At 40.2% G+C, this 53,231-nt stretch overlaps 1 protein-coding gene across 3 annotated transcripts; it reads left to right on the forward strand.

Moving 5' to 3' along the window:
• The first annotated feature begins 19,787 nt into the window (after positions 1-19,787).
• LOC124291880 (15-hydroxyprostaglandin dehydrogenase [NAD(+)]-like) lies at positions 19,788-38,904 on the forward strand. Of its 3 annotated transcripts, none has more exons than XM_046728945.1 (8): positions 19,788-19,979; positions 23,891-24,011; positions 27,663-27,786; positions 34,624-34,730; positions 35,209-35,305; positions 35,579-35,655; positions 36,383-36,531; positions 37,027-38,904. In XM_046728945.1, exons 2-8 carry the CDS (start codon positions 23,919-23,921, stop codon positions 37,163-37,165), a joined length of 786 nt encoding a protein of 261 aa, XP_046584901.1. In that variant the 5' UTR covers positions 19,788-19,979; positions 23,891-23,918; the 3' UTR covers positions 37,166-38,904. The 3 variants fall into 3 exon arrangements, with proteins under 3 accessions (XP_046584901.1, XP_046584903.1, XP_046584902.1); XM_046728947.1 differs by lacking the exon at positions 19,788-19,979 and adding an exon at positions 20,221-20,320; XM_046728946.1 differs by lacking the exon at positions 19,788-19,979 and adding an exon at positions 22,634-22,721.
• The last annotated feature ends 14,327 nt before the right edge of the window (positions 38,905-53,231 follow it).

Genomic DNA, 53,231 nt, shown 5'->3' on the forward strand with positions numbered 1-53,231 from the left:
GGTAGCTTAGTGGTTAAAGCGTTCGCTCGTCACGCCGAAGACCCAGGTTCGGTTCCCATCATGTGTACAGTGTGTGAAGCCTAGTTCCTGTGTCCCTCGCCGTAATATTGCTGTAATATTTCTAAAACGGTGTAAAACTAAACTCACTCACTCATAAACAGTTCGTGAAAGAGTATGGTTTGGGCAATATCCCTGCAATATTCCTGCTATATGACGCTTGGGACACCACAAGCGGGCATCACGCAATCGTATCCATGTGGGAAATTGAACCTGGGAATCCCTGGGTTTTCCCAATATTCTGCAATCCATCATTCTGTGTCAGTCAATTAGTTATTATTAACATACTTTTGTTTATCATACTAACATGTGTATAACGCCAATATCCAGTTCAGCTACACAAAGGCGCTTTGAATTTCCCTTGATCATTGGATGTCAAGCTCAAATGGCGCATCGTATTATTAATCTCAACTCCCTGGAGACCATAAAACTCTGGCTGAACGCATGAGCATAGATCAACAACGTCAGGTCATGGTGACACTGTGCCAGCCACGAAGCAACACTTGATCCTCACTATCTGTTTAAAGCCACATACTATCACCGAGATAGTTATCATTCTTGGGATACCAAAGTGTTTCGGAGAGTGAGTGAATGTCGATTTACGCCGCTGTCAGGATATCCCAGCTATCTGTTGATAAGACCCACTGGTTGGTAATATGATCAAGGATACACTGTAACTATCTAATCGTCATTGGACATTATAAGTTGTTCACTGGTCACGAGGGGGGCATGGGTTGATGTACCCTCGATGTTTGTTTATGTTCCCTGAGCCCGAAGGGCGAGGGAACATAAACAAACATCGAGGGTACATCAACCCATGGGCCCTGAGGGACCAGTGAACAACGTATTTATCTTACCGAACTCCTTAATGTTAATTTTGAATTGTTTGAAGAAGGGGTACAAATCTTTTTGTAGCCATCGCTAGATTTTGCTGACAAGAAAAACAGAGTTATCTCCCTTCCATCGATTTGCATTCGCAAAACATCGGTAATTTCCGTACATCATACGTGATTCAATGTAATTCGAGATTAAGAATTACTACCACGAAGTACCGAATGAGTTGCCATTGACAGCGGGGTACATTGAAAATAATCGAAGAGCGCTCAGCCAATCAGTAAGCGACATTTATGTTTGAGGTAAGATAATTCGGGTTATCAGCAGCATCATATTCCGGTCATAAGAAGATCCGGCAGTTGGTTGCACATGCATAGAACCAGTACAGCGTGGATTTTGGCTTATAATATCCATCCCTTGTATGTAGACATTTCACCATACTGGAGTGCCACGTTAAGCAACAAACAAAATTAAACGACTGTTTTTGTCGCCTCTCAAGATTAACGTTTAAATAGTTAGGTATTGTTTACCTTCCTGATTCAAGAAAACAACAACCCCCAACAGAAAAACGACCGCGAAACATGTTTCTGAATGTATATAATTGTAACAAATAGAACTATTTAAACCGAAAAGCAGCCCCAGGTAGACCAGAGATTTTGAACCTGGGGAAATATAGACTTGATTCATTTAGGGCTTTAACATTGCAGGAAGGGCTAGGCTATAGGGGAAATAATATGATTCAAATACTGAGAGACAGACTAAGTAAATGTTCGTCCAGTTGAACAATGTTTTAAGTGGGCCATTGCTATTACTGCCATTACATTGTCATTATCTGTGTGGCTGTTCCAAATACACTCCACCACTCCACCAGATACTGAAACAGGAAAGGCGGCCCCTTAATGTGTTATTATGAAGCATTTATGACTAAAAATATTCAAACAATACGCCAGACATCCGCTGCAACACTTGTTCAGGCTCGGGCAATAACCCAGCAAATGATGAGGATAAATATTATGTCATGGTGATGCTCACTTTCACATGACACAGTCACGTACAGTACTATGAATACATATATATTATCTTATGCTACTAAATGGACAAAGTAACATTGATCAATACCCACATAGTGACACCTCGTAATTCCGAACGGTGTTGTTCTTTGCTAATTTGTCCGAGCTAACGTATCCCGTATGTACTGGGGCGGTGGGGTAGCTAGTGGTTAAAGCGATCTTCTTGTCCCGCCGAAGGTCCGGGTTCGATTCCCCAAATGGGTACAGTGTGTGAAGCCCATTTCTGGTATCTACTGAATGACACACTGCAACTGATTTCCCATATCTGGTGTCCCGCACCATTTAACTATTGCTGGCATATTGCTAAAAACCATACTCACTCACTCACCCGTATGAACAAACCACCGGGTTAGTTTGGCATAGAGCTGAATAGTTAGTGCGCTTTCGTGTGTGTGGTAAAAGAGCTGACAGTTACATTCAGCCTCACTGAGTTTTTACCGCTGCTGATGTAAGCTACCTAGCCTTTATCTACATGAATATTTGTTACTGAGACGAACGACTGTCACGTAACAATGAATGAATGGGTGAGTGAGTTGGTGTGACTCCTCTGTAGACATGGGTATCATAGTGTGTTACGTTAATGTGCGTGGAAAGTTCAAAGTTATGCAGGTCCTAGTCATGACTGTCTCCAAATCACATATATACTACCCATTAGACTCACTCAAAGAACTCACTATATGTTATGTATATATACAGATATATATGGTTACATCGAAGATGAATTTCTCTACAACTTGGGGGAACCAACTGCAAACCTTATGCAGATGTGTTGCAAGAGGATCATGCATCAAATCGCTGAAAAGCATGCGCAAATATCGTGCATGTGAACAGCTGCGTTTTGGTGTTTTGTTAAGAATTCGCCAATTTTCACTGCGGTTCACCATTTATTGAATTTATGACAATAATCTTTTCAACGTTACGAATTTGTTTTACAATACATCAGTTCATGTGTAAACAGTACCTTTAAACAGTATGGTATATTTTGCAAAATCTACTTTAGAACAGTTGACTGAAGTAAGTGGCTACATTTACACTAGTGAGTCTAAACTTTTGATGGGGAGTATTTACTCGAGTTCAAATATGTCAACTGTTTTGAGTGAGTTAGTGAGTATGGCTTTACGTCGGTTTTTGCAATATCCCAGCAATATCACGGCAGGGGACGCCAGAAATTGACTTCACACATTGAACTCATCTGGCGAATTGAACCCGGGAATTTGGCGTGACGAGGGAACGCTTTAACCACCGCCCCTCTTGTCAGAGAGCAGCCTCTAAGTCAAGTTTGTTTGAATGTGACATCAAAGGCAGGTATTGTTGGACTGCGTCCCGTCAAAACTGGACAGTGATAGTCATCTCTTGTTATACACCATGTGTTGCACCCGTGAAGGTCCGGGTTAGAATTGATCTTCAGTAACCCACACTTGTCGTAAGAGGCAACTAACGGGATCGGGTGGTCAGGCTCGCTGACTTGGTTGACACATGTCATCGGTTCCCAATTGCGCACACAGATCGATGCTCATGCTGTTGATCACTGGATTGTCTGGTCCAGACTCGATTATTTACAGACCGCCGCCATATAGCTGGAATATTGCAGAGTGCGGCGTAAAACTAAACTCACTCACTCACTCACCAAGAGGCGATTGGGTAGCCTAGTGGTTAAAGCGTTCGCTCCTCACGCCGAAGGCCCGGGTTCGATTCCCGACATGGGTACAATTTGTGAAGCCCATTTCTGGTGTCCCCCGCCGTGATATTGCTGGAATATTGCTAAAAACGGCGTAAAACCAAACTCAGTCACTCACTCACTCACCATGTGTTGCTCATATCGAAATAAGAACCAGCTTCAAGTGTGCGTGAAGTCATAGTTCCTCATCGGCACGGGTATGAAGCAGACTAGTAACCGACAGTGAACATTAGGGTTAGATTCTCCACATTGGTTCAATGTGTGAAGCCCATTTCTGGTGTCACCCGCAGTGATACTGCTGGAATATTGCTAAAAGCATCTTAAAACTAAACTCACTCAGTTGTTGCAGAGTACGTCCTACCCCTTCCGGCGGTGTATGTACGTCTACGAGAAGAGTGTCTAAGTTATCGTTCTGGTGCTGAATACGCCACTGTGCACATTAGGTTCACCACATCTGTACTGATGTTGGTGTGAATTTAGTTTTACGCCGCACTCAGCAATATTCCAGCCCTATGGCGGGGGTATGTTAATAATCAAGTCTGGACCAGGTACTGATGCTGGATAAAAGCACGAAACGATACAGACCTTAGATACAGCCTTATTATCTGGTCCAGACTCTGTGGAATATTGCTGAGTGCTGCGTAAGACTAAACTTACTAAACATCAGACAATCCTAGTCTAAACGTCGTATATAACGGTATATAAGTATTGCTAAGAGCGGTGATATGTTTCTAGTTGTGTCAGCTCCACACCCGTGATGTTGTTTTCAAACGGTATATGTCTGCATGAGACCTGCATGCTTTGGGCGTTCTTCCAGCATGAAGCTGACACGTCGTGATATAACGGTTATGTTATTCCAAGGGGCGATAAACCCAACCAATCACTCGACAGCATGGATCAAGTGTCAACTATTTCTACATACAACATTCTGTCTCTTAGTCATGTCTCCACGACAATATTCTTTTCGGGCTTTATCGCCAGATTAAACAAGCAGGTTGAGCTGTTCAAGATTCCACGTCTGCTGCATAGCCAAGTGGTGATGTAGACAGGGCCTGTAGGCAGACGGTTCACGCCGACCTGCGTTGGAAGTGTTGTGGTGTTTCTCAGTTTGTCTGACATCATGTTTTACTCCCTTCCCGTTATTGTCAATCAATTCCAGGCTGTAAGTCCTCAAATACAGCACCAGCAATAACTGTTGAGAAGATCTATTAGTTTATCGTTGAAATTATTGTTGTGGCTAACTTTGAGCACTGTTTTGTCTTCATCAATCGTGTTCACCCCATTTTAAGTGATTCATCTGACAGGTTCCTAATTTCACAAGATACTGTGCAGGCCTTTTCCGGGGTGAAAACCTGCAGGGGACCGTTCATAATTTAGGGGGGGGAGGGGGGAGGGGAGGGAATGATGATTTTTATGGAGAAGCATGTACAGTGGGAATGCCCCCGCACCCCACACCCCTAACATGTATGTAGAAAGTAAGTGACTCCCCCCTGCATGTCATGTACAAAATCAATTACCACCCCACCCCAACCTTAATTTGTAAGCATAATTTTTCAATTTTGATCTGTACAAAATTGCTTACACCCCCAGTACATAGGTACAATATGACCCCACCCTACTACCTACCCCACCTTAAATTCATCATCACCATTCCCTTCTCTCTCTTTCTCGAACACCCCCTCCCCCACACACCACACACACACCCCACCCACTCTTACATCCATAATAATTTTGAGATTAGTTCACGTGATTTTAATTACAAACTGCGTGTTCCGCCTGGGGGAGGAAATGTGTATCGTGGGCATGTTCGTAGACACCTCATATCTTAACTGTTTCACATAATGATCATGAGTTATTTAACCAACTTGATTTTATTGCGACATGTAGAAAATCAATATTTAACACAATTTATTAACTGGCCGGTTAGTAATGGATACAATTGATGAGATTTCTTCGGGGCAGTTTCAGAACCAGGGTGTCGTTGTGCATTTTGACCAAATATTGCTGATAATGAGAACAAGGTACATCAAGGATGTATTAAGTCAAAGACTAAGAGATAAGTTTGTCCAATAAACACAGCCTACTTTTCCTAAAACAAAATTCAATCCGGCAAGGAATGTTGCTCAGTTAGAAGGGGGGCGGTGGGGTAAAGCGTTGGCTCGTCACGCTGAAGACCCGGGTTCGAATCCCCACATAGGTACAATGTGTGAAGCCCATTTCTGGTGTCCCCCGCCGTGATGTTGCTGGACTATTGCTAAAAACGGCTTAAAACCATACTCAGTCAGTCAGTTAGAATGAGGTTATACTTTTCCAATAGCTCACTACCTTTACTTCCATATCACTTATATGTCTTTGAATTGTTATGCTGATACTGCCATTCGTGATGCAGTAAATGGTTCCGCCCGGGCCATCCCAGGGGTGTATCGTTCTGTTCGTTGTATAATTCCTATGATTGCTTCGCTCTACAATTTGGACTGTTGTCTCCCCTAATACCAAACCGTCACCATAAACATATTGTGCTGTTGGAAGATATCCCTGTAGTTTATGAGTGTAAAAAGCACTAGTCGTATATTCAAATAATGTAAAAATAATGGGGTAGCTCCCAACACAGACAACCACCCCAACACCAGAAATTTGGCACTGATAAATTGTTTAGTTTTTTATGCTATTACGTTTCTGTCACACTGCATTGATCTCACCTGAGAACACTTATATAGTCCAACAGAATGTCTGTTCACCAGTTCGACCTTGCTGTTCAGGTCCTTTAGGTCTGGTTATGGAATTAATCGTGATTTCTGTCATTCCATGACATGCAAATGCCTGCTTATTATCTCTTCAGAAACTATTAATAATTTAATATTTTCTTTGCCCATGCGTCTGTTTTATGGCTCCGCCATACCAAGCTTTTGATACAGGCGGCTTTTGTTTGCCTACCCGGGAAGTAGGGGGGTAGCCACGTGGTAAAAAGAGTGCACTCAGCATTCCCTACATTGGTACAGTGTGTGCAGCTCATTGCTGGTGTACCCCGACGTGATGTTCATGAAATATTGCTGTCAACGGCGTAAAACACAACTCGCACAATCACGCACTCACTCACTCTCTTTGGCCAACAGACAACAGATATCTATGCTCATTCCCATTTCGACTCTTAATATTTTTCAAATCACTTCCCACAGTTGATAGCGTTGTCTGTTATAACCTGACTCCTTGATTGAATGTTTCAGAACAATTCCTTCTTTGTCTGAACCTGCCGTGTCGGCAATGGCAGCCTGTCGTCTGCTAGCGTGTTTACCAAGGGAGACAACTCTATCCATACTTTACAAACACGGCAAGTGGAGATGTCTGCATTGAAGTTAAGTCTACGTTCCACTTACATATTTGACATAGAGACCGATGCCAATGACCAAACTGGTGTGAAACGTATTTCTGGTGAACCATACAGAGCTACACTAGCGCTAAGATGATAGTAACTTACATACCTGACCACCGCAGGAGGGCGTTTTTTTGTACAACAGCATCTTGATCACTATTGCCAATCTCTATCATATATTTTCATAATGATTAGATGTTTGTGTCGTTGCGACACGGTATTTCCCTTCGTGTTGTAAACAGATATGTCAGGGAACAAGTTCAAGGGTAGTGATAGATCCGGATCAGAAAGCGTATCCTGAAAGCTTAATACGGACACTTGACGTAATTTCCATAGACTTACGTGCTATTTCGGTGTAGCATAAATACTTTTCATGAAGTGAGTTCAGGAAGCATCTTTGTAAAATGTGACAGGCAAATTTGAAATCAACTCTGCCTTGCGCACATAAGTTCAGTTCAAGTTTCCGACCACTATTTAACTAATGACATCACATTTATCCACTTGCGTATGGTTCCACAATGCACAATCCCATAGGCCGCCATGTTAGAGGAGTTCACGGTACTGTACATATGCTGATTAAATTGCTGCCATTCGATAAATAAGCAACTGAATATTAAACAGAAATTATGTGATTGTAAGTAAGATGATTCTTCACATAATTATGTGCACAATTTGACTTGGATCTTACGAAAACTAAATTCGCAAATGTTTTCTAGGCTACACCAAATTAACGTGTAAGTCTATGTAAATTACGTCAAGCGTCCGAATACTTTTTGCACGACTCTGTATGTTCGACATGTAGATCCAGGTCTATTGTTTCAGTAATCATACAAAGAGGTTTCTTTAACTTGATCCTAAAGTGTGAGTAAAAGTTAAATAGTTAGGAATATCTGGCGCGATGTCAGCTTACTCTCTTTGCTAAGACTTTGACGAAATTTTATAGTGACAGACTAAACAACATTCACATTACGTTATTTAACACCGGGTAGTATCAAATCACTTTCCTCATGGTAGCCTGCTCCTTGATGTATCGCGATTGCGTACATCGATGGTCACGCTTTTGATCACTGGATTGTCTGGTCCAGATTCGATTATTTACAGACCGCTGCCATATAGCTGGAATATTGCTGAGCGCGGCAACAGCAACAAATAAACCTTGTCTGAGACTCTGGGTGTTGCAGCCATATATCGGAAACATTGTTTCACATTACAAAACAGCCAAGGAAACTTGATTTTGTTTCCGTCTGTACAACCCCGCCTCCTGCAAGATCACCATCTGTTGTAATATATACATAGACCAACCAGGACAAGATGTAAACTGAACCGTTGTGATCATGACCAATCTGGCGCTATCAGTTGGTGTGTGAGGAGGCAGCGGTTTCAGTTACCAAACCTTGTCCTGTTATATTTCTTAGTCATCATGCCATGGCACCGCCTAACGGAATTCGTCCATCGTTGATCGGTTTATGCTATTTGCACGCATGATACAGAATGTATCCGTGTTTATCCATGTATATCCGGTAATGCTAGAACAAACATTGGACATCCTTGGGCACATATTTATAACCTGAAGGGTCCGCAGTTGGATGTATCTTACATGTCTCATCACCAGGATCCTATTGTTTGCTCAGCCGTGAAGATCCGGGTTAGAATTGGTCTTCAGTAACCCATGCTTCGGGTGGTCAGGCTCGCTGACTTGGTTGACACATGTAATCGTATCCCAATTGCGCAGATCGATGCTCATGCTGTTGATCACTGGATTGTCTGGTCCAGATCAGTTATTTACAGTCTGCCGCCATATAGCTGGAATATTGCTGAAAGCGGCGACAAACAACAAACAAACAAACAAAAGATATTGTACAGGTCAAGTGGTTCAAGCGTTTGCCAGTCACGTCATTGGCCTGTGTTCGATTTTCCACATGGGTATTATGTATGACTACCAATTCTGGTGTCCCCAGTAGTGATATTGAATGATAATTGCGCAAATCATTGTAAAACAATACCCTACCTTTCACATTAGATACAAATTATCGGGTCTTTCGCGTGTCCGAGATTTCAAAATGTCTATGAAACGAGAACTGTAAGTTGTTGTCGATTTTAAAAAATGGACATATCGGGAAGAGGAAAATTCGAAGAAGGCATTACCCAACTGACTAAATAATTGATGTTACTAATTACAATGGTAATTAGTATTTTTTTTGTATGTCCTTGTGGACGTTACAGGCTGGACCAGGTGTATGAGGCGTTTCTGTTGGCAATGGAGGACGACACCATCAACGGCACAACCATCAACGGCACAGTCCTCACGATCAGCGGCAAAGAGGGAATGGAAAAGGGCAAGTTTCTCCTTGACTCCACAACCAACATGTACAACTTCAGAAATTAGTGCTACGTACACAATACCCAAGCTAGAAGAAAACCTCCTCAATGTGAAATCCTTGTAAACAGAAATAATCCACTATAGTCCTTTGTCAGAGTGTGAGGAGAAAGAAAATATATTTGATCCAACTATGTCCATTACTCGCCGTCGCCTGATCTCGTCAGCAAACGTTTACTTTATATATTTTGTATGGATCATTACAGCATATCATTCTGGTTTAGGGGCGGTGGGGTAGTGGAGTGGTTAAAGCGTCCTCTCGTAACGCCGAAGACCCCGGGTTCATATGCCCATCCGGGTACAACGTGAGAAGCCTATTTCTTCTGAATGACACACTGAACCTGAATGATGACAAATCGCAATATCGCCATAGGCCGTCCTATTCGTAATTGTAGTCGTCGGTATTTCTTAACTGTGACAATGATATGTGAGGTCGTGAATCTCATAGCTGTCGAAGACATTCGTTCCAAAGGTGTATTTTATAGAGATTAACGTTAAATTAACACCCCGCAACTTAAATATAAACTAACAATGTTGGTATGATGATCTCGCCCAACCTTTAGTGACTCGCCCAACCTTTAACGTCATTGAAGTAATGAAAGTTGAATAATGCAGGAATAGTCGAGATATTTAATGGGCGGTGGGGTAAAAGCGTTCGCTCACACGAAGACCCGAGTTCGATTCCCCACATGGGTTCATTGTGTGGAGCCCATTTCCGGTGTCCCCCGAAGTGATATTGCTGGTATAAAAACGGAGTAAAAAACTATACACAAACAAGACATGAACGCCGTGGGGATACAGAGTTTCACATACTTCATTAAATGATGAAATTTTACACCAGTTAGATGCCCTCTAATTGAAGTAAAGTGAGTATGACGCCAATTTTTCGATTGGTTAAAGTTACAAGCATTGCAGTGACGGATACAATCAGTTTCCCTTGGCTCCTTTGTCTATATTATAGTCACAACGTGTCTCTTGTACGGGAGGTAAGTCTTAGACGTTCCACATTTAAGGTGAAACCAATAAATACCAATTTTGTTTTATCCTTGGATATGGATCGTGGAGAAACTAGGAGGCCAAGAACGTATTATGTTGAATAAAGAATGACACTCTCCAAAACAAATACCAGCGCCTCTGGATGAGATGAAATGGGTTTTAACATCAAAGGAGGTTGTGCACGACTGGATCGTCTGGCCCTAGGTCCGGTGAAGACCCACGACGGCAAAATCTAATGCAAGAAGATACATGCTTGGATCAAAGAAACCCTATTGTCAAAAGATGCCTTACATGCTTTTAGTTTTTCAACACGATTTGAGCGAAAAGCAGAATTCATCGTTAAGAACCATACAACTCATCACACAAACAGGACAATACCACTCGTACTGTTTAGGATTTCCGAAGAGACCATTGTATCTAGTAAGGTCAGGTGATGTTTGTACATTATTTCCTTGTTTCCATCGCAACGGAAACCTGCTCTTTAATAATTGTGAATCTGAGGACACAATATACATCTACATCCTCCGTTAAACAAGGTCATAATTGTTATATTGTTTAGTAGATGTCTGATGTGATTCCAATATTACTTGACACAGTGCTTCATCCGTTTTCCGGATACATTAGGTAAAACATGTATATGTGGCACAACATTGCAGTTAGTGAGTGAGTGAGTTTAGTTTTACACCGCTTTTAGCAATATTCCAGCAATATCACGGCGGGGGGACACCAGAAATGGGCTTCACACATCGTACCCATGTGGGGAATCGATCCCGGGTCTTCGGCGTGACGAGACTTTAACCACTAGGCTACCCAACTGCCCCATTGTGCAGTCAGTGTTTTAGGAGGATAAAACTATTCAGTTACACTGGACAACAATGATGCTATGAATACAAGATCGCACTTTGTATTAGTGAGTGAGTTGGATTTTAGCAAAGGGGGAACCAGAAATGGACTTCACACAGTGTATATTTGTTGGAAATCGAACACGGTCTCCGACGTGACGAGCAAGCGCTTTAACCCAACCGCTCTAGTCATCAAATGACCTTTATGGCAAACAGGAGATGTGAAAAAAACGGAGCGACGCTCACATCTGTCACGTTTTTTTTACGGAATTAAAATTTGTCTACAGTGTCATTGAAGAGAAATGCACGCTTTAATTGGGACTTAACGGGTTTGAGTTCATAGGACATAGTCTCCGTGAACAATTCTATATTGTACGTACGCTTCCAACAATAAGCTAAACGATATTGTCTACAAGAGAAGTAAAACCGAGAACGAAAACGGCTGAAAACGGAAATGAACTCCCAAAATCAGATCGCATCTATGTCTTGCAAACACATGTCAACATGATACGCAATATAAAACGTTACAATTCTATGCGCTCGCGTGCCACACGGTTCACGTCCACAGCAATAAGATCACTGCACCGTTAGCTGATTGACCGTACATAACATGACGACTGAATGCATTCACTGATGACAGACGTATATTCCAGGAACGAGTGAGTGAGTGAGTTAATATTTAACGTCACATCGGCAATATCTCAGCAATATGGTGACGTATTCCAGGAACGATGTCTGCAACCTTCCACAACTAGTACCAAGGACAAGGATTTTTATTTATAAAAAATGTTCAATACTTAAACCGAGTACCCGTTTACGTCGCATTGTAATATTCCAACAATCTCTGGTGGGGGACACAAACATGGGCTTTACATATTGTACCCATGTGGGAAATGGAACCCGTGAGGTCGGCGTGTTGAGTGAATGCTTTAACCACTAGGCTACCCGGCCGCCCCACAAGTATTTGAAACTACACCTGCTCAAATATCATACAGATTGTGCGTTTTTTGCGGCTGGGTGTGTAGTCCATCCTGTAATGAAAAGCGAGCACAGTTTCAATATTTAGTATCTTTTTTAACATGCTGACACATGCTGTATGTGAGCCCGGACACTGCCTTCATGCCGATAGCTGCAGTAAAGTGTACACACAAATACATTACTGCCGCGCGCTGATTTTTACACAAACGCGCGTGCATTTATTAATGCTACGTGTCGATATCCACAAGACTGTGTATGTCAGAATCACATTTTGTGTCACGTGTTCCGCCAAATACATTTCGTTACTCATTGGATGGTCCATATACTGGTAGTGGCATTTTGTGTGTAGCGTGCTACTACACCACACCAGGAGAGAGTAGTCTCCCTTAGACTAAACGATCAGTCATTAGCTATATGATGGTTGAAACAATCTCACTTGTGGAGACCGTGACCTAATCCACGCTCGCATGTCCAATAGTGGTGGTGCGATTAATTGAAATAATAGAAGATTGGTCGCAATGACTAAACGACTAAGCAATCGATCATGTTTTCTCATAATCAAACACAAACAATTTTGGAACACTTGCTTGCATTGACAATATTTTTCACAAGGTTCGTTTTGTCTGTTACATTTCATTAGCACTACAAGCTCGTTCCAAGTCATGATTGAATTTATCTTAAAAACACCAAGAAATTTATGTTTCTAACATACTGGTCATCCTTTAAAGATGTCAAATTTGCAAATGCATTTTGTTCAAAACCCCCAAAGAACAACATGTTTTGTTTTTATTTTATGTGCATTAACTAACATAACCAGGAAAATTTGACGAATGACGCTAACCAATTTTTTTCGATGATTGATCGGTTGTAATGAACCAATCATCAATTATGAGATTTTAACCAATTCCCAACACTAATGTCCAACACATAAACTGTGACTGATGAATTTAATATCAAGGACATGGCCCATGATTTCGGGGTGTAATAACCGGAAGATAAGTCTTCAGACAGTCTGAGAAACAACGTTTTGAAACATTTTGTATATCCAAACTGATGTAATACTGTCTATATATACATGCAGAGTAAGCACTTGTGTAAGTTCTTGTATAATTTGTTGCCCCTGCAACTTTTGTATGTTGGCTGGAGGTCTTAATTCAGTAAACGACTTCTTCTTCTTCTTCTTCTTCTTTTTCTTCTTCTTCTTCAATCGAATCATGTTCTTCTTTAGTCGAATCATCCCCCGAACTCCCTTATAGTCAGTAGAGATCATGGATTGTTCAATCTCGTGAGGTGGAGAAATTCTCCTGCACAGTTATACAGAGTTACGTCCCTTAATTGTGCAGGATCTGGTGATTCTTGGTTTGATCCATGCTTGATTCACCAATGTTGCAAACGTCTACAATCAGTATCACTTCCATATTGGAATTTACTCATCTATTCTTTGTTAAGTGTTACATAAACTCGGTAAATTATTCCAACATTCTTCAGGAAGGCGTCATCGATTCTGCCAATGTCGTACAGCAGGTTATCAAATAACCACATTGGGTTGGTGGATTTTCAGTCGCTTCAATCGATGTGAATCCCATTGAAATATCTGACAGCTCACGAAGGAGAGCTATATGGCGGCGATGTGTAAATTTAAATAATCGAGTTTGGACCAGACAATCCAGTGACCAACATCATGAGCATCAATCGACGCCATTAGGATACGATGACATGTGTCAACCATGTCAGCGAGCCTGACCATCGGATCCCGTTAGTCTCCTCTTACGACAAGCATGGGTTGCTGAAGACCAATTCTAACCCGGATCTTCACAGGTCGACAGACTGTGAATCTTGTGAGGTGGAAGGACAGATTTGGAATAAGCAAAAGACGTTTGAATATAATTTCATCAAAATCAGAATTCCACATGCAGTAAAGACCAGTGTATAGACTAGTGTATAGACCAGTGTAGCGACTAGTGTAGCGACTACTGTATAGACTAGTGTAGCGACTACTGTATACACTAGTGTAGCGACTACTGTATAGACCAGTGTATCGACTAGTGTATAGACCAGTGTATACACTAGTGTATCGACTAGTGTATAGACTAGTGTATAGACTAGTGTAGCGACTACTGTATACACTAGTGTAGCGACTACTGTATAGACCAGTGTATCGACTAGTGTAGCGACTAGTGTATCGACTAGTGTATAGACCAGTGAATCGACTATTGTATCGACTACTGTATAGACCAGTGTATAGACTAGTGTATAGACTAGTGTATCGACTAGTGTATCGACTACTGTATCGACTACTGTATAGACCAGTGTATCGACTAGTGTATAGACCAGTGTATAGACTAGTGTATCGACTACTGTATAGACTAGTGTATAGACCAGTGTATAGACCAGTGTATCGACTAGTGTATCGACTAGTGTATAGACTAGTGTATAGACCAGTGTATCGACTAGTGTATCGACTAGTGTATCGACTAGTGTATCGACTAGTGTATAGACTAGTGTATCGACTAGTGTATAGACTAGTGTATAGACTTCTGTATAGACGAGTGTATCGACTAGTGTATAGACCAGTGTATAGACCAGTGTATCGACTAGTGTATAGACTAGTGTATCGACTACTGTATAGACCAGTGTATAGACCAGTGTATAGACTAGTGTATCGACTACTGTATCGACTAGTGTATAGACCAGTGTATCGACTAGTGTATAGACCAGTGTATAGACTAGTGTATCGACTACTGTATAGACTAGTGTATAGGCCAGTGTATAGACCAGTGTATCGACTAGTGTATCGACTAGTGTATAGACTAGTGTATAGACTAGTGTATAGGCCAGTGTATAGACCAGTGTATAGACCAGTGTATCGACTAGTGTATAGACGAGTGTATCGACTAGTGTATAAACTAGTGTATCGACTAGTGTATCGACTAGTGTATAGACTAGTGTATCGACTAGTGTATAGACTAGTGTATAGACTACTGTATAGACCAGTGTATAGACTAGTGTATCGACTAGTGTATAGACTAGTGTATAGACTACTGTATAGACCAGTGTATAGACTAGTGTATAGACTAGTGTATCGACTACTGTATCGACTAGTGTATAGACCAGTGTATCGACTAGTGTATAGACCAGTGTATAGACTAGTGTATCGACTACTGTATAGACTAGTGTATAGGCCAGTGTATAGACCAGTGTATAGACCAGTGTATCGACTAGTGTATAGACCAGTGTATCGACTAGTGTATAGACCAGTGTATCGACTATCGTATCGACTAGTGTATAGACTAGTGTATCGACTAGTGTATAGACTAGTGTATAGACTACTGTATAGACCAGTGTATCGACTAGTGTATAGACTAGTGTATCGACTAGTGTATAGACTAGTGTATAGACCAGTGTATCGACTAGTGTATAGACCAGTGTATCGACTAGTGTATAGACTAGTGTATAGACTACTGTATAGACCAGTGTATCGACTAGTGTATAGACTAGTGTATCGACTAGTGTATAGACTAGTGTATAGACCAGTGTATAGACTAGTGTATAGACTAGTGTATCGACTAGTGTATCGACTACTGTATAGACCAGTGTATCGACTACTGTATAGACCAGTGTATCGACTAGTGTATAGACCAGTGTATAGACTAGTGTATAGACCAGTGTATAGACTAGTGTATAGACTAGTGTATAGACTAGTGTATAGACTAGTGTATAGACCAGTGTATAGACCAGTGTATAGACTAACGTATCGACTAGTGTATCGACAGACAAGGTGCAGTCAATGAATATCAATATACTGCTTGTTCAAGAATGGATCCACAGGGGATTGACTTTAAATTAACACATTTAATTAATTTGAAAAACTAAATATGGATGTTTGACCTGTCAGTACCAACACACTAGTGTGTATGTATGTACATAGATAAACATGTATCAAACAGCCACAGATATATACTCTCCCAAAAAAGAAACGCATAATGAAAATAGCAATTTCATGTAGCAATGAACTAAAACGTGATTCATTTTACAAAAGGTTTTGCTCTGTTTATGAGTCCTATGGTGTTTATGTTTTGAAACATCACAACAAAACGCACCATCCGTAAAATACCCGTATTTAACAGCATGATTTTCAATTTCGGCGTGTAGTGTCACAGAATACACAATTCACATGCAATGCACGTGAAAGTTGGGGGTCAGATAGTCTCAATGATGGGTGTAAAAGGTTGATCGCTGTCTGTCGATTATTCACTGTATTTGGAAATTGTTGACGAACGCAAAACGCCACGTCTAAGTGAAGCCAACCGTCATATCGCCATTGGTTTGCTTGAACCAGGCCAGTCTCAACGTGCAGTTGCCCGACGCATGAATGTTCACCAAAGCACCATTTCACGGCTCTGGTAGAGATATCGCCGGCAGAATGCGGTAGCAAATGCCCCTCGTAGTGGGCGACCTCGAGCGACCACTGCGGCGCAGGATCGCTACATCCGGGTACATCACCTGCGTCATCGAACAGCTACGGCGACCAGTACCGCTCGACAAATACCCGGATTTAGGAGGCTTTCTGCACAGACCGTCAGGAACAGGTTGAGAGAGGCTGGTTTACTTGCCAGAAGACCTTATGTTGGCCCTGTGCTTCGACAACAACATCGTCGACATCGAGTTCAATGGTGCACCAACGTTCAGGCCTGGAACCTACCGAATTGGCGTAGAATCTGGTTCAGTGATGAATCACGATTTCTATTGGAACGACGCGATGGAAGAATGCGGGTGTACAGACGTCGACGTGAACGTTTCGCCGACGCTTGCGTTCCCCAGGTGGACAGATTCGGCCGGGGAAGTGTTATGATGTGGGGAGAGATCATCTGCCGTAGGAGAAGTGATTTGGTGATGATCCAGGGCAACCTGACAGCTCAACGGTACTGTGATGAAATCCTACGCCCACACCTCCTTCCAATCATTGATCGCCAGAGGGAGTTGTTTCAACAGGACAATGCCAGGCCCCACACAGCACGTCACACTAGAGACTTCCTCCAGAACCACAACATCAATGTGCTCCCCTGTCCCTCAAGATCACCGGACTTAAACCCGATCGAACATCTGTGGGATGCCCTGGACAGACGGGTTAGACACCGTAACCCTCAGCCCCAGACACTTCAGCAACTCGCACAGGCACTACAGGGAGAGTGGACTGCGATTGGGCAACACGAGATTCTGAGACTTATTCGTTCGATGCCGAGGCGATGCCGTGCAGTTCTGGATGCCCACGGTGGTCACACGAGGTATTGACTTCAGAGCCACCACACGTCTCCATGTAACACTCAAACTGACTTTCCTCGACTTGGTGCCAAAGACAGATATGTCTGCATTCCCAGTGTGCAATTTCGTTATATTTCATTGACTCATAAAGCCTACAAGATGTTTCAAAGTAAACATAAAAATACAGTTGAAATTCCTATATGCGTTTCTTTTTGGGGAGAGTATATATGCGATGTGTTACAAGCATAAATTTCCAAATACCCGAAGTTTATCTAAGATGTGGTTCCATCATATGGTCTCGTATAGTTACAGGCCAGGTGTGATAATGCTCAGCCAAAAGCCGACGTAAAAATTGTAATCATCATCAACATCTATGCTCAATCACTGATTCTCATCACTTCCCTCAACACCGCCCCATCCGCTCCTCTCTACACCGCTCCCGTCCGGTCCGATTGCCTCAACTCCACTCAAAACTCACCAGGGTTGTCGTAGCCCAGTGGTTAAAGCGTTTGCTCGTCATGCTGAAGACCCGGTTTGATTCCCCACATGGGTACGATGTGTGAAGCCAATTTCTGGTGTCCCCCGCCGTAATATTGCTGGAATATTGCTAAAAGCGGCGTAAAACTAAACTGACTTACTCCTCTCCTCGCCACCCCTCCGCTCCCTGTACTCCGCTAGAGTACTACTAATGGCCCTCCGCTCCGCTCCGATCAACTCGCTTCAACATCCCTCCAATACACTGTGCCCCCTACTACTCCTCCACTCAACAGCTCCTCGCTCCATTCTGCTCCTCTCCATTCCGTTCCGTTACGTTCAACCCCCCTCGGCTCCCTCCCATCAACTCCCCCACCCTTCAATATGCCTGTGCTCACCTCCTTTCACACTACCTCTCCTCTCTACTTCCCTCAACAGCTCTCCGCCTCCCTCAACTCTCCTCCCATCCATCCCCTCAACATGCCTTTGCTCACGTCCCGTTCTCACCTCCCATCCCCTATTCCACTCCTCTCCGCTCTACTTCCCACAATAGCCAGGCGCTCTGGGGTAGGCTAGTTGTCAAAAGTGACCCTCGTCACGCTGAAGACCCCGGTTCGAGTCCCCACATGGGTACAATGTGTGAAGCCCATTTCCGTGTCCCCCGCCGTGATATTGCTGACATACTGCTGTAAGCGGCCTAAAACTAAAATCACTCACTCACTCACTCCCGCAACAGCTCTCTGCTCCACTATTCCTCTCAACACCCTTCCGCTTCCCCCTACAACCATCAACAACCCTCCTCTCGCCTCTACTCCAATCCACTCTCCCTGTAATAAATTTCTTTCAAATGTCCCTGTCTTACACCGGACCAAACACAATAATCCCAGTCAGTACAGTGAGTCCCTGACGTATGTTACACATGATATACAGCAGACTATAGTGACTTAACATTGGATCTGAGTAGCTGTCATCCCCATCTGTAAATCACCGCTGAGGGATTACCAGCAGAACATGAAGAAACATATGAAGGGGAGTATCGTATATTAGTTGATATAGAACATGCTTCGTCAGCAAACTATATCTGTTTAGGTTAGGTATCTTCTAACGTTTTATCGGGGACAGCTTATCATAATCTGAACCTGTCCGAGTGAGTGAGTGAGTCCGTGTTTTTATGTCTGTGTGCATAACTGAGTGGTTTATGGCTGCCTTTTACTGTTTGCTAGGACCTTTTGTGTTGTGTTGCCTTAATGCATGAGTGTCACTTAATGTTTCATGGAGATTTCAGATAACAGCGAATAATAATCGCATCCTGGGCAGGCGTCATAAGGCATTTAAGGCACTATGACGAGACGTAGCATCTAGACAACCCGTGCCTCTTTAATCCATTTTGACAATAGCCTGAACCAGGGAAATTCGAGATAAAATAACATTATGCCCCAAACCAAGATCCCGGCGTTTCTGTTAAAACCTGGAAAGTGTATTTTCACATACAATGTGAATTTGGCCTTTTTTGTATGGTAAAATTAGCCTTTTCCCAAACACCAACTTTTGCTATAGAAGCCGAGACCGCGATACCTTAGAAATTCGTTGGTCAGTATGCAGCACACCGCATCCTTAGATTCAATGAAGTCGCACTAATCCCCTAAGCTGCGGAGTTCTGTTTCTTTAGAGGCCTTAGTGCATATCATTGAAGTTAACAATACACCTTTTACAACCCAGCCCTGTGGCTAGGCGAGCGTTTAGAATTATTCACAACAACACACGATGTCATAGCTGAGTATCTACTCAAGGCATTTGCATAGTCAAATACGCTCAGACCTGTTCAATAACATTGAAGATACGAACCGGTGTAGACATACGTAGGCCTATTTAAATAGACTCTCGGCCTTCGTATACACGCATACGTACTGTGGTAAAACAGGTCACAGACGGTGCAAAGTCCTCTTGAAGGAAGAAGTCGGGTGGTTAGTGACGTAAATATGCAGTAACTGTATATGGTTCCCTCAGTCCTGACCTCTCAGTCTCTCCAGGGTTCTATCAGGTAAGTACACTGATATACGCCGGTTATACATAGTATACTCAAGCTATAGGAATTAGACTATACCGGTATACTTTAGTAAATTATTTATCAAAGCCAGCATTACACATTCGCAAGTGAAACATTTTAACACCAACATAACCTATATATAGTATTGATCGCGTGTGGATAATGAAATAATTCGTCAGTTGGTATCACATGACATGACGTGGTATGGCTGTGGATGATCAATTGTGCTCAATTGCCCAGTATGTTTGACAGGGAAGTTCAGTTACCTATTGTAGCTGTGTCATTTAACATGTGACAGTTCGGTACAAACGGACATGGCATGAAAGCAGGATGGAGTGAGCAATACAATATCTACTCTTTACAGAATTAAAATAGCTGTGCAATGTTCAGCTGTTCTGACACAAGGGCATTACAATTGTCTATGCAAACAGCAGGTGCGTGGAGTGTGATTGTGTAAACGTGATCTAATGTGGAAAATATCGCACTGATATGATCACGCGAACTTATGTAGAAAATATCATACTGATGTGATCACGTGAATTATTGTAGAATGTTTAGTACTGATATGATCACGTAACCTAAGGTAGGATATATCGTCCTGATGTGATCACGTGAATGAATGTAGAATTTATGGTACTGATGTGATCACGTGAATAAATGTAGAATGTATGGTACTGATATGATCACGTGAACTAATGTAGAATATATCATACTGATATGATCACGTGAACTTATGTAGAATATATCATACTGATATGATCACGTGAACTAATGTAGAATATATCATACTGATATGATCAGGTGAACTAATATAGAATATATGTACTGATATGATCACGTGAACTAATGTAGAATATATCATACTGATATGATCACGTGAACTAATGTAGAATTTATGGTACTGATGTGATCACGTGAATAAATGTAGAATGTATGGTACTGATATGATCACGTGAACTAATGTAGAATATATCATACTGATATGATCACGTGAACTTATGTAGAATATATCATACTGATATGATCACGTGAACTAATGTAGAATATATCATACTGATATGATCAGGTGAACTAATATAGAATATATGTACTGATATGATCACGTGAACTAATGTAGAATATATCATACTGATATGATCACGTGAACTTATGTAGAATATATCGTACTGATATGATCACGTGAACTAATGTAGAATATATCGTACTGATATGATCACGTGAACTAATGTAGAATATATCGTACTGATATGATCACGTGACCTAATGTAGAATATATCGTACTGATATGATCACGTGAACTAATGTAGAATATATCGTACTGATATGATCACGTGAACTAATGTAGAATACATCGTACTGATATGATCACGTGAACTAATGTAGAATACATCGTACTGATATGATCAGGTGAACTAATGTAGAATATATCGTACTGATATGATCACGTGAACTAATGTAGAATATATCATACTGATATGATCACGTGAACCAATGTAGAATATATCATACTGATATGATCACGTGAACTAATGTAGAATATATCATACTGATATGATCACGTGAACTTATGTAGCAAATATCATACTGATATGATCACGTGAACTAATGAAGAATATATCGTACTGATATGATCAGGTGAACTAATATAGAATATATGTACTGATATGATCACGTGAACTAATGTAGAATATATCGTACTGATATGATCACGTGACCTAATGTAGAATATATCATACTGATATGATCACGTGAACTAATGTAGAATATATCGTACTGATATGATCACGTGAACCAATGTAGAATACATCGTACTGATATGATCACGTGAATGAATGTAGAATACATCGTACTGATATGATCACGTGAACTAATGTAGAATATATCATACTGATATGATCACGTGAACTTATGTAGCAAATATTATACTGATATGATCACGTGAACTAATGTAGAATATATCATACTGATATGATCAGGTGAACTAATATTGAATATGTGTACTGATATGATCAGGTGAACTAATGTAGAATATATCGTACTGATATGATCACGTGAACTAATGTAGAATATATCATACTGATATGATCACGTGAACTAATGTAGAATATATCGTACTGATATGATCACGTGAACTAATGTAGAATACATCGTACTGATATGATCACGTGAACTAATGTAGTATACATCGTACTGATATGATCAGGTGAACTAATGTAGAATATATCGTACTGATATGATCAGGTGAACTAATGTAGAATATATCGTACTGATATGATCACGTGAACTAATGTAGAATATATCATACTGATATGATCACGTGAACTAATGTAGAATAAATCGTACTGATTATGATCATGTCAACTCATTTTGAATGTATCGAACGGATATGATCAGGTGTACTAATTATATAATTTTGTATATATCGCACAGATATGATCATGTGTTCTAATTTTTAATATATCGGACAGACATGATCACGTGAACTTCTTTTGAATACGTCACACACATGTGATCTCGTGAACAAACAAAATATATCGTACGGAAATGACCTCATATTCATGTACAATGCATGCAGGAAAGTTAGGATAGGAGGATTGGAACATATGTATATATAGTGACTCTATGCTATATAGCATATAGGAAATGGACAATGTCATGATGACAAGATGTATATATTTGAGGGACTAAGCATCGGTATTATTTAATCAGTATGTTTTGATTGCAGAGCTTGGAGCTGTAAGTAGAAAGTCATTTTGTTAAATACGGATGTAAAACTTTTAAACTTTTTATGACTGAAATGAACACTGGGGGTTACATTCGACTTCCAAGATACAAGCGAGGGATATATACTTGCTTCCTTAAGATGTGGCTCCCTAAAACTCGAGATAGATACGGGCCGATACTGCTCCTCTCCTATTCCCGCTACACACGCAGAAGACGAAACCCACTTTTACACTGTCCCTTTTATGACGATATCCGTACTTTTTATTTTAAAAATATGTTTTATAATACTCCTGTAGATATTACCATTTTAAATAACCATTGTAACTTACCTTTTAGGAAGCATGTGCTTCAAAATGTTTATGCGCAGGAAACTACTTTATATATAATTTAACAATAGACTTAATATTTTACCTTTAACAGTGTACTTAATCATTTAAATTTATTATATTTATATTGTTATATTGTCCCTATGTTTATAATAATATGTAGCATATTACCTCTTTTACATAACCATAAAGTACATGTACACTAATTTTGTAAAATATGGTCTCTCATAACCCTTTTGGGTGGCATTTGTACTTTTACATTTTTAATATTCTATATGCTGTATTTTAATTCTTGTTGTACAAATGGTGAGACTTTAATAAACTATATTGTATTGTATTGTTTTGTAAACAGGCTTATTATACCGAGAGAAACAAATAAAGGATCACAGGAAAATGCAAGCGTTCCTTTAATATTTTCCAGTTTTCATCACCATCTTTGAATAGCGCTGTGGTGATGAAAACTGGAAAACAATAAAGGAATGCTTGAATTTTCCTGTGATCCTGTATTTGTTTCTTTCAGTATATTACAATATGAGCGCACACACCGAAGTACAGAGACTTTCTTCAAATCTAAACTTGCAGCATAGTCTTGACTTGCATGGGCTGCATTGGGTATATTGGTTTTAGGGTCGGTATAGCAGACTAATGTGAAGGTATCAAGGTTAATCTGAGGCAATTGATAGTGGGCATCTTATAGTGACACGGCCTTTGACTGACTGACAAACGGAAAATACATGGTTCAGGCAGGGACTGTCCGACAGCTGACATTGGCAATCGGTGTTTGACAAGACTGGTATATCGGAAAAAAGAAACACTTGAAACATCCAACATTTTTACTGCTTTTCTAATTTCTAGACAGTAAAACGGGTGGATCGAAGAAGACATGGATATGAAGGACAAGGCTGTATTTGTTACCGGAGGGGCACAGGGAGTTGGAAGAGCTGTTGCTGAGGCTGTGTTGCAGAAAGGTGCAAAGGTAGGCGACAGCTCATCTGGACTCCACGGCGAAAGTAATAATGTCCATGATAATGAGCATAGTTAGTTTAATGTTATTGTTTACAAAATAAAAATTTCATTCCAGACTTTTCAACAAGTGAACATTGTTTTAGCAGCATATACCAGCATTGTTTGGCAACATGCCAACACTTAGTACTGGAGTGAGTTAATGAGTAAGTGAATGAGGTTTTATGCCGCTTTTAGTAATATTCCAGCAACTTCACGACGGGGGACACCCAAAAATAGGTTTCACACATTGTACCCATGTGGAGAATCGAACCCGGGTCTTCGGCGTGACAATTGAACGCTTTAACCACTCGGCTAACCCACCGCCTGGGGACACAATGAGGGAGTAGACACGGTACCCGTGCGGGGAATCGAACCCGGGTGTTCGGCGTGACGAGCGAACGCTTTAACCACTCGGCTACCCAACCGCCTGGGGACACGATGAGGGAGTGGACACGGTACCCATGCGGGGAATCTGACTGTGTTGATAGCCGTGTGTCAGCATGCTTGGTTCCTTACTTTTATACAAGTAATGTTGAAATTCTGGCATTTGATTGCAATTGTAGATTTACACAAATATTGTAGTTCTGACAGAAAATGCACAGTCCATACAGTTTATATAACCTCTCACTACGACCAAAGTACAGTCAATAAATATGACAGATACTATTGAGTGTATTGTTATCTCGTTGATCTAATCTAAAACTGTGAGGAAAATAAGAATAAATTTGGATCTGACAAAACGGCTGCAAACATTACTTAGCCGAAACCATGCAGTTATAATTTCAAATGTACAAATATCTATGATCAAACTTTTTCAGATACGTAGAATACCGATGTCTGGTGTATTTCACGTTCAAACACCACTGAACAAACAGGGGCGGTTGGGTAGCCTAGTGGTTAAAGCGTTTGCTCGTCACTCCAAAGATAGGGTTCGATTCCCCACATGTGTACAATGTGTGAAGCCCACTTCTGATGTCCCCTGCTGTGATATTGCTGGAATATTGTTAAAAGCGGCGTAAAATCACACTCACTCACTCACTCGAACAAACAAGTATGTTTGGTTTTTTTAAGCACAAATAACGTTAATTCAAATTAGTATTTGACTGATGTTGGGACATTCACGAGCAAAATATGTAGATACGCACAGCTGATCATACTCATTCTATGCAGTAAAAGTCACTGATGAAATCAATTACGATGATGAATAATGCACACACGAGGAAGTTTTTGCATGTGAAACCGTCATTATAGTCATATCGGATGCAAAACCACATGGTCATGTTTCGAATGTTACTCCAAAGAGCCCTCTTAAAGGATAATGATTTATTGAACGGACCAGGACACATGTGGCCCATGTAATGTATAGGCCATATATCGATTGCTGTATATCTATAGTAACTTGAAAAATGTGTAATACATAGTCTGGGGACTGATAAGCCGATGGCTGTGGTCATCTACCAGTAGAAAGTCTTCTCCTTGGTCTGTTGTAGACCATTCTCCATCAAGCTGTAGCTCTTGGGCGTCTTTTGGAGTGCGGGGGACCTTCTTGGTTCTTTGTCTGTACAGACTTGACTTGATACTGTCATACATATGAAGTCGGGCTGCAATCTTTCTCCTTCTTTCTCCTAAATCTTTGGCACACTTGTCAGCTCTTCTCGTAATATATTTCATATTACTGATATGAAAATAGGAATCAATAAGGCTGTTCTATGTACTTCTCTCAGCTGATTGCATGCACATAATTACCCTTAATTGGTACAGCTGGTTATCCCAGTTTTGACAGCGAAACTTCACACCTTAATGGATCAGTGACCAAGACGCTGTCAAAAATGGGACACTACCTGGCTGTACACAGCAAATAACCTGTAAACGTAGTCATTGTATGTATGGATCGGGTAAACAACGGTTTCTTTTAAGACTAAAATTCTCTCCATCCCTTTAAAATAGAAGTCAGGTACCGCGCAGTTTGAAACTTTGGAAAGAATATTTATAACAGTGTGCCTCTTTTCGTCAGTGTGGATCCAATCACATTAAAACACGTTTATTAATCACTGAGATTACAATACGCCCTTTCATCTATTTAACAATATCTGTTTACACATTTAGGTAGTTAACATCTACACAGAGTAACTGAGCCTATATGGGTACAGTGTGTGAAACCCATTTTTGTTGTCCCCCGCCCTGATATTACTGTAATGTTGCTGAAAGCCGCGTAAACTCCAACACACTCACTCACTCATTGTGACCTATAGACAAAATGGACACAACTGCGGAAAGTGCAGCGATCAAGTACATCCGTGGATACACCACAAAGGAAGGATGGCATACGTAGGCACACGTTAAATGTGATAAGACTGCACTGAAGACGACCCCCGCATCCAACAACACGAGATATGAGTCAGAACATCTAAGATTACGTTGACGACCGATTTGCGAATGCTTAGTGTCATATTAGCTCTGAAGACATTTTGAAGTAAATGAATATTCAGTTGTGAGAGAAACTGAATGAATAAAGTATCAGCTCCTTGTGATCTTCTTACGTCAGATCAATTCGGTTTGAAGTTGATCTGGAAATACCTTTTAGCAACGATTTGTTTCTATGGAGGTCACCTTGGTTCACAAGTTGATGCGAGAGTCCAAGTAACATTTAATATAACGGGAGCAAATTACATCACCACTCGCACATCCACACACAAAATACAAAACCTGTCTCATCAGCTATAAAGTTGTGGCGTACATGTTATGGGATGCCGAATGTCTCATCAGCTAGAAACCCAGAAAACAAATGAATAGTATAATGCTACACTTCTGACAACAAAGGACGGAATTCAACCTATTCCACACGTCGGTGGCAATAGTATGTGAACCTTATGTTAAAAAATAACTTATTTGATTGTTTGTAGGTAATTCCACTCTGAGGAAAAGATATAAATTTGATTATTTGATAATTTGGTCTGTGGCCAGTGATGGTCTTTTGCTGCTGAAAGAAATTAATATGATTTTCATTGGAGATTGAAAACACGGTTACCAGTTTTTACGAATAATACTTTCGATGTGTATTTACACACAACAGTCGTTATGAATAAAGTTTTCCAGATAAATGTATTTCTTTGTTTGATGTAGTGATAACAACCCAGAACTATGTTTCAGGGAATTTCAAAATAATGTTCTTGTCAAATATGCTGTCAGAAATATTTTGAAAAATCGATTAATCCTTCATGGACGAGAGTTGTTCCAGCAATATACATCGAATCTGGACCAGACAATATGACGTTCGATACCATGAGCATTGGGATCAGATGACATGCTTCAACCAGGTCTACCTGACCACCCAATCCCGTCAGTCCCCTCTTACGACACCATAAGCAGAGGTTGTTGAAGATCAATTCCAACCTGGATCTTCAAGATCCCGAACGTTTAGATTTTGGAAACAGTAATATTAAATGGTGTGGGTGTAAATTGCACAGCTTACCAGCATCTGAGACAATTCAAATTTGATTTTATTGTAACGTCATGGTAAGTGGTGACGTTGAAAAGGTCTGCAAAGCTTGACTTCATATTTCACTTGTCGGTGTTTTTCTACGACAAGACTCAATTATTGTTCTTTATTATTATTCTCCAGGTGTGCATAGCGGATTTTAATGCAATACAAGGACAGGCAACTTTAACTGAACTTCAAGAGAAATGGGGAAAAGCAAATGTGATATTTGAGGCATGTGATGTCTCTGATTCCAAGTCCTTTGAAAGTAAGTTGATGTCAAACGTCAATTCTTGACAAGAGGTAAGAACCCCGAAGATTATTTTGCCTGAAGAGTCTCGTGTTGCAATCTCTATGCATTCATAATTCCAGATTCCTGATATTGTGACCTCGGCGAAATGACATTTGATGTCATAGTACACATTTCATTTAGCGACCTAGTCACATCAAGGATGAAAATGACACTGTCCTTGGAACAAATGGCATTAAAAGACATTAGTTTAGGCATGTCATTGGCGATCATTTCAGGAAGAAAACAGAATAATGACAAACACAAGCATGGCTACTGATGGTCATTCATCGTAACTGTCGAAGCAAAGCGTGTAGCCGGTGGCACTGTGAACCATTAAGGCCTAAATATGTACATTTTGGCTTCATTTTGTGGTACAAATAGAACAATTGGGTAAGTAAGAATTATTAAATAATATCGAAAAAATGAAATGTGGCATTTCTGGAGACGTCATTATTATCAAACGATGTCATCACGTCCAATGAGTAGATGGTTCTTCGTGAGTGATATTATATTGTGTGACAGCAATGATCATAATATATCGTCGGAATCGTAAAGTCAACCCTGCCTTAAGCAGAGCTTTCATGTGTGTATTGAAACTGTGTTTTTATAAAATAAGATAGGATGGGTTGTTTCGATGTTATCTTGCTCTTCCAGGAACCGAATTTGATGGAATTTCACATTGTATGTATATGTTGTGATGTTTATGGTTTGTTTTTATTAACGTGTTATTTAGAATCAGCACCTAATCATAAAACTGATCACTAGGAAAGACGAACACTTTACTAACAGGTAGCAATATAAGAAAACGGTCCATGATCGAATCAGTAGCTATGAATGATGAATCAATACGCAAGCCTTATATCATCGTCATTTTTCAACGCTGAGTTTAGATAATGGGGAAGTGAGTAATAAATATAAAAAATACCGAAAACTATTTTCTATAATTTGATGGGTTATCCAACACAGTTTACATTAAAACGGTATCTAAAAAGGACTCGTTTACTATCCAACGATTAGTCTCCAGTCTTGGGAAAAAAGTAAAGAATTCTGTGTTGGCCTATCACTATTTGAAGCATTACTGAGTAGACTTCAGTTTTCAACGCGTGCTATGCTTAACAATTCAAAATGAAGTGCTGGAGGTATGTTATTGAAACTCTAGTGTCCTTTAGTTGTACAAAGACATCAAAACGAGTCATCGAAAGACGTTCACAAACAAAGGTTGGTCCGGTAAACACACAGGTCTTGTTAAGTTAACATGCGTCATGATGGGTGTTGTTATCTTTACGTGATACCTTAACGGTAAATCGAAATGTTGACAACAATTGTTTTGTATGCTGTGGCCCATTTCTCCAAGGCATATTTAACATAGTTTCCACACTTGTACACATGTGAACACACAGGTCTTGCTAAGTTAACATGCGTCATATTAGGTGTTGTTATTTGTTTGTGAATCGAATACTGTTAACAACAGAAAGTTTGTGTGCCGATGCCATTTCTGCAATACATGATTATTTAGCACACATTATTATTTTCACACATGTACATATGCCAATTTGCAATAAGTCGTGCTGAAACATACACTGGTGCTGAATTATAAAGACGGACCTTCTCGTTTGAAATATAAATTTCAATTAAAGACAATGTTTCTTAGTAAGAATATCGATAATAAATTCTTGACATTGTATACCCTGTTTCTTGTTACGCGTCACTTTTTAGTATAAAGATAAATAGTTTGTCCAATGTTTTAAACGATTCAATCGATTGATCGCTGTTTGGTGATGATTTTAATATTTCTTGTCGCGGTAAAAATATGCATACTATTGAACGGCAACTGCAATTGTGTTTAAACAAAATAAATAAATGGTGTCTTGAAAACGGCTTTCTAGTTTTCTAAGTTAAAAACTAACTGCATACACTTCTGCAGAAAATATAAGCCGCATAAGGACCCAGAACTAAATTTAAATGGGACTCAAAGTTGTCAAAGAGGCCAAGTTCTTTGGTTTCATTTTCGCCTGCCATTTAACTTTTATTCCGCATATTAAATCCCATAAAAATAAATGCCTGAAGGCACTCGATTTATTGAAAGTAGTTTCTAATTCAAAGTGGGAAAGGGATCAAGCCACCCTCCTAGACCTATACAGATCACTAGTCCGCTCCAAACCTGATTATGGCTCCATCATATATGGTGGGGCCTGCAACAGCAACCTAAAAATATTAGATTCTATCCACCACCAAGGTCTAAGACTTTGTCTTGGATCTTTTAGAACTTCTCCTGTTGACAGTCTCTTCGTTGAGGCAGATGAGCCCCTTACACAACGCCGTATAAAATTATCTTTACAATATATTACGAAATTATACTCTAACCCTGCATATAACTGTGTTCAATCCTCTCTATGAGGATTTATACACCAGGAAATCTTCTCCTGTCCCGCCTCTTGGGCTCAGAATTAAGCCATTAATTTCTGCTGCCGGCATTTAGCTGGAACATATTTCTCCTTTCCGTCTTCTTTCTTCTCCTCCTTGACAATTGTTGAGGCCAGAAGTTGACCTAACACTGACAACATTTAAAACATTCGAAACTAATGAATTACAATATAAACAAGAGTATAAAAAGTAAATATAATACATACAAATTCTTATTTACAGATGGATCCAAGGATTGTGGCGCAGTGGCTTGTGCCACTGTCATTGGATCTCGAACAATCTCTTCTAGATTACCAGGTGATAGTTCTATTTTCACAGCAGAAGCAAATGCCATATTAACAGAGCTTAACTATATTTAAATCCATCCTAAATATAAACAATATATCATATTTTCAGACTCTCTTTCGTACTTTCAGGCTATAAAAAAATCCCTCCTGCAAACATCCACTTTTAATCGATATAATTGAATTTTATAATGATCTTGCTACTGGCCAATACGACATCGTCCTCTGTTGGTTACCTAGTCATGTTGGAATCTCTGGTAACACACTGGCCGATTTAGCTGCTAAGGCAGAACTCAACAAATCTGTGATACCACTTCTCATTCTATACTCCGATTACAAAGCAACCATTAGGTCGTACATTCGTGATCTGATGCAGAAGAACTGGGACATCCAAGTAGATATGAATAAATTATTAATGCATATAAACCAAAGATATATAAAGATATAATTGCAATTAAACCAACCATTGGTTACACCTACTTGGGTTATCACTCCAGATTTGAAGAGGTTATTCTAAGACGATGTCGTATTGGACATTCTCGATACACCCATGAGTATTTGCTTAAAGGTGAGGATCCTCCGTTTTGCATCCCTAGTGATGACAGAATCGCTTGGCTGTATTGATTTTTCCATCACAAGGGATAAATATTTCAATGTAAAAACGATGGAAGATCTTTTTAATGTACATATTCATTTAATTATTGAGTTTTTTAAAAGAAATTGAATTAGTTGATAAATTTTGATATGTATTGTGATTAGAATATGAATTTTAATTTGTGTGAATGAAAAAATGACTTTGACTGTTAGTGGCATTACCTTCAAAGGGGGTTGAAGTAGCGTAAAATTATTGTACCCCTGAGAAGGTATGTAAGTTCAATTTCATTCAAAGGATTCTTCATACCACGTGTCTTTAATCGTAGAATATGAGTTAAATTTGACTACAATCGCCAATGGCTGAAGGGGTAATGTAAATCCAGCTAGAGCCCATGCAGGTAGCAAAGGTACTGTAAGTCCCAGTGGTCTCTAGTATGGTGATCTACCTTCAGTTGTTGGCGATCTATAGCAACTTTTATATATTGTATTGTCTTTCATAGTTAACATATTTTAGATTTTCATACTAGTTTTACAGTTATATCTGTGATATTCTAGTTATTTTTACTGTCCTTCGCCGACAGGTTTTTATAATGATTTATTATGACATTATAACTTGTGAATAGTCACAATATGGCTGAACTATTGCCGATGTGACTTAAAATCTTAACTAACTCACTCACTTGTTACGCGTGTATTTTGTGTCGAAGACTCGTCTGATGCGATGAAGTTCTTTACGTTCAATCGTGTATGTTCAGTCGAACTATTTGAGAACCATATTCGTACATCGGGATTACCTTACATGGCTTTACGTGGACTAATTCTGTTCACATGTCTCTGTTCCAGCAGCATGTAATTTACGATGTTATACGGGGTATGATTAACCAATGTTTGATCATGTCTTCCAGTTAGATTTAAACTTCATAGGCAAGTCAGATCAGACATATTTATGGTATTCAATGCCGCTAGGCGAAATATGTTTCATCATGGTTCGTATCTGGTATAATGTCATGACCATAGCAGGTTACTTCTCAAATGACCCATTCGATGAGAACAGTCACATGGCCTCCTAAATAAACCGGTCTTCCGGTACACAATTCACATGTTAGAGTCACGGTTAATGTAAGGGCATCCGTTTTCTTCAGCTTTCCATGGACATATTCAACTATTTTACAAATATGTATTTTTCTGATTGTTATGCTATATTTAGAAAAGTGTGCGATTCCTCCCCTCCCATTTGAAAGATTCAATTTGATGATTCATGAGATTGCCCAGAAAATGGTTTGTAATCTGAAAACATTGCAAGAAATCAATGTATAATCAATATTGTTCTTTAAGGGTTTGAAATTTTACGTCCACATTTTTGCCGATACTGTCCAAATTAAATAACACTTTGTAACGTTTTTTGGTACCTTGCATTTCGTTTTCTCTATCATTTCGAACTTTGTGTCATGAATGAATTATCGAAATTTGTGACGAGCTAACAAATGCAGTTCTTCCCAAGAATAATACTCTCAGCGCCATATGATTGTAGAATCTTCATATGATTGTCAAGTAACTACTTCGGGAGTGAAAGGTGTACACTTTATAGTATCAGTGTATCAAAGCAAACATGTCTATGCTCATTCCTGTGTTAAACTTATTTGGAAAACAATGCCCATCCCATGTAAAATTACAGTAGCTGCAGCATTTCACTGTTAATTACAGTTGCCATGGCTATCTAATGCCTGTAAACAGTGGCTGATGCTATGACGACATATTAGCGCTTCTATTCCTGATACATTTCAGAAATTTGCACTTTCTGTTCACCAGTTTGTAAAATTAACCTCGCTGGGAGAGGTGTTTAGTAAAACTATTTCCACTTGACATAAGCATTTAAACACAACCACCGAAGAAGACTGCAAGTTAATCTGAAATGATATTATGACTTCGTATAATGCGCTAACATCTATGCAAAGTGCTGAAAGCTACTAACTACTAAACTGCTAAAACAAACAGCCATGTACTCTTAGATTTGGAATTTGATTTCTAAAACTAAGATGTTTCAAACATGGAACATCAGTGCAAACGAATACCCAGCCTTGACTATCCTCAGAAACACATTTCGTTTAGTTCATAACGAGAGCTATGAAAACATGAAACAGAGCTATGAAAAGCAGTGAAGACACCAGGTATTCGCCAAACGGGTAAACAGGCCCTGCCTTACAGGTAGCACCAGTCATTCACAAAAGTATTATTTGCCTGACACCGCACAGCAGTGCTGCATCCAGTACGTCTTCTTCTTCTGCCACCCGTGAAGGTCCGGGTAGAATATTGATCTTCAGTAACCCACGCTTGTCGTAAGAGGCGGCTAACGGGATCGGGTGGTCAGGGTCGCTGACTTGGTTGACACGTGTCATCGGTTTCCTAATTGCGAAGATCGATGCTCATGCTGTTGATCACTGGAGTGTCTGGTCCGGACTCAATTATTTACAGACCGCCGCCATATAGCTGGAATATTGCTGCTAAACTCACTCACTCACAAAGCAAAGCAAAGCGATCTTAGCGCTAAGGTGACATTAACTCCCATACCATAACATAGTCTTAAGGGGTATCAGGCTAACTGCCCCCCGGACAACTGCCCCCCGACAACTGCCCCTGGTTATCCCCCGACCATTGTGCCCCTCGGACAACTGCCCCCTAGGCAAGCCCCCTTCCCCATCTTGCTAGTATTTTTGTTATCAATTGGAGTTTTACAAAATGAACAGGCACTGAACAAGTCCAGATGACCCAGATGGTGACTGGCTAGGAACCGCCCCTGGGGGCAGTTAGCCTAGACCCTTCTTAAGGTAGTCTTAGCGCTAAGGTAGTTTTGTACAACAGCACCCTGACAATCAAGTGATCGATTGTAAGTTGGCTGTTGTAATTGAGTACCTACGTGGTCTGGTAGATAGAACGTCTACACGTAAACCAGAATGTAGATGGTTCTGAAGTTAAATGACATTAAAAAGGACATTCAATAATTAATAATTTCTTTAACCTGTCGGCATTAAGTAAAAAATAACTGGTTGGCTCGGAGTCACAACACTGTCTGAGTGGCGTATCCGTGTTAAACCTGCGGCATTGTTATCTTTGTGGGAAAGTACTGTAAAACATAATTATATAAGTCGTCATGTGAGTAGACTCACAGTAGACTTGAGACCCGTGAAGATCCGGGTTAGAATTGATCTTCGGCAACCAATGCTTGTCGTAAGAGGCGACTAACGGGATCGGGTGGTCAGGCTTGCTGGCGTGGTTGACACGTCATATTATCCTTTTGCGTTGATCGATGTTCATGCTGTCAATGACTGGAATGTCTCGCAAAGACTTGATTACTTACAGACGGCCACCGTATAGCTAAAATATTCCCGAGTGCGGCGTTAAACAGCAATATACCAATAGTAGACTTTAGCGCGGCGTCAAACCCCGTGTACATCACTCCGCCCTTTTAATTCGAAAAGGTCCGTCTATAAATGTCATTATGATGTGCATTCAGGTAGCTTTCACCGAGCTGTCAGTCACTTTGGAAGGATAGATGTTTTCGTCAACAACGCTGGAATAGTCAGTGAAAAAGACTGGGAGAAATGTATCAACGTCAATTTTGTAAGTTGATAGTTTACGTTGACGTAAACATGTTTTGTTCAATTTTGTTTTGTAAATACTGTCAAACTACGCTTGACTGTTCTTTTCGAGTGAGGGACGGTGAGGTAGCCTAGTGGTTAAAGCGTTCGCTCGTCACGCCGAAGACCCGGGTTCGATTCCCCACATGGCTACAATGTGTAAAGCTCATTTCTGGTGTCCTCCGCCGTGATATTGCTTCAATATTGCTGAAGGCGACGTAAAACTACACCCACTCACATTTCGAGTGAGTCATAGCATCCTTCAGGATTGACTATCCTGGTGTATCCACGGTCCTGCTTTCAATTAAAGCAGCCAGAACAGTATAAAGACGGATCTATCTTCAAAATGTTTTACATTATCCTCTTCTCACGCTTAAAGTAGTGACTAGGTGTCGACATGTTTGCTATATCCACAATCTACAGCATGTTATAATTGTCTGTTTTGTCTTTTGTAATGCTAGATAGGAGTAGTCAGAGGAACCATGATGGCCCTCGAGCACATGCGGACAGATCGGGGAGGCCAGGGCGGTGTCATAATCAACACATCCTCCACGGCAGGTGCGTGCCCGATGTTTACATTACTTCAGCGATTACATACACAAGATCACATCACTTCATATCGTTGCCAAAACCACCATCACCATCAGTACTATTGTTACTAGTCTCCGCCAATACCACTTCAGCCCCAAATAGACAGACTATCACCACCACCACCGGCACGTGGAGGTGATGGGGAGGGGCGCTATTTGTAAAACTGAGAATACTGCAAGTACATACGACCGACCAGAAAACGTCAACATCATAGAGGTTACCATAGCAATACTGTTTCAGGTCTATCTCCTGGGTTTTGGGTGCCGGTGTATGCAGGTACCAAGAGCGCCGTTGTGAACTTCACGAGCAGTTGGGCAGTAAGTTAAGCAGCTTGATGCCAGTATTTCATTAATTTTGAAATGTAGACAAATGCAAACATAAAGAGACGGCGTATGTTAATTTGTTCGTGACCTTTTATCTGATAAGAATATGAAACTAACATAGCTTAAAGGCGGCGTAAATATTTGATATAACTGTATCTTATGAAAATCTTAAAAGAAATAAATGGAGAAAATTTTTTGTTTAATTTTTGGCATCCTTCTATCAAAGAAATGGAATGTTCATTGGACAAACTGGAAAATAACTGCTAATTGTGCTGCTCTTAAATAGAAACAAACAAAATATTTCGCTGTTTGAAGCAGTGACTAGAAAGAAAACTAACTTTTAAGAAGGAAACTTTCAGGCCAAACGGAATTTAAAATGGCCAGTACCTTCAAGTATGGTCAATGATTTTTGATTAGAAAAGAAGAGAGCGCATTTCAGTTCCTCAAATCGAAAAGAAAGCGACAGAAGAATTAATTTGTTTGGTCGGAGCTTTCCAACATTCATATGGTTTTTCCCTGTGAAACTTCACTGATATAGAAGAGGAGATACTTGAGTCTGACAAGTTTAACCACGAGGGCAATGGGTAACCCTGCCGTCTAAGCAGAAGACCCACGCTTTTGCTCAGATAGCTGGGGCCCCTGCTTGGTTACTTCTTGATATTGCTGGAATATTACTAAAATGTACAGGATTTTTCTCACTTCTTTTTCCCTTTTGTTGCAGGCTAATCCCGATATTACAAAGGCAGGTATTCGCCTGGCAACTGTGTGTCCTTCTGGAACATCTACAGCTATGGTTAATGAGGTTCGGGATGATCAGATTTATAACAAGGAAAGTTTCGTGCAAGTCCTGAACAAACATGGTTTGTGCAAGTAAGTCGTCATACTACAGAGCCTCCTCACCAAGCAGACCCGTGACGATCCGGGTCTTCAGCAACCCGTGCTTGTCGTAAGAGGCGACTAACGGGATTAGGTGGGTCAGGCTCGCTGACCTGGTTGACACATGTCATCTTATCCCAATTGCGTAGATCATTGCCCATGCTGTTGATCACTGTATTGTCTGGTCCAGACTATTTACAGACCGTCACCAAAATGGTAATCATTTCGGGCCTTCGCCCAAAGTCATGCTTATAATCCGTGTACAATACCAGCGTTGGAACCCAGCTCAGTCTCCTGCTGTCTGCCATATGGTCACAGAACTGAAGGATTAACAACTCAGTACTAAACTTTATATCCATTTATTGACAATCAGATGAAGATGAAATGAAAAATGCATCACTAAGAGTGGACATTGATATGTGTTAAAATACGTGTTCATGAAAAATCTGAGCAACGCGTCACTTACGAATTTTTCATTTGTCATTTCAGCATGGAACATGTCACGGGGGCCTTTATTAGGGCCATTGAGGAAAACTCTAGCAATGGTGTTGTTTTCATGGTAACAGCATCAGGTGGAATTCAAACCGTGAAAACGTCCTTTAACGTAATCAATGTGGACAGCCAATGAACACGAATGTGAATGAATAAGTAGTGTCATATGCAAACGCACCCTTGGATCTGTGATTAGCCAACGCTGAAAACGTGGCTTTCCGTTCGGATTGGATATAAGAACTGTTATTTCATTGGTAATATACACTTCTTGTGTGTGAACATTTCCGTAAATTGTAAGTGTGAGTAATGCATCCTGGACCGAGGATGACATAAAAAAATGTTTAATGTTCGGTTGTCAAGTGACAGCTCCTGATTTCTTATGTTTAGGCGCGTGTGCTGTTCCGAATTAAGATAAGTGAAGGGGTGTTTGGTTGGAAAGTTGATCAAAGGACTAATGATAAGAGTAAACTACCAAACCCCTGACACAGCTAGCCCCAAGGATTGAGGTCTTTGAAGCAAGATTCTCAACTACGAAGCGAAATGGCGACGTTGCTGTAACATCTTTTACCATTATAACAAAAATTAAACAGTAATATGCGGTCAAACACCATTGCGTCGAAGTTACGGTTGTCTCGAAGGAAAACATGACCACTGCATATTCCTGGTTGAGTCATCATTTGTCGGTTTGCATAGGCACCTTCATCTTGGACACAATGGTATTTGACTGTACTTTGAAACAGGCAGAAAATGAGTGAGTGAGTGAAAGAGTGTGGTTTTACGCCGCTTTTAGCAATATTCCAGCAATATCACGGCGGGGGACACCAGAAATGGGCTTCACACATTGTACCCATGTGGGGAATCGAACCCAGGTCTTCGGTGAGGAGCCAACGCTTTAACCACTAGGCTACCCCACCGCCCCTGACAGAACATGACATTTATACATTCTTTCACTAGACAATATCAACACAGTGAAGACAGTGTGTATAATAGTAGTCAAGCGTCAAATTATGTGACAGGAAAAAGAAGTGTCCAGCGTGCCAAGGTATATAGATGTTCACAGATATTTAACATTACACTTACATTTCTCTCTCAATCTGTATCTAATTTGAAGAAAGACAATAGTTCATTTCCATGGCAATTGTGATTTCTGTCATTACTCTGTTCAATCGAAACTGAATCAAAATCTTCGAATCCGTTCAATACTGTAATACCACGAATACCACATTACAAAACAACATGATGACATAACTACATGCACGCATAAACTATTTTACGGCTCAAATGTAAGCAAAGTCCGTTAATGTGGACAGTTACGCGTGAATTCGTACATTTCAGCTTAATGAATTATAACTCTTGACAAATAATGATTCTTCAACGACAGAAATTGTGCGGAAGTGCACTAAATAACAAATTAACCTACTGCATAATTGGCTTTTTTTATTTTTTATATTGGTTCCTAAGATTACAATATCACAGACATACAAAGTCGCGATGCATACGGTCTATAGTAATACAGTTGCATGATGTATTGGTATCATGTGAATATATTATTATATTAAACATATAGATAATGTCAGGTACAAATTGATACAGTTTGGAGTCCTCTATGTACTTGGAATAGAAGGCTCCATTTGTGACTGAAATTGTATATTTTATTTTTGTTTTGTGTTGATATATGATTTTCCACAAAGATTATTTCTTTTAGAGTTTTTAAATATAAATTTTGATTTGGAAGCATATTTGTGATACTGCATATGAGAATATGTCTCTTCGCAGTAATGATGATGTGATTTAGTAATCTATTTTGATGTGGAGTACCAATACGCAGTAAGGCGTACTTATGTTCTATTAAATCAATAAACATTACAAAACTTGTCCGAATTTGCGCTCTGTTGCATACTTTGCCGTCCATTCCATCAAATAGTGCCATTTGCCTACAGACTGTCCTTGGCTCTTGAGTGCTTCTTGCCAATGCAACTTCTCACTATCCTCTGTCCTGTCGTATCTACTCCATCAAATAGTGCCATTTGCATACAGTCGGTCCTTGGCTCTGGAGTGCTTCTTGCCAATACAACTTCTCACTATCCTCTGTCCTGTCGTATCTACTCCATCAAATAGTGCCATTTGCCTACAGTATGTCCTTGGCTCTTGAGTGCTTCTTTCCAATGCAACTTCTCACTATCCTCTGTCCTGTCGTATCTACTCCATCAAATAGTGCCATTTGCATACAGTATCTACTCCATCAAATAGTGCCATTTGTCCTGTTACAGTCCATCAAATAGTGCCATTTGCTTACAGTTTGTCCTCTGTTCTGGAGTGCTTCTTGCCAATGCAACTTCTCACTATCCTCTGTCCTGTCGTATCTACTCCATCAAATAGTGCCATTTGCATACAGTCGGTCCTTGGCTCTGGAGTGCTTCTTGCCAATGCAACTTCTCACTATCCTCTGTCCTGTCGTATCTACTCCATCAAATAGTGCCATTTGCCTACAGTCTGTCCTTGGCTCTGAGTGCTTCTTGCCAATGCAACTTCTCACTATCCTCTGTACTGTCACATCCAAGACACACCTGCCCCAGTATGATATCGTGGCCTAAGAGTTCGATTTTGAATACAGGGACAATGATCCTAGTGGTCATCAGATCCTCTAATGCGACCAATGGCAAATCAAATGTTAATGATTCATTGAACACGGGATAAGATGAGTTTTGTTGGTCACGTGTTCGTTGTTGAGTGACATCTCCAAAGTGCTGTGAAACATCCACTGTCACATAGGTACCTGAAATGTAGTAAAAGAGGATATTTAAATGTTCTATCATTTTCAAAGTTGAAAAATTCAGGTGACTGGACAGTAAATATGTGGCATTGTTTTATTCACATAGCGACAAATCACTTTCATGACACTACAGCTCTTGCTATTATTTTATAAATATGATGAATAAAGAATCCTTACCATCGGATTTGCCGGCAATACCGAGTCCCGTCACTCTGCCTATGGTCACGAGGAGTTCCTTGTGGCTGGTGTTTAAATTCACACTCAAACTGATGTGGCCGATATCATACTAACGAATACAGAAAATACATGACCGTATCAAATGTTGCAAATAAGTCCAATCATTTATGTAATGAATACAGAAATAATACTTTTACAATGTATATCACAGTACATGTATATGTGTTTCATTGTACATTATTACAAAGTAATTTAGTACATGTGAAGAAGAACCATGCACGTTACATGATATATCTGAATAACAGAATTTCGTTCCAATGATTACTTATCATCTTGGTTGTCGTTTTCTCAATTTTCCTCCATAACCGTGTCTCTTTGAGTATGTCCTACTTGTACAGGGGAACGCTTATCTCGTCGATGGTTTCAGTGTGCCTCAGTGGCATATTATTGTATATCTTCAGTTGAAGAGTCATTTCTTGAACATCCCTTAACTTCATGTTTGAAAAGTAAAACTCTTCGTTATAATGTGGATCTGTTGTGTGCCTTTGTTCAGTTGAAAACTGAGTTTGGAGTTTGCCTGGCATCAAACATATACATAAACATATTGTAGTCAAATTTTTTTTATCTGCCAACATTTTCACCTCTCAGCAGTAATACTTTCAACTGTTTTCTGTTGTCCAAGTATGCAAATTCGAACTTGAGTTCTCCTAGTTGTGCCCTAAGTTATTGGCTTATGCTTTGGGTACAACCTGGCGATTTGGAGCTTCGGGAAAGAGTGGGACCTGTAGTTTCGTGCGATGAGTTGCGCTTTCCTTCATCAACGCTTTCCCCGTCACTTTGGCAGACTGAAAACGATTCCTCCCTTATATCGCTCTTATCACATTGTGACATGGATGCAACGTAAGGCAGCGAGGAACGCCGACGAGTATATTGGCCAGAACGTGAACTACTTTGTCGTCTCGGAAGAGGATCTGCTTCCATACCATTTACTGATACCATCGGAGCATGATTTTTTACAATAAAATCCTTCTGTGGAGGCGACATGTGAGGTTCCGTAACGTATTTCCTAGAAAATGATCCTATCTTTCCTTGATCCATTTGTCCAAAATACACACAAGGAATATCCTCTATTTCAATAAAAGAAGCAGATTGTGGACATGTTTTCAATGTATACTTTCCATAATCAGCATCGTTGTCATCACAAATTTCATATATGTTTGATGGATTTCTTTCATGGGTTTTCCTGGATATCATGCATGCTTGGAACTGTTTTGCTTCACGAGTTCCAATTTTGATAGGCAATCAATTGCTGGCTTCATCTTCGTTTCATGGATATGGAACGGGAGACCTGCGTTTAATACGAGCTCTTCATCTCCACATAAATTCTTTTCTTCAGAATTTTGTACAAACTTTTTTGGTATAACAAACTTAGGGACAGTTTCTGGTGTCAAACATGGACCGATTATATCTTTCGATTTTTCTTTGGAGACAACTCTTCGAACATTTGTTCGAAATTGAAGATATGTAACTTGACACCACGTGTTGAATTCCTTGAATAAATCCATTTTGAAATGTTTCAACAATACAGTTGTTGATGACACTGAAATTAAGAAAAGAGGAACGTGTATCTTTGAATCATTGGAATGCATTTGTTTTAATGTGTGCAGATTCGTATGTATTATTTACTGAACAGAAACATTATAAGCAGCTGTTTATCATATTCTGAAACATAATTGGCATAAATAAATATGTTAGAGGTCATCGAACAACTCACCTTGAATGATGTTTTGAGTCTCGTTCTGCGACACAACCACTTCAATGTGACGGTACAATATATTCATTTTCTTTTATAGAAATCAATCTGTCCACATGACACATTTTCTGTTGCTTATCACAGTTTTATGAAGAAGATGTCCCTGTGTAACACGTGCCTAAGACATAGGAAACGATCAAACTGATGTGATAAACATTCATTCAGGTCACGAAGTCTAACAGGTGCCATTTGGTCCAGACGAAAAGTGTTTATTAAATCTAAAAGTCTTAACAGCACAAATAGTATAGTTGTACTGTTTGCATCTTATACATGTTATCTTGTGAATGTCATTGAGCAAGCCTTTGCAAGGAATAGGGCTAGGGCGTCTTTCAACTCCAGCTGCAGAATGTTTTAAGACCATATAATGACGTCTGAAGTATTCAGTGGACGTACCGATTGTATGATTCCACTGAACCGTCACCAAGTCAGATCTCCGTGCGCAGAATTCTCTCATATGACCCGTCAAACTATCACAAATCCTCCAATAAAACATTTCTTCATGTTGAAAGCGATTCGGTGTTTAAGTGTTATTTTCGATGTCTGTAGACACGTTGTCTTGCATCTCGGCGTTGGAGGAGAAATTGTGCTTTTTTACTACTGAAACAGACTCAGTTTTAGACACTATTCAATATGTATGTTCCCACGTCTATGAAGTCCACAAACGTTTGGCAAAATGTTGACTGACTTTTGACCTTTGTTGGTGTATGTTTTTTAATGGATATGTTCTCGTATTCTGGTATGCGCTAGAAGCGTACTAGCTCATCAGTACTTTAATTGTCAGTTTTATATTTATGCCATCTGAAATTTTCCTATTCAACATCTGCCAATTCTACTGATATACTAAGGTCTGGGGTTATTAGGTAAACGCCTTGAAACCACCAATGTCATACAAATGACAAGCAGAAATATTACCGAGATACTTTACTAAGACTTTTTAAAATATAATATACGAACTGTGACTTTCAGATATCTGTTAATGCCAACATGAAAGAACGCATGTTTGATGTTACACAAATGAGCATATGAAAGTATATCGGTCATGGTAGTTTTTTTTGTGCTTTTGGATAATCAGGTGGATGTTATGCAATGTGATCTGATTGCTTTGTGAGGAGACAATACAGAGAACCCATCAATTTGAGCAAAATTCCCCTTTCGATAAACCTCAATTGAGCAGTCACGATTCTGTAGAGGCGGGCACATAAGTAAAACGAATTGGTTTTAAAACCGATTTATACAACATTTCCTCGTCGGGAGTCATGTATATCATAGAAATATACCACGTTGGTACAATCCGTTTTGATAGATATGGTCCAGACGCACTAAGAATAAGCACAGGACCAAAAGCCGTATTGTACACCATTGTAATAACCGCAAACATTGTAGGGAATACATGCTGTGACCGGAGTTGCCTACTTGTGTAGATATTTCCTGACTTCATACAATGCTATAACTTTGAAACACACGCTCATCGTATATTTCCGTATGCACAATCACCACTTTAATGTATGCTAAGACCGGCTTTTCAGGTATTTCCAAGCATGCAAGACAAGTACCCCAGCAAAAACGTGATTTTAGAGTATTTCCAATACATTTCTTTTTACTTGCAATAGATGTTGAAATTTCCGATTACGTTCTAAGTTTACGAGGGCTGGAAACATTTAAATTTCCTTGAGCGGGAAGCATATGTAAATTTTCACAGAGTCAAATGTTTACACAACTTAGATATTAAATTTTATGCATCATGCCGGATATATCGGTTATGTATATGAATGGGTTCCATAATTATGTTCATTTTACCGGTGCTCAAAGAAGGTGATCACATGTTTCTATCATGTGAAATACTTGGTTCAAGTAGCTTCATTTTCACTCCTTTTAATACATTTGAAATCACCGCTCATGTGACCTCATTAATAGCATCACCTAAGAGCCTGGTAATGAAAACAGCATTATGCAAGCTGACATGTCTTATCAAGTTGCATTCGCTCTTGCAGCCAGTATCAGTTACGCCTTGTGTGCATTGTTGGCAAATACTTTTAGGTGCATGTTTCGAGAGATTAAAAGTGGTGAACAAAGGGCGATGCCCTTGATATTTATTTAGAATGGTGAACAAAGGGCGATGCCCTTGATATTTATTTAGAATCGGGCACTTCGTCTCCTTGGAAGTTGTCTAAGTATTTAATCCTTGTCCGATAATTTAAACGTGTTTTATGCCCCAAATATTTTCAAATCCTCGACTCATTGTAAATTGTCGAGGCTGAGAACGTTTTTGACTAAGTTTATTAAAGCTCATTGAAGTAATAATCAAATTATCAAGTACATTATCTGTCTAAATTTGGTTGTGTTTGGCAATTTGGCAATAATGTTTCCACGCAAAAAATACAATATGAATATATTCCCTCAAGACCCTGCATGAGGTGAGGTGAGGTGAATTGGGTTTAACGTCGTGCTTGAGAATATTTCGCTCATATGACGACGTGCATGCGTGTGTATGTGTATGTGCGGCTGCTTGTACTAGCCCAGACTGAAGCTGGTTTTATAGTGCTAGTCCACTGAGATACCATGCCGCAGTGAAGCATGAATACCCCACTCAGACACATTATACTGACTCCGAGCCGACCAGTCCTTGTTGTACCCATTAATGCCGAGCGCCAGGCAGGCACCAACAAGTACCATATTTTAACGTCTTTTGGTATGACGCGGCCGGGGATCGAACCCGCGACCTTCCGCTCACCGGGCGGACGCTCTAACCACTACACCACGGAGGCGGTAGACCCTGCATGAGGTATACTTTGATATAACTGTAGATCGTTACAACAGTAGATCTGCTTTAAAGGTACGTGCCTCTTAATAACGCTTGAACGGGACGGGGAACTTGGAAATGACACAATTAACTATATTCCACAGTTTTCATAAAAAAGTCTATGTGCGCAAAATGTTGAGATTTAGGGATGTGGAGGATCTGGCATTTGTGTCATGACGTGCTTAGTTCACCCGTACCAAGTTTCTGTTCTATTGGTTATTTACAAATATCCCAACGACATATTTTACACATTTACACATTTTCACAGATGATGAAAGTTATAAACACAACCATTAACAATAGACTGGAGATATTAATGATAATTACAATGCAGTTTATATATAATGTAGTGTGATGCCGTGGATTTCCATTGACTGGAATAAGATGAAATTAAATTTCTTATAATTAAATGAGATATTCATTTCGTGTTTGCACATGCAAAACACAATAACTGACAGTAGGGATGCAGTGGACATGTACCGTTCTCTCGTATTATCAGCTGAACATAATACACACTCTGGAAGGTGCAACATATATATTATTACGTGATCCATTTAGAACGAAGAAAACAAATACTAAAATTAAGACTATTGCCATGATAACAGCCCATTACATCAAATATGTATTGGTGTAAGATGCCGCATTCTGGACACGCTGTAACTTGTCAAGCTGGTTTTGTTGGATACCGTAAAACAGGCTATTGCAGTAGTTCAGCCGAGATGTTACCATGGCATTGACAAGGACTTGTGCGGCTGAGGGACCAATATAACACCTCATTTGGCTGATATTACTGATCTGGAAGTAAGCAGATTTGCAGACAGAATGTACATGTTGCTCCATGATGTATGTGGCGTCCATGGTGACTCCATGATTCCGATGAGAGTACTTGGTGAGAGTTGCTGCCCACTTTTAAATTTAGAAATGATGTTCTTGACAAGACATGTCTAGAGCTGAATATCAAGACTTCTGTTTTGTCATCATTTAACTTAAGGAAATTGCCCCGCATCCAAAGTCTGATGTCATTTAAACAGTTAGTGATAGCTTGGTATGTGTCTTCAAAAGAAAGATTGTCCAAAGGTTTAAATCTAAGAAACAGCTGGGTATCGTCCGCTTAAAGATGAAAGGACAGCTTTTATGTCCTCGCGATGTACCCAACTGGTATGGTATAAATGGTGAAGAGAATATGGCCCTGTACTGACCCTTGTGGCACGCCATACATTAATCTCGTCTTCGTGGATTCGGTGTTGTTCACAAACACACACTAGAATATGTCAGTGAGATACGAGGAGAGCCATTGTACGGCTTATCCGCTGACTCCAATACAGGATTCAAGTCGTGAAACCATTACTTGGTGATCTATTGTATCAAATGCTGCTGAGAGGTCCAACAGAATAAAAATGGCAGCTCCGTCAGAGTCCATTGCTTTCAATAGGTCATTTTGTACGCGAAGGAAAGCTGCTTCTTGGCTGTGGCCTAGTGTATAGGCTGACTACACAACTTTACCAAGATTGTTATTCTTGATGTGCTGCTGCAGTTGGTTTGCTACTGCTCTGTCTATTACTTTGGAGAGGAATGGTAAGTTTGACACGGATCTGTAATTACAAAGGTTGTCGGGATCAACACTTGGTTTCTTCAACAGAGGAGTGATGAGAGCCTCTTTGCATGAAGTTGGCATTTCCCATTCAAAGAAAGACTGATTGACAAGCGATGGCAGTTATTAAACAACCATGTACACTTCTCGGTATTCGATCCAGACTACAAGACTTTGTTGGGCTTTCTGACGATGTCAGCAATCTGAGATACACCAAGACTTTATAGGTAAGCTGTCCTTTCTTTCAAGAAAATACATTTCTCGATTATACGTTTCACTTCCCTTTAGTTCCCCGGCCGCGTCATACCAAAAGACGTTAAAATATGGTACTTGTTGGTCCCTGCCTGGCGCTCGGCATTAATGGGTACAACAAGGACTGGTCGGCTCGGAGTCAGTATAATGTGTCTGAGTGGGGTATTCATGCTTCACTGCGGCATGGTATCTCAGTGGGCTAGCACTATAAAACCAGCTTCAGTCTGGGCTAGTACAAGCAACCGCACATACACATCCACACGCATGCACGTCGTCATATGAGCGAAATATTCTCAAGCACGACGTTCAATCCAATTTCACCTCACCACTTCCCTTTATACATACTTCATTTGTTGTTGTCACTTTTAATGGACAGATATATACCGGAATGTATGCGTTAGCAACATGAACTTGTACAGTGTACGATACGCTGATAGAGTACTGACAATACGTAATACAAAATCAGTATAAACAGCAGCCTGTAATAGTTCAGTATCATTTTGACTGCACCTACGCTACATGTCTGCATAGCGACAACAACGTAATGTATTTCTTGGTTATATTTGTTACTTTGTTGTTTCTGTTGTGTTCTCGGGCGACACTTGCTGAATTTCAAAATTTGCTGCATCAGTGCCACAAAATACGTTCGATGCAATTACATATTTTGACTTGTACCAAAGGTGTATCTTTGTTGACCACGTTTATTTACAAATGCCCCACGGATAAAGGAATTAAGTTTTTCCTTAAGTTTGTCATGTGGGATTGATGTTGGAAAATCTAATGTTCTCACAGAATTGAAATTTTACAGAAATGTACAAATTCAAGCAAATCTTTTGAGTTTTGAGAATCCACATGGTTTTAGTTCCGCTTGTCTCTAATACTTTCTGTGAATATATGAATACCTTCAATGATACTATTAAGGATTATCGTTAATCTTTAAGACAAGGATTTGATGGTACATTTAAAAGCTATTTAAGCAGAACAAATTGAATATGTTGTGACGACCACAGAAGTAGCGAATGAAGTGACCTTTTTTTACTTGTACCATGGGATCCCTTTATCTTTTTGTTAGAACCATTATGTTCTCGAGTTTTCTCCTTTTATTAGTTTATTAGTCACATATACCAGTGGTGGGGCACACTTTGTTACCATGGCTATTTCACGGCAAGTCATACGTCAGCATAACTCTATAGTTGCTAATGGCTTATCACACTGCTTAATGCAACATAAATCATGTGTTGTATCAGATACACTGCAAAAGGCTCACGTGGAATTATAACATATTTTATGTTGGCACTGTATAAATTTATCACACCTATTTCTAAGGAGTGGCAGAGTGTTTAACGCAGCATCAGAGGTCGTGCAGCTATTAGCATTGGTTGCTCCGCTGAAATAATGGTTTCAAATTGTAATGAGTAAAATGAAGACAGGTATCCCGTTATCTTCAAATTGCTCTCTTTAATGGTGTACGAAGCTCCTGAAGGGACATTTGCGTAACCAAAAAAAGAAAACAAATCTTGTAATAACGACTTATAATCTCGTAATAACGACTTTAAAAGTCGTTATAACGACTTTTAGATCTCATTATAACAACTTTCAATAAACTCGTTATAACGACTTTTAAATCTCGTTATAACGACTTTTAGTGGCCTTCATCTACTTCTGAATTGGGTCTTCTGCATGGACTGCTTGAACATAGAGTTCATGATTGGGACCAACTTGATAAGCATCTGTTCTTTAGAGTCCTGCATAACATCCTTGCTTCCCTTGTTTGATCTGTAGCATGGCTGAAATGTGCTTCCCTCACATAATGTGAACCTAGTACATATTTTAAAACTAAACGCAAATGCCACCTTACTTCACTTTTTAAACTTTTTATGTATTAGCTTTTCTTCTCTGTGTATCTCATCATGATTAATACAAAACCAGTATAGTTAAAATCGAAATGGTTATGTGTTCTGACTTATAGCAAATCCTGAGTATATTTAGGTGTGAAGGTTAGTGCTCTGTACAAGAGGCCATATTATTTCATAATGACCAAGTTATAACAAGCAGTCACTGCGCATGTTTTACCTGGTACTTCAGCTTAAATGTTGTCCGCTTGAAGTCATATGGCTGCTATGGCAACTAGGGTCACTCACTCACTCGCTCACCTACACTTTCACACACTCGCTGGCATCCACTCACTCACTCATGGGCAGTGGGGTAGCCTAATGGTTAAAGCATCCTCTCATCACGCTGAAGATCCGGGTTCGATTACCCAAAAGGGGACTATATGTGAAGCCCATCTCTGGTGTCTCCCGCGTGATATTGCTGGAATATTGCTAAAAGCAGCGTAAAACCATACTCATCCACAATCACTCACTCACTATCTATCCCACACTCACTCACACACTCAATCTGTTCCACTCGGCTCAGCCGCTCATTCACTATCGTACACTCACTCATTCACTATCGTACACTCACTCATTCATTATCGTACACTCACACGGCTCCGCTCCACCCTGCTCAGTCACTCACTCACTCAGCTCATTCACATCCATCCACACAACAGGAACAATTCCTTGTCCTATTGATGAATTAGAACTGGACCAGCGCTACAAGTGGTGCTGGTGGTATTAATAATCCACATCACTCCATATATACACTACACTTGTTTTAAGACTCTTCGTTCCCTCCAAGAAGTCAGTATCCTTTTCAGACTTGGCTTGATGATATGTTCACAAACAAGGTCAGCTGTCGACATTATCCGGTAGAACGGCACTTCCCCAAGCATTCTTATCTGTTTCCTTCCTTCATCACAGTCCGTCACATAGGCGAATCCAGAGGGGGGTTGCAGGGGTGCGCACCCTCTCTTTTGTCCTGAAATTTTATTAAATGACCATTGAAACTCTCGTGAAAATGAAGTGTGCACCCCACCCTTCTCAATAGTGTGCATCCCTCCTTTCTCAAAAAGCTATATCCGCCCCTCCGTCAGAACAAACCAGAACTTAATAATTCACCAAACTGCATGTAACGAGATTTTGTTGAATAAATCAGATTTATGGGAGGGTTTGCTTTTGAAACATGTTTCCGACATGAGATATGGAATACTTCCTAATGTAGATAAGACTAATGTTTTTGAACCTTGTATTTGTTGTTTGGGCAACTTGGGGTATATTCCTGTTCAGACTGATTAAGAATTTATTACTGACTGACTGACTGACTGACTGACTGACTGAGTATGGTGTTACGTCGTTTTTAGCAATATTCCAGCAATATCACGGCGGGGGACACCAGAAATGGGCTTCACAAATTGTACCCATGTGGGGAATCGAACCCTGGCCTTCGGCGTGACGAGCGAACACTTCAACTACTAGGCTACCCCACCGCCTCTATGACTGTATTAACTTATTCTAGGTTATTTGTGTCCATATTTTGGGGTATTAAAGAAAAGATGCATATAAAAAACATTGAAACTTACCATAATAGTTGTCTAAAAGACACTTATTTTTTACCTGATGTTTATGTTAAATGCACTCTTGATATACTTGTCCTTATGGGTTTCAGTAGATCTGTCATAAATGTTTGACTTATCATAGTCCCACAGCTCCCATCAGGTGAGAGAATCATGGTCTCACAGTTCCCATCAGGTGAGAGAATCATGATCTCACAGTTCCCATGAGGTGAGAGAATCATAGTCTCACAGTTGCAATCAGGTGAGAGAATCATGGTCTCACAGTTCCCATCAGGTGAGAGAATCATGGTCTCACAGTTCCCATCAGGTGAGAGAATCATAGTCTCAAAGGTCCAATCAGGTGAGAGAATCATGGTCTGGTCCCATCAGGTGAGAGAATCATAGTCTCACAGTTCCAATCAGGTGAGAGAATCATAGTCCCACAGCTCCCATCAGGTGAGAGCATCATGGTCTCACAGTTCCCATCAGGTGAGAGAATCATGGTCTCACAGTTCCCATCAGGTGAGAGAATCATGATCTCACAGTTCCCATCAGGTGAGAGAATCATGGTCTCACAGTTCCCATCAGGTGAGAGAATCATGGTCTCACAGTTCCCATCAGGTGAGAGAATCATAGTCTCAAAGGTCCAATCAGGTGAGAGAATCATAGTCTCACAGTTCCAATCAGGTGAGAGAATCATAGTCTCACAGTTCCAATCAGGTGAGAGAATCATGGTCTCACAGATCCCATCAGGTGAGAGAATCATGGTCTCACAGTTCCCATCAGGTGAGAGAATCATGGTCTCACAGTTCCAATCAGGTGAGAGAATCATAGTCTCACAGTTCCAATCAGGTGAGAGAATCATGGTCTCACAGTTCCCATAAGGTGAAAGAATCATGGTCTCACATGTCCCATCAGGTGAGAGAATCATAGTCTCACAGTTTGCATCAGCTGAGAGAATCATGGTCTCACAGTTCCCATCAGGTGAGAGAATCATCGTCTCACAGTTCCCATCAGGTGAGAGAATCATGGTCTCATAGTCACACTTATGCGACGTCAGGGTCTCCTCTCTTCCTGCCAATGGTCGGATTTATACACCAAGCCTCTGCTGCGCAAACCTTGGGATGCGACTACCGTGGATGTATCAGGGCTCCGTTCCTCAAAGCGATCGTAGCGCAAAGTTGATCATAACTCCCATACTTTAACATAGACTTACGACTGTTGTAGCGCTACGATCGCTTTGAGGAACGGGGCCCAGGAAGGCAAGCAGGGATGCTACGCAGGACTCCAAAGACAAGATGCTCATCAAGTTGTTCCAAACCATGAACTCTATATTCAAGCCGTCCATGCAGAAGACCCAATTCAGAAGTAGATGAAGAACACCAAAAGTCGTTATAACGAGTTTTTTTAAAGTCGTTATAACGAGATCTTAAAGTCGTTATAACGAGATTAAAAATCGTTATTACGAGATTATAAGTCGTTATTACGAGATTTATAAGTCGTTATTACGAGATTTGAAGTCGTTATTACGAGATTAATATTTCTATTTTTGGTAACGAAAATGTCCCTTCAGGAGCTTCGTATTGGTGAAATGTCACGCACCTAAAACAATTGGCTTCATTTTTATGAAGCAAATACGGTGCTTCCTCAACTGACAACTGCTCGAAGATGGCAGGTTATTGGTATGCGGAATACTGGCATGCCACTGATGGCTATTGCAAAAGATGTTTGTTGTCATTCGTCTACTATCAGCCAAGTGGCCAGAAAACAGCAGCGACCTAATAACAGCAGATCTAAAGTAAGTGAAACTGAGGTTCAGATAGGTTCTTTTCCTATGTTTAATGGTAACATATTAATACTATGGAAGATGTCTGGCTATGCGATACTTTTTCCAGGTGTATATTAGAGCAAATTGAGTATTTTAGTTTTCTCGTCCTCGAACACGGTAGTCACGTTTGTCAGGTGTCTCCATGAATTCAACTTGTTACCTGACTTCAATAATCTCGTCCCCTGACATCAGCATGTGCTTGTTCAGTTGACATCACTTCTTTAAGAGGCATTTAGAAGTTGGAACAGTAAGGAAAAATAACAATATATAGGATGAACAACTTCTTTATTGAAGTGAGAGTATGCAATAAAGAAGTAGTTTATCCATATATCATCCTTCCTTAAGTTGACATTAGTATATTTCCCTTTGGAACATCGAATGAACGTTAAATCGTTCATTTACCAGTTCACTGATGTAGGCCAAAGCACGTCAGGTAACCATGGGCAATGATGTGATAACAAATGTAGACGTTTCCAATCACACGTGAATATTTTCAGACCAGATGTGTCGAAACAAGGCAACTAAGTGTTGTCATCAATATATCCCAAATGCCACTTGATGGTAGAGTACAACCAACTTATTGAGAATTTAAAGATAGTAATTTTTCACCCATTACTCACGTATTAAATGTGAATATTTGCAGAACATAACTCCAGATTCAAAGACAGGTGAACAGTTAGTATTTTGTCAAGTCACCATCGGCAGCAATGCAGGCTTCAATGCGGCGGGGCATACTACTGATCAAAGAAGTTAGAAAGTCGTGGTCCATGCTGTCCCAATATCGGACCACCTCTTCTTTCATTTCAGCAATATTTGTCAGATTTTTCTTATTGACACTTTCCTTCATAAGTCCCCTAATATTTTCTATTGGATTTAGGTCAGGGCTGTAGCTTGGCCAATCTAATAATGTCATATTTTGGGTCCGAAACCAGGCCTTCTGAATGCTTTGAACGATGTTTTGGGTCGTTGTCCTGCTGGAAAATCCAAACATTTCCAAACAACACGTGAGCAGATGGAAGTAAATGTCCCTCGAGAATATCTGTGTACCGCTCACTGTTCATATTCCCTTCAAATACACAGAGCGGCGTTGCCCCTAACACAGATATGCCATCCCACACGTTAAATTTCATCTGAGAAAATCACATTGTCCCAGTTAAAATTTCTATGCTGTAAGCACCAGTTCAACCTTCGCTCCTTTTGTTCAGGTTTCACGATCGGTGATGGAATTCCTCGACTTTTCTGCCAACCCATTGCATGCAGCTCAGTTCCTCTATCAATCATATCCAGCCTTAAGTTTTCTACACTCCTTCGTTTGTTTTTAGAAACAAGAATACCAAGCCGCCTCCTTTCACCAACAGTCAATTTTCTGGGCCTACCTGCGCCTCCCTGGTGCTCAATGCCATATCCATTTGCGATAATTTTCAAAACACGAAAAATAGTGGACAAAGGGATGCCTGTTCTACTTGAAATCACTTTAGCTGATCTGATGTCCTTGTTATAATACTCTAAAATCAACTTCCTCTTCTCTAAAT

Source organism: Haliotis rubra, unplaced genomic scaffold, assembly GCF_003918875.1.
Source record: "Haliotis rubra isolate DU_JTF1 unplaced genomic scaffold, ASM391887v1 Scf50, whole genome shotgun sequence".
Lineage (NCBI taxonomy): Eukaryota > Metazoa > Mollusca > Gastropoda > Lepetellida > Haliotidae > Haliotis > Haliotis rubra.

Excerpts from the sequence above, each read along its gene's own strand:
- LOC124291880 (XM_046728945.1), top strand. The coding sequence starts at position 23,919 with ATGGATATGAAGGACAAGGCTGTATTTGTTACCGGAGGGGCACAGGGA. Across the intron at positions 34,731-35,208 it reads AATGTATCAACGTCAATTTT|ATAGGAGTAGTCAGAGGAAC; the intron begins GTAAGTTGATAG and ends TTGTAATGCTAG. Across the intron at positions 35,306-35,578 it reads CAACACATCCTCCACGGCAG|GTCTATCTCCTGGGTTTTGG; the intron begins GTGCGTGCCCGA and ends ATACTGTTTCAG.